Source organism: Salvelinus alpinus, chromosome 36, assembly GCF_045679555.1.
Source record: "Salvelinus alpinus chromosome 36, SLU_Salpinus.1, whole genome shotgun sequence".
Taxonomy (NCBI): Eukaryota; Metazoa; Chordata; class Actinopteri; order Salmoniformes; family Salmonidae; genus Salvelinus; species Salvelinus alpinus.
In genome coordinates this window covers 3,126,060-3,196,931 of record NC_092121.1, presented here as the reverse complement: position 1 = coordinate 3,196,931, position 70,872 = coordinate 3,126,060, and the positions used below count along the sequence as shown (strand labels likewise).

Genomic DNA, 70,872 nt, shown 5'->3' with positions numbered 1-70,872 from the left:
CTGTATGCAAATTGCCATTGCCATATATGGATCTGTGCCATTCAATTTAATAAACTGGACTGTGTTTATATAATGAGTGGTCTCGAGTAAATGCTCTTGTTTTGATATCAAAGCGAGAGCTGCATGTAGCCACCTGTGTACATTTTTTCATATTCTTTGCTAGTTATTGAGTTATTAGCCCAGTTATAGCTAATGTCTAGTCAACCATGGGGAAGTGGTTGCTTCCTACAAGAGCACAAAATATGTGTATTTCTTGCCATCTTTGAAAAGCCAGTCAGGTAAAGAGCTTTTTTTATGTCTTAAAGGGGCAGTGTTGTATTTTGAGACAGTCTTGAATAAGATAAGTAGCAAATAGGCGGAGGGTAGCATAATTTGTCTGTTTCTCTCTAATAATTGTATGGAAATAACAATGCATTTTGTTTTGTAAAGTGGTTTCTTGCATCAAACAACAACATTTTCAGTCACCTTGTCTGAAGGACAAGTTGATAAACATTAAAGTCAAGCCCTGCATGTTTCTTTCAAAAGTCTCATGGAATGTACGCCTACGTTGAACACCACACGTTTGCTACTACTGACAGAACATCCATTTCTATGTTAAAATGTTGTGGGTTGCACTCTGGTAGGCCTACAATATGATCAAAAAGACACAGCAGCCTACTGTTAAAACTGTAACTTAGAGCGGCTACAGCCTCAGTGTTCACAGTAAACTCGCGCCAGAAGTTGCACAGAATTTCCACAATGTTCCAGTTTGCACTCAGCAGACCTGAAATTTGCTCAATGCCAAAAAACATTCGCGGGAACATTGGGTACAAGCAATATGGCAAAATGACTCCTAGCCTATCAGAAGGCAAAGTGGAGCAAAGTCTAGGTAGCTTGCTAATACCTATCCACTTTATTTCAGATCTATATGAAGTGCCTTGGAATTAGGAGAGGGTTGTGTCTGGACTGGACCATTGCCTTTATAAACAGTAGTATCCACAACAGGGAGTCCTCAAGACTAGGTGAAGGAATGTCTCAAGTTTTCAGGGAATGGCAATAATTTGGGTTCACTCACAAGATCTTCCAATGAAAACAAAGAAACACACAAGACAAGTCCTTTTTAGAAGGCAATATGGAGGATGGACTTCATTGTGTAAAAACATTCTGACAATGTCAGGGCAAAAGGGTAAATCATTCATTACAATGAGCCCATAGAAAATTGGATGGGGGAAGGGGCTTCAGAATAGCCTGCAATGTCACATTGTATTGGGTTACATTTACTGCCCTGAAAGCAGACCGAACTGGAAACAGGTGTATATCTGCCATTGTCACACCCTGATCTGTTTCACCTGTCTTTATGCTTGTCTCCACCCCCACCAGGAGTCTCCCATCATCCCCCATTATCTCCTTTGTATTCCACCTGCGATTTCTGTTTGTCTGTTGCCTGTTCCTTTTGTCTTACCAGCGTGTTTTCCTGGTTTCCAGTCTCTCTAGTTTCTGTTTTCTAGTCCTCCCAGTTCTGACCATTCTGCCTGCCCTGAGCCTGCCTGCTGTCCTGTACCTGTCAGACTCTGATCTGGTTACGAACCTCTGGCTGTCCTCGACCTGCCCTTTGCCTTCTCTCTGTGTTGTAATAAATGATTTGAGAACAGAACCATCCGCCTCCTGTGTCTGCATCTGGGTAACATCCTGAGTCGTGAATGCCATATTTGACCAAAATCAGACAGCGTTGTACTTTTAAACAGGTGAACGAGGCGAGTTGACGTAGCCAACCGAAGAGTTCATCATTACGTAATGCTTATGCATGCAATAAGCTAGTGATAATAATGTTGAGTGAGCTAGCCTAGCAACCACGAATTCCACTGCACCTTTTACACATGCTGTGAACTGTGTACAACACATACAATTGGATTCAACTGAATCTCCCAATTGGAAGTAAGAGAGGGTTGTGTCTGGACCATTGCCTTCATACACAGAATTATCCACAACAGCCCCCAGGAGCAGGTGAAGGAAGGGCTCAAGTTTTAGGAATGGCATCAATGTGGGTATCGATTTTGGTTCATTCACAAGGTCTTCCAATGGAAACAACAGCAAAAATAACACAGGACGAATTCCTTTAAAAGGCAATATGGAGGATGCAGTTCAATGTGTAAAAACACCCTGCCAATGTCAGGGCAAAAGGAAAAATCCTTCATTACAATGAGCCCATAGAAAAGTGAATGGGGGAAGGGGTTTCAGAATAGCCTGCACAATCACATGTATTGGGTTACATGTACTGCCTGAAAGCAAAAATCACCGAAACCATGTGTGTATCTGCCATATCTGACCAAAAGCAAATAGTATTGTACTTTTAACCAGGTGATTGAAGAGAGATGGCCTAGGCAACCCGAAGAGTTCATCATTACATAATGCTTATACATGCAATAAGCTAGTGATAATAATGTGGAGTGAGCTAGCCTAGCAAGCAAGAATCTCACTGCACCTTTTACGCATGCTGTAAACTGTGTACGACAAATGCAATTTGATTTAATTGAATCAACCTAATTTTTAAGCACATAGTTGAGAACGGCATTCAAGAAGTTAATACAGATATTTAGGATTTCTAAGCATCCATATCTTCTCTTGTCTAGCACTACTACAGAATGTCCCCGTACATGTTCTAAGCCTCCATCCTCTAACACTGCTGTCCCCAAAACAGCACCGACGGGGCAAGAGTTTCCCCTGCTGGCCTGTTGACATCACTTCAAGCAGATCAAAACATAGCCTAGCACACAGACATTTCACTGCACCTTTATTATGCTTTATTGTCACCTTTATACATGCTGTATAATCAAAAAAAAAATGGATTTGATCTAATCTCCCAGTGTATTCAACCTCATTTTAAAGCACATACAGTAAACGGTCAAAACTTTGGACACACCTACTCTTTCAAGGGTTTTTCATTATTTGACTATTTTCTACATTGTAGAATAATAGAGAATACATCTAAACTACAAAATAACACATGTGGAATCATGTAGTAACCCAAAAAGTGTTAAACAAATCAAAATATATTTGAGATTCTTCAAAGTAGAATCTCAATCAATCTGCCTTGATGACAGCTTTGCGCATTCTCTCAACCAGCTTTATAAGGTAGTCACATAGAAATGTATTTCAATTAACAGATATGCCTTCATAAAAGTTAATTTGTGGAATTTATTTCCTTCTTAATGTGTTTGAGACAATTAGTTGTGTTGTGACAAGGTAGGGGTGGTATACAGAAGATAAGCCTACTTGGTAAAATACCAAGTCCATATTATGGGAATGCTTGAATCAATGGAATATTAGCCACTTTCAATGTAACATACCAAAACAAAACGAACTATGCAAAACTTAGTATGGAAAGCATTGGTGTCACGTTCCTGACCTTATTTCCTTTGTTTTGTCTTTGTTTAGTTGGTCAGGACGTGAGCTGGGTGGGCATTCTATGTTATGTGTTTCTATGTTGGGTTCATTGTTAATTAGCCTGATATGGTTCTCAATCAGGGGCAGGTGTTTTAGGTTTCCTCTGATTGAGAACCATATTAAGGTAGGCTGTTCTCACTGTTTGTTGGTGGGTGATTGTTCCTGTGTCAGTGTTTGTGCCACACGGGACTGTTTTCGTTCGTTTCGTTCATTTCATTTGTGTGTTCCTTCCTGTTCGTGCGTTCATGTTATATGTTCACAAGTTCAGGTCTGTTAACGTCGTTTATTGTTTTGTAGTTTTTTCGTGTTCGTCTTTCACAAATAAATCAAGATGTATTCACACTACGCTGCATATTGGTCCGATCCTTGCTCCTCTTCAGACGAGGAGGAAGACGAGCGTTACAATTGGAGTAGGATTCTATTGCATTGACAGGCAAGACTCAGGCTCATACTCTACACAGACTGGTGTGCCATAACCAGCTCAAATAAGCAAAGAGAAACAACCGTCCATCATTACTTTAAGACATGAAGGTCAGTCAATCTGGAACATTTCAAGAACTTTGAACGTTTCATCAAGTGCAATCGCAAAAACCATCGAGCGCTATGATGAAACTGGCTCTCATGAGGACCGCAACAGGGAAGGATGACCCAGAGATTTCTCTGCTTCAGAGGATAAGTTCATTAGAGTTACCAGCCTCAGAAATTGCAGCCCAAATAAATGCTTCACAGAGTTCAAGTGACAGACACATCTCAAAATCAACTGTTCAGAGGAGACTGCGTGAATCAGGCCTTCGTGGTTGAATTGCTGCAAAGAAACCACTACTAAAGGACACCAATAATAAGAAGAGACTTGCTTGGGCCAAGAAACACAAGCAATGGACATTAGACCGGTGGAAATCTGTGCTCTGGTCTGATCTCAAAATTTGAGATTTTTGGTTCCAACTGCCATGTCTTTGTGAGACGCAGAGTAGGTAAACGGATTATCTCTGCATGTGTGGTTCCCACAGTGAAGCATGGAGGAGGAGGTGTGATGGTGTGGGGGTGCTTTGCTGGTGACACTGTCTGGATTTATTTAGAATTAAAGGCACACTTAACCAATATGGCTACCAAAGGATTCTGCAGCGATACGCCATCCCATCTGGTTTGCGCTTAGCGGGACTATCATTTGTTTTTCAACAGGACAATGACCCAACACACCTCCAGGCTGTGTAAGGGCTATTTGACGAAGAAGGAGAGTGATGGACTGCTGCATCAGATGACCTGGCCTCCACAGTCACCCGACCTCAACCCAATTGAGATGGTTTGGGATGAGTTGCACCGCAGAGTGAAGGAAAAGCAGCCAACAAGTGCTCAGCATATGTGGGAACTCCTTCAAGACTGTTGGAAAATCAGTCCCGAGTGGGCTCCCAAGTGGCGCAGTGGTCTAAGACATTGCATCTTAGTGCTAGAGGCGTCACTACAGACACCCTTGGTTTGATTCCAGGCTGTATCACAGCCGGCCGTGATTGGGAGTCCCATAGGGCGGCGCACAATTGGCCCAGCGTCGTCCGGGTTTTGCCGGTGTAGGCCGTCATTGTAAATAAGAATTTGTTCTTAACTGACTTGCCTAGTTAAATAAAGGGTGGCAAAGGGTGGCTACTTTGATTACTACATGATTCCATATTTGTTATTTCATAGTTTTGATGTCTTCACTATTATTCTATAATGTAGAAAATAGTACAAATAAAGAAAAACCCTTGAATGAGTAGGTGTGTCCAATCTTTTGACTGGTACTGCAGTTGAGAATGGCATTCAATTGATTAATACAGCAATTTCGAATATCTAAGCATCCATATCGTCTCTTGTCTAGCACTACAGTATGTCCCCACACATGAATTTTAAGCATTCATCCTCTCTAACACTCTTGTGGCCACAACAGCATTTACGGGAGAAGAATAACCCCTGCTGGCACAGTTCTTAGAGTATTGCGATTATTGTAGATTGTAATGCAGCTTTAGCTAGTTTCTCTTTTTTGGGCCTATAGCCAATTAAATATCCAGTTGGCATGAATCGTATTTATAGTAGGGGAGACCAGGAATGCTTGTAACACGGGACAGTTGTAACACTTGCAATTCCTCCAATCAGGAGTGAGGTAGAATCCTGTGATTCACTGTGCATATGCTCAGTTTAGTCTTGAACCCGCATGTGAAAAAGTTAGTCCCTGTGATAAACCCTGCAGATTCTATTGACAGAAATCTGATTTTGAGTTAGGTAATTATTTTGACCAAATTTGTTTTTGTGATGGCATTAACTGCTTTGTAGTTCCATTCACCAAACTTATATATGGGTTATAACCATTCTGTGTAGAGATATTTGATGCAAGTTAGCAATGCTAAAGTTTAAACTTTTAGCTAAAATGATAGCAAGCTAATGGCTGCAAGGGTCAGGGTTAGTTGTAACAACTTGTGAGAAAATGTTACAACTACCCAGAGTAAAACTAGATGTTTTTGGTACATTTTTTATTTTACTTTCAGCATGCCTGGATCATGGAAAAGAAAATCTGACAGCGGAATACATCTCCACACTTTGAAAAGACTGTCAAATTATGTAGCAGAGCAGGGGTAAATCAGATCGGATGCAACGTTGTATGGCATATGTCATGTGATGCTGTACATATTCTGCAAAGAGATACAGAAGCTACTGGAGAAGGGGTTGAGAGAGCTTCCTCATGTAGGCTACCGTAGTGGAAACAGGTGTCTTCATGGATGAGCAGGAGCAGAAGTTGTCAGAGTATCTCTTGAGGGCAGCTGTGCCCACTGTGCCCATCTCTCCAACTGCCTTCCAGGCCACCTCTCCAGCTGCCTTCCAGGCCAATTCTGCAGCTGCCTTCCAGGCCAATTCTGCAGCTGCCTTCCAGGCCACCTCTGCAGCTGCCTTTCAGGCCACCTCTGCAGCTGCCTTCCAGGCCAATTCTGCAGCTGCCTTCCAGGCCACCTCTCCAGCTGCCTTCCAGGCCAACTCTGCAGCTGCCTTCCAGGCCACCTCTCCAGCTGCCTTCCAGGCCAATTCTGCAGCTGCCTTCCAGGCCACCTCTCCAGCTGCCTTCCAGGCCACCTCTGCAGCTGCCTTCCAGGCCACCTCTCTAGTCACTTCACAGGGCACCTCCCCACATGTATCAGGCTGTGGCTGTGAAACAGCTGATTACTCTTCTGATTTCAAACCAGTTGATGTCCTCCCCTTCCCAAAAGCAGGGCCCAGGAAAATTACAACAAGGGGTAGGAAGAGGAGAAAAACTGTGATTTCGATGGATACACCCGTCAAGCAGGCACTGGAAGAAGAGCATAAACAGTCAAGCACTCAGAAAGCAAAACAAATACGATTCTGCCTTAAAAAACAGCTGGAAAGATGCAAGCCAAAACAAAACACACTGAAAAAACAATGGGCCTCGCGGTTGCGGCCGGCTGCGACAGAGCCTGGACTCGAACCCAGAATCTCTAGTGGCACAGGTAGCACTGCGATACAGTGCCTTAAACCACTGCGCCACTCGAGAGGCCCTACACTTAGCATCTTAGCTACAGTATACATACAGAGCCTTGCAAAAGTATTCATCCCCCTTGGCGTTTTTCCTATTTTGTTGCATTACAACCTGATAACCCAGGGAACACTCGAAAGGTGAGAGCCCGGTGGCAGAGCAGGGGAGGGTGTTGCAGGCGTATTCAACACACACGAGTTGCTGGCTCCAAGTGGTGGGGTTGGTGGAGAAAAGGCAGCGAAGAGTCGTCTCCAGGTCTTGATTGGCTCGCTCTGACTGACCATTGGACTGAGGGTGGAACCCGGAGGACAAGCTGGCCGACGACCCAATGAGTGTGCAGAACGCCTTACAGCACCGGGATGAGAACTGAGGACCCCAGTTGGAGACCATGTCCACCAGGAGTCCATGGATCCTGAAGACATGCTGCACCATGAGCTGGGCTGTCTCTTTGGCAGACGGTAGCTTGGGGAGAGGAATGAAATGGGCGGCTTTGGAAAACCGGTCCACTACAGTCAGGATGGTGGTGTTGCCATCAGACGGGGGGAGACCCGTGACGAATCCAGGGATATGTGAGATCAGGGACGGTGATGGACAGGCAGTGGTTGAAAGAGACAGCCGGAGCTTGCCGAGGAGTCTTGTTCTGCACACAGATTGTGCAGGCGTCGAAGGTGGCTTGACAGCGCGCCTGGCTTGATATTCTTGGATCCCGGTCGGTAGGAAATGGAAAAGTTAAACCGGGTGAAAAGCAGGGCCCACCTAGCTTGCCTGGAATTGAGAAGCGTGGCGTTGCGGAGATATTCCAGGTTCTTGTGATCCATCCACACAATGAACGGAAGTTCCGCCCCCTCCAACCAGTGTCTCCACTCCTCCAAAGCCATCTTCACCGCGAGAAGCTCACGATTCCCCACATCTTAATTCCTCTCCGTAGCATTGAGGCGATGGGAGAAGAAGGCGATGGGAGAAGAAGGCGCAGGGATGTAACTTGAGGTCGAGGGAAGAACGCTGGAACAGGACAGCCCCCACTCCGACATCCGAAGCATCGGCCTCCACCACAAACTGACGGGACGGGTCAGGATGAACCAATATGGGAGCAGTGGTGAAGCGGTGCTTGAGGTCCTGGAACACCCGGTCAGCAGCTGGGGACCACGTGAATGGAACCTTGGGAGAGGTGAGTGCAGACAGGGGGGCGCCAGGGTGCTGTAACCCTTGATAAAGCTGCAATAAAAGTTGGCAAATCCCAAGAAACGTGGCAGCTGCACTCTGGATGTAGACTGGGGCCAATCACCCACCGCTCTCACCTTCCCGGGATCCATCTGTACATTCCCTGCAGCGATGTTGTAACCAAGGAAGGGGATGGTGGAGCGATGGAATTCGCATTTCTCCACTTTCATAAAAATCTGGTTCTCCGGGAGGTGCTGGAGGACCTGTCGGACGTGGAGCATGTGTTCTTGGGCTGAGTGGGAGAAAACAAGGATGTCGTTGAGCTAGACGAAGACAAACCGGTTCAAGATGTCAAGGAGAACGTCATTAACCAGGGCCTGGAACACAGCTGGGGCGTTGGTAAGAACAAATGGCATGACCAGGTATTCGTAGTGACCGCTGGCCGCATTGGAGGCAGTCTTCTACTCGTCCTCTTCCCGTATCCGTACCAGGTGGTAGGCATTCCGCATGTCCAACTTGGAGAAAATGGTGGCCCACTGGAGCGGCTCAAAGGCCGAGGCGATGCGGTTCTTCACTGTGATGTCATTGAGGCCCCGGTAGTCGATGCACAGGCACTGGGTTTTGTCCTTCAAAGAACCCTGCGCCGGCGGGGGAGGCAGAAGGACGTATACACCCTGCAACTTAATTATGGGAGTGGGAGTGGTATTGTAGGGGACCCGGCCTATAGAGCGCCCGTCCAGCATTCTAACGTCCATGGGAATGGACAGAGCCTGAGTGTGGATGCCCGGCTCGGACGCCAGGGATGCGTTCAAAATACTCTCATCAGGGCCAGTTCGTACTGTCAAGGCTCAGGAGAAGACCCAGATGCAGACAGTTTCGAAGTAACAAAATGTTACAAAAACAAGGGGGCAGGCAAACGACAGGTCAAGGGCAGGCAGAGGTCAGTAATCCAGAGCAGAGCCCAAAAGGTACAGAACGGCAGGCAGGCTCAGGGTCAGGGCACGCAGAATGGTCAAAACAGGGAAAACTAGAAAACAGGAACTAGAGAAAGACAGAAACACGGGAAAAACACTGGTAGGCTTGACGAAACAAACGAACTGGCAACAGACAAACAGAGAACACAGGTATGGAGACAAGCACAAAGACAGGTGAAACAGATCAGGGTGTGAGACATATAACATCATACCATTATACAAATGAATATACAGCATATCTACAATAACTCTATTTTATCCAGGAATTCCAAGTTTTATGAAAGGACTGTGTGCTGCCACATTGGCCTACATAATACACACTTTTGTCTAATGTCATACAGGAATTGACCTCATTTATCCATTGAGAACTATTGGGAGGATCCCCATGATGCCACTTAAAAAGATCTATATATATGACTAAGCTAAATCAATTGTTTGTTTTTATTTTCTTGTCCACCAACACCCTGCCTCGTTCAGGGGACTAAACTACTATCCATTAAAAGTATTTCTTGTTTTTTGTCTCTTTTTCCATATTGTCTTTCCATGTCTTTTACCCCCCGTATTTCTTCTCCAATCATAGTAAAAACATACAGGTGTTTAATACATTGGACAGACTTTATAAATAAACATCCCACAATGGCAAGTGGGAGCTAAAAGTTCCTGGTCCCCCAGATTATACTCTAATCCTCATCCAGATCTCCCCACTCCCCTTCAGCCCACTGCCCCAGTGTGATTACCACACAAAAACAAGAAAAACATAAAACAGTATCCCTCACAAAGTACAAAAACACATTCAAAATAAATTACACAAAGAAACAAAACTACAAGCATACATAAACTTAAAGTAGAAACTGTCATGTGACTGATCAGCGACAAGTTCAATCTGCATCCCCTCTGATGATTAGATTAGGCTGCTCAATATTATAAATCCACTCTCGTTGGTTTCAGACAAGAACGAAATCTGGACAATTTATACAAAATATGTTTTTATTCACAATTTCAATATTCTTTTTCATAGATTTTTGAAGTAGACAAGCAATACGTTTCAGTTCAATACAGGTACAAAAGGGAAATACAAAATATAAATAATAAATTATGAAAATAAAAAACATTATTTAAATATTTAAATATAATAAATAGACTGACAGGGTCCCACGTGATTGTATTCATGCTTTATAAACTGGTAAATGAGTAGCTTCTGAGATGAGTCCGGATGATCAGTACATCTGTCCCGCAAGGATATCCAATCTTTGCAGATGACGTTTTGTCTCTTTCCTGATGAGCTCCCACGCCTCTGCACTGTAGTTCTGAAAAACATAGAACATTTGAAATCTTAGTGGGGTGAACTTTCTTGTCAACATAATGACCCATATCGTCTTGAACAACAAATAAAGGACTGGTGCCGTATATATGAAGCTTCTCAGAGTAGGCTGATTTAGGATCAGTTTTGCCTTTTAGATCACTATAAATAGGACAGAGGAGACCTGAGACAAGACCTGATACTAGATCAGCAGTTCTTCTCTGAGACACTTGATACATATGGCCCCAGAACCCTTTTTTTTAATGAACACTGCTCCTGTTTAGCCTAGCCTAGTTTATATTAATTTGATTACATCTATCAAACATGTTTCCATACGAAACCAAACTCACCATTTGTCTCAGAACTTTCCTATTCAACTTCCTGAAGTACCGTTTCAGTCTCCTCTCAGGTTTCATGGCAGGTGATACCTGTTGGACAAAATTAAACAAAACATTAGCGTCATACAGATGTAGGATCTTCATTTGATCTGGGGTTTTTTCCTGAGAATTTTCCTGCGCGACAGGAAATGGAAACTTATAGTGCGTTCAAGGTTTAAAAAGGATTCTAAAGTTTGCAATTTCGACTAAAATATCAAACTTGATTTGCCGCAATGAAAATACGCACCAAAGCCTACAAAAAATGTCTGTTAATTATAAATCACAATATTTAAAATTTCTCATTGATGCAGTATTATTTTTGTGATGTTGCAAACTGGCTCAAAATCTGTAATAACCTATATACAGTGCATTTGGGAAGTATTCAGACCTCTTCCCTTTTTCCACATTTTCTTACGTCACAGCCTTATTCTAAAATGGATTAAAGAAAAAAAATCCTCATCAATCTACACACAATACCCAATAATGACAATGCAAAAACAGAAATACCTTCAAGTATTCAGACTCTTTAATATGAGACTCAAAATTGAGCTCTGGTGCATCCTGTTTCCACTGATCATCCTTGAGATGTTTCTACAACTTGATTGGAGTCTACTTGAAGTAAAATCAATTGTTTGGACATTATTTGGAAAGGCACACACCTGTCTATCTATATAAGGTCCTAGAGTTGACAGTGCATGTCAGAGCAAAAACCAGGCCATGAGGTCGAAGAAATTGTCCGTAAGGCTCCGAGACAAGATTGTGTCGAGGAACAGATCTGGGAAAGGGTACCAAAACATTTCTGCGGCATTGAAGGTCCCCAAGAAAACAGTGGCCTCCATCATTCTTAAATGGAAGTAGTTTGTAACCACCAAGACTCATCCTAGAGTTGGCCACCAGGCCAAACTGAGCAATCGGGGGAGAAGCACCTTTGTCAGGGAGGTGACCAAGAGCCCGATGGTCACTCTGACAGAGCTCCAGATTTCCTCTGTGGAGATGAGAGAGCCTTCCAGAAGGACAACCATCTCTGCAGTACTCCACCCATCAGGCCTTTATGGTAGAATGGCCAGACGGAAGCCACTCCTCAGTAAAAGGCACATGACAGCCTGCTTGGAGTTTGCCAAAAGGCACCTAAAGGACTCTCAGACCATGAGAAGCAAGATTCTCTGGTCTGATGAAACCAAGATAGAACTCTTTGGCCTGAATGCCAAGCAATACGTTTGGAGCAAACCTTGCACCATCCCTACGGTTAAGCATGGTGGTGGCAGCATCGTGCTGTGGGGATGTTTTTCAGTGGCAGGGACTGGGAGACTAGTCAGGATCGAGGGAAAGATGAGCGGAGCAAAGTACAGAGAGATCCTTGACGAAAACCTGCTCCAGAGCGCTCAGGACATCAGACTGGGGGCGAAGGTTCACCTTCCAACAGGACAACGACCCTAAGCATACAGCCAAGACAAAGCAGGAGTGGCTTTGGGACAAGTCTCTAAATGTCCTTGAATGGCCCGGATTTGACCTGATCGAACATCTCTGGAGACCTAACAATAGCTGTGCCGTACACTCCCTATCCAACCTGACAGATCTTGAGAGGATCTGCAGAGAAGAATGGCAGAAACTTTCCGAATACAGGTGTGCCAAGCTTGTAGGTATCACGTTTTAAGGTCTGACCCAGGTGCAGACAGTGTTGAAGAAACAAAAGTTTATTCTTTAAACAGGGGCAGGCAAACGACAGGTCAAGAAAGACAGGGGTCAATATTCCAGAGAGGGTATAAGACACCGGAACAGCAGGCGGACTCAGGATCGGGTCAGGCAGAGGTCGGTAATCCAGAGTAGAGGCAAAGGTACAGGATGGCAGGGAGGCTCAGGGCATGCAGGAAAGGTCAAAATCGGGAAACCAGAGAACAGGGACTATAGAAAACAGGAGCAAGGGAAACCGCTGGTAGGTTTGAACGAACAAAACGAACTGGTACAGACAGACAGAAAACACAGGTATAAGTACCCCGGGGATAATGGGGGAGATGGGCAACACCTGGAGAGGGGTGGAGATGAGCACAAGGACAGGAGAAACAGATCCGGACGTGAAAGTAGATTCATACCTAAGAAGAGTCAAGGCTGTAATCACTGCCAAAGGTGCTTCAACAAAGTACTGAGTAAAGGTTCTGAATACTTATGTAAAAGTGATATTTCTTTTTTTTTTATATTGTGAACACCTTTGCATACATTTCTAAAACAGGGTTTTTGCTTTGTCATTATGGAGAATTGTGTAGATTGATGAGGGGAAACATGTATTTAATCAATTTTAGAATAAGGCTGTAACGTGACAAAATGTGGAAAAAGTCAAAGAGGCTGAATACTTTCCGAATGCATTTTATACTTAGATTTTTTCACTTGTAGAGTTAGTAGGCTACACCTAAACCAGGGCTTTCTAATCCTGTTCATGGAGAACTACCTTCCACACCTGATTAATTAGGTGGTTGATAAACCGAATCAGGTTAGTTACAACTGGGGTTGGAGCAAAAACCTACAGGAGGGTACCTCTCCATGAACGGGGTTGGAGAGCCCTGACCTAAACAGTGATACTTTAAAATTGACTTGTTACTTACACAGGAATTAAGGTTCTCAAATTGGCGTTCGAGAATGTTTAGGAAATCGTCCAGGTTTTTCTTGTCCCAGGTGACAGACTTCATATTCCCATCAAACAGTTGTATGATTTGATAGATGGTCTCGTTCAGGAATCTGACTTTGACCTCAAACTACACAGGATGATAAAAAAATATAATATTAGTATTGCATTGGGTCAAGACCACTATACCAAAGCATATCAGAACATGATAAGTCACAATTCGAGTCTTTACCTCGGCATCATCTATGTGTCTGTAAAGTGATGTTGGGAAAAGGACAGGGGAATTCTGCTTTGTGATATCTCCTCCCTGGAAAACAATCAATATAGTATGTCAAGTCACGTGTCAAATACTTAAAAGAGCAATCAAGACTGGCATAAAGTGTAGCTTATACTGCAAGTACAGTAGGCCTAATGTAGACAGCCTCTCTTGATCTCTCTGTCATCATAGCCTAAGCGCCCTTTTGCTATGTATATTCAAATATAGGCTAACAGTTGTCGAACACAGAGGCTGAACATGAAACATATGGCTATTTTACTTGGTTGATTGTCTTGCTCGCCTTAATACAATCATTCCGTCTCCTCTTACAGTGTGCTGATAACTCACCATCTGGTCTAGCTGGGAAAGGTATTCTGCGCTCAAGTGACCGAAGTGGTGTCGTATCCAGTCACAGCAATGACACGCGCTCTGCATACTGCAAAGAATAAGAAAAAGACACGTCCAACTCTGCATTGTATACATTGTAAATAGCAGTTTGCTTTGCTTTTAGTTTTCCAGATGAGTTTGAACATCTTGGCTGTGTTAAGTAGTTTTACTGTGGAGTTAGGAAAGGGAAAACTGTATGGAGAATTTCCCCCGATCAACCTACCAGAGGCGGGGATTTTCATTTTCCAGACATGCAGCAGTAAGAATTACATGCCTCCTCCGTCTTCTGGACTAACAAATCCCAGTAAATCTATACATATTCTCCTTGAAATCAGCTTTAAATTATAGTTGAACCACAATATAAGATTATTAAACGTACATATCGGCCTGGCTATTAGCGAGAATAGGCTATTCGCGAGCATTGCTTTCAACTGCTAATAACTTCGCGTGAACGATTAAAAAAAAAAAGGCTGATAACAAAATCGTCGAAGTCGAAATAAAACCCACAGTTCATAAGAAATGTGGCCATATAAGACATTCATTTAGTGGGTTTCTTTCAAAGTTAGTCCGACATATTGTTCCGCAGTCCTCTGCTGTTGTGCTACAACTGAAAAGTGAATTGGGAGACGTCAGCGCCCTACCCCCATCACTCAACTTTCATTTTCACAATGACGCAACCAACTTTCACCCTACAGTTGTCTGCTGGTGATGCAATGTTCACAAGCAACAACAACATGATTTGTTGGAACTTTCTATTTGTCGTTTTCTTTACAACTGTAAATATCATATACTGTAGGGAAGTGGTCACCAAAACGGTCTGCACGGTCCTGGAGACCAGAAGGAGGAGGTGCTGGCTTTTGTTCCAACCCAGTATGAACACACCTGTTCCATCAGGGTCTTGATAAGATGTCGTAGATGGTTTCATCCTGAAATGTCATATTATAGGCTAAAATATGAGATGTAGCCTAATTATTCTGTTGGGAATGTATTCATAAAGCGTCTCAGAGTAGGAGTGCTGATCGAGGATCAGGACCCCCTCTGTCCATTCATTATAATCTAAAAGGCAAAACTGATCCTAGATCAGCACCCCTGAGATGCTTTATGAATACGGGTCTTGGTATTATTCAATATAGCCTTAATAAGCCTTATGTTTAAAATAAATTTTATCTATTGGGGACCAGCCATGAGGATGAATCATAGGAGTGACACTTGAAACGTGATACTGTATGGTACACATATGGTACTGTATGGTACCAGTCAAAAGTTTGGACACACCTACTCATTCAAGGGTTTTTCTTTATTTTTCCTCTATTCTACATTGTAGAATAATAGTGAACACATCAAAACTATGAAATAACACATATGGAATCATGTAGTAATAAAAAATAAAAAATAAAAATACATTTTGTATTTGTGATTCTTCAAAGTAGCCACCCTTTGCCTTGCTGACAGCTTTGCACACTCTTGGCATTCTCTCATCCATCTTCACAATGTAGTCTCCTGGAATGCATTTCAATTAACAGGTGTGCCTTGTTAAAAGTACACTTGTGGAATATATTCCCTTCTTAATGTGTTTGAGCCAATCAGTTGTGTTGTGACAAGGTAGGGGTGGTATACAGATGATAGCCCTATTTGTTTAAAGGCCAAGTCCATATTATGGAAAGAACAGCTAAAATAAGCAAAGAGAAATGACAGTCCATCATTACTTTAAGACATGATAGTGAGTCAATCTGAAAAATGTCAAGAACCTGGTAAGTTTCTTCAAGTGCAGTCGCAAAAACCATCAAGCGCTATGATGAAACTGCCTCTCCTGAGGACCGCCACAGGAAAGGAACACCCACAGATTCCTCTGCTGCAGAGAATAAGTTCATTAGAGTTACCAGCTTCAGAAATTGTAGCCAAAATAAATGCTTCACGAAGATCAAGTAAGAGACACATCTCAACATCAACTGTTCAGAGGAGACTGTGTGAATCAGGCCTTCATGGTCGAATTACTACAAAGAAACCACTACTAAAGGACACCAATATGTAAAAAAAGACTTGCTTATATCAAGTAACACAAGAAATGGACATTAGACCGGTGGAAATCTGTCCTTTGGTCTGATAGGTCAAAATTTGAGATTTTTGGTTCCAACCGCTGAGACACGTCTTTGTGAGGAGAAGGAATGATCTCTGCATTTCTGGTTCCCACCGTGAGGCATGTAGGAGGAGGTGTGATGGTGTTGGGGTGCTTTGCTGGTGACACTGTCTGGGATTTATTAAGTATTCAAGACACACTTAACCAGTATGCTATCACAACATTCTGCAGCGATACACCATCCCATCTGGTTTGTGCTTAGTGGGACTATCATTTGTTTTTCAACAGGACAATTACCCAACACACCTTCAAGCTGTGTTAGGGCTATTTGACCAAGAAGGAGAGTGATGGAGTGCTGAATCAGATGACCTGGCCTCCACAATCACCCGACCTCAACCCAGTTGGTGTGGGATGAGTTGGACCTCAGAGAGAAGGAAAAGCAGCCAACAAGAGCTCAGCATATGTGGGAACTCCTTCAAGACTGTTGGAAAAGCATTCCAGGTGAAGCTGGTTGAGAGAATGCCAAGAGTGTGCAAAGCTGTCATCAAGGCAAAGGGTGGCTACTTTGAAAAATATTAAATATAACATACAGTTGAAGGTTGGAGTCATTAAAACGTGTTTTTCAACCACTCCACAAATGTATTGTTAACAAACTATCGTTTTGGCAAGTCGGTTAGGACATCTTCTTTGTGCATTACACAAGTCATTTTTCCAACGATTGTTTACAGACAGATTATTTCATTTATAATTCATTGTATCACAATTCCAGTGGGTCAGAAGTTTACATACACTAAGTTGACTGTGATTATAAACAGCTTGGAAAATTCCAGAAAATTATGTCATGGCTTTAGAAGCTTCTGATAGGCTAATTAACATCATTTGAGTCAATTGGAGGTGTACCTGTGGATGTATTTCAAGGCCTACCTTCAAACTCAGTGCTCTTTGCTTGACATCATGGGAAATCAAAAGAAATCAGCCAAGACCTCAGAAAATAAATTGTAGACCTCCACAAGTCTGGTTGTGGGAGCAATTTCCAAACGCCTGAAGGTACCACGTTCATCTGTACAAACAATAGTATGCAAGTATACAACCCATGGGACCACGCAGCCATCATACCGCTCAGAAAGGACACGCGTTCTGTCTACTAGAGATGAACGTACTTTGATGCGAAAAGTGCAAATCAATCCCAGAACAACAGCAAAGGACCGTGTGAAGATGCTGGAAGAAACAGGTACTAAAGTATCTATATCCACAGTAAAACGAGTCCTATATCGACATAACCTGAAAGGCCGCTCAGCAGGGAAGAAGCCACTGCTCCAAATCTGCCATAGAAATGACAGACTATGGTTTGCAACTGCACATGGGGACAAAGATTGTACTCTTTGGAGAAATGTCCTCTGGTCTAATGAAACAGAAATAGAACTGTTTGGCCATAATGACCATCGTTATGTTTGGATGAAAAAGTGGGAGGCTTGCAAGCCGAAGTACACCATCCCAACCGTGATGCACGGGGGTAGCAGCATCATGTTGTGGGGGTGCTTTGCTGCAGGAGGGACTGGTGCGCGTCACAAAATAGATGGCATCATGAGGCAGGAAAATGATGTGGATATATTGAAGCAACATCTCAAGACATCAGTCAGGAAGTTAAAGCTTGGTCGAAAATGGGTCTTCCAAATGGACAATGACCCCAAGCATACTTCCAAAGTTGTGGCATAATGGCTTAAGGACAACAAAGTCAAGGTATTGGAGAGGCCATCACAAAGCCCTGACCTCAATCCCATAGAACATTTGTGGGCAGAACTGAAAAATCGTGTGCAAAAAAGGAGGCCTACAAACCTGACTCAGATACATCAGCTCTGTCAGGAGGAATGGGTCAAATTTCACCCAACTTATTGTGGGAATCTTGTGGAAGGCTACCCGAAACGTTTGACCTAAATTAAACAATTTAAAGGCAATGCTACAAAATACTAATTGAGTGTAAACTTCTGACCCACTGGGAATGTGATGAAAGAAATAAAAGCTGAAATATATCATTCTCTCTACTATTATTCTGACATTTCACATTCTTAAAATAAATTGGTGATCCTCACTGACCTAAGACAGGGAATTTTTACTCGGAGTAAATGTCAGGAATTGTGAAAAACTGAGTTTAAATGTATTTGGCTAAGGTGTATGTAAACTTCCGACTTCAACTATATATTTTGATTTGTTTAACACTTTTTTACACTTTTTTACTTACTACATGACTCCATATGTGTTTTTTCATAGTTTTGATGTCTTCACTATTATTCTACAATATAGAAAATAGTCCAAATAAATGAAACCATTGAATGAGTAGGCGTGTACAAACTTTTTACTGGTACTGTATACAGTGGGAAGAAAAAGTATGTGAAACCTTTAGAATTACCTGGATTTCTGCATAAATTGGTCATAACATGTTATGTGATCTTCATCTAAGTCACAAAAATAGACTAACACAGTCTGCTTAAACTAATAACACACAAACAATTATAATTCTTCATGTCTTTATTGAACACACTGTGTAAACATTCACAGTGCAGTTTAGAAAAAGTATGTAACCAATAACCTCAACCAAATGTTTTCTGTAGTTGCGGATCAGACCTGCACAACGGTCAGGTGGAATTTTGGACCATTCCTCTTTACAAAACTGTTTCAGTTCCACAATATTATTGGGATGTCTGGTGTGAACCGCTCTCTTGAGGTCATGCCACAGCATCTCAATCGGGTTGAGGTCAGGACTGACTGATCCACTCCTGAAGGCATATTTTTCCTGTTCAAGCCATTCTGTTGTTTATTTAGTTCTGTCTTTTTGGTTGTTGTCCTGTTGCATCACCTAACTTCTGTTGAGCTTCAATTGGCGGACAGATAGCCTTACATTCTCCTGCAAAATGTCTTAATAAACTTGGGAATACATTTTTCCGTCGATGATAGCAAGCTGTTCAGGCCCTGAGGCAGCAAAGCAGCCCCAAACTATGATGCTCCCTCCGCCATACTTTACAGTTGACGTGAGGTTTTGAGGTTGGTGTGCTGTGCCTTTTTTTATCCACACATTGTGTTGTATGTTCCTTCCAAACAACACAACTTTAGTTTCATCTGTCCACAGAATATTTTGCCAGTAGCACTGTGAAACATCCAGGTGCTCATTTGCGAACTTCAGATGTATAGCAATGTTTTTTTGGACAACAGGGGCTTCTTCAATGGTGTCCTCCCATGAACACCATTATTGTTTAGTGTTTTACGTATTGTAGACCCGTCAACAGAAAGGTTAGCATGTTCCAGAGATTTCTGTAAGTCTTCAGCTGACACTAGGTTTCTTCTTAACCTTAACCTGAGCATTCTGCACTGTGCTATTGCAGTCATATTTGCCGGATGGCCACTCCTAAGGAGAGTAGCAAAAGTGCTGACATTTCTCCATTTATAGACAATTTGTCTTTCCATGGAGTGACTTTTAGCGATACTTCTGTAACCCTTTCCAGCTTTAAGCACTAGCTGTCAGAGCAGCTCGCAGATCACTGCACCTGTACATAGCCCATCTGTAAATAGCCCATCCAACTACCTCATCCCCATACTGTTATTTAATTTTTTGCTCCTTTGCACACCAGTATCTCTACTTGCACATTCATCATCTGCACATCTATCACTCCAGTGTTAAATTGCTAAATTGTAATTATTTCACCACTATGGCCTATTCATTGCCTTACCTCCCTTATCTAACCTCATTTGCACACACTGTATACATACTTTTTTTATTGTGTTATTGACTGTGTGTATGTTTATTCCATGTGTAACTGTGTTTTGTTGTTTGTGTCGCACTGCTTTGTTTTATCTTGGCCAGGTCGCATTTGTAAATGAGAAATTGTTCTCAACTAGCCTACCTGGTTAAATAAAGGTGAAATAAAAAATACTAATTAATACAAGGCAACAATTCTTAATCTTAGGTCTTCTGACATATCTCTTGTTCGGGGCATTGTTCACATCAGGCAATGCTTCTTGTGAATAGCAAACTCAAATTGTGTGTGTTTTTTATGGGCAAGGGCAGCTCTAACCAAAATCTCCAATCTGGACTCCAGGTTAGTTGACTTCTGATTCCAAATAGCTTTTGGAGGTCATTAGCCTAGGGGTTCACATACTTTTTCCAACCTACATTGTGAATGTTTATATTGTGTTTTCAATATAGACAAGAAAAATACAATTTGTGTGTTATTAGTTAAAGAACATTGTTTGTCTATTGTTGTGACTTAGATGAAGATCAGATCAAATTGTATGTCAAATATATGCAGAAATCCAGGTAATTCCAAAGGGTTCACATACTTTTTCTTTCCACTGTATATATATATTACGGACTCCGACATTGCTCATTCTAATATTTCTATATTTAATGTCCATTCTTTTACTCTTAGATTTGTTTGTCTTGTTGTGCATTGTTAGATATTACTGCACTGGTAGAGCTAGGAACACAAGCATTTTGCTCCTGCCACTATAACGTCTGCTAAATATGTGTATGAGACAAATTACATTTGATTTGATTAAAAGAGATTTCAGCTCTGGAGGCCACATTTATTTAATTAAAATATATGTCATCATTACAATAACAAACTATCTCGTATCATGTTGCAATAATAAATACAGCAAGCAATGGCCTTCATAATAAATACAAAACGAAATGTACGCAAACATTGTTACATTGTGTATAGTCTAAAACAATCACATAACTATTCAGTATTAAAAAAAGAATTATCCAAAGAGTTGAGTACTACACAATACATTAACACGTTCAAAAACAAATAAATAACCAAATAAATATTGGAATAAATAGATATATAAATAAATGTGGTCTCCAGAGACTTCATGACACTGAGATGCCAAAAAACGTAAACAAAATATTGTACAAAAAGGCATCAGGGAATTAAATTAAACATAGCAGCTCATGAAATGTTGAAAAGATGACAATGGCTCAAGGACCAGGAATAAGTGAATAAAAATGACCTTACAGCCTACCATTTTCTGAAGCATTGTTGGGTGGTATGAAATATTTCGGTAGACCCTCTCCTATATGCTCCCGGTTTTCAGAATAAGACATTGGTAGCCTATGCAGTGCACAGGCAGTGTAGACCTTGGCAATACTGCTTACCTTGGCGGGTGCTTTTTGATCTGGGCCTATAGGCATGTGTGCGTAAAATATAGGCCTGTCAGTTGTTAGATCATCTGTCAAATAATTCCATCTTCGTGTGTTTTTATTGGACATTTATTTGACTTTTATCCAGATATATGAGTTGATGTTACCTCGGCATCTATTATCTTTCCACTATAGAGACTGAAGAGTGACAGCATGTTGCAACACAGTCTCACATTCAATTCGCGCATATATGTACAAAATGTATTTCAGCAGATTTCGTGCGTTTTTGTGCATTTTTGGGGTGGTTCAATTCGTTTGAAAATACACGAATTTCTGTGCTACTTAATTCGTGCGAAAATACACGAATTTCTGTGCTACTTAATTCGTGCGAAAAGACACGAATTTAACCAGTAGGCGATACACAAGCCGTTGCAACAACCATGTAGACGCGATCATTTGTATTTCATTTTTGTTCTTCTTAATGGCTAATTCAACGTCATGAATATACAGAAATGTTGTCTTTTTTTTACCATGTTTTAAAATGTGTCGTTGTATGCCTATATGTACTGTTTTAGACTTGCTGAACAGAATTTTTGAGAAAAGACGCACATTTACGTGCGACTTAATTCGTGGGAAATATTGTTTTATTAATGCCAATGCTGTTTTCTGTGCTTAATTTCGCTTAATACTTTGGATACTGGTGCACTTGTAATCAGAACGCCTTTTTGTCATGTAGGCAACCATACACGATTTTCTTCATAACCCATTTCATATTTCGTGGAGCCTAAATTACACCATTTTCTTCATAATGCATGTATTACATGTTAATGTAAAATAATGAATTATGTTGGCTTACACTTATGGCCTTTCCAAGGCCTTTCCATACCTTAAGGGAACATTTTAGCACTCGCCATATGGTTAGTGAGAAACGCCACATTGCAAATATAAGGTCCCTTACTAGACGTCCTGCAACGTTTCTAAAATTCGCGGACGGCGTCGGGCCGTGCGCGGGGGAGAGATCTTTCAGGAAGTCATCAAACGAAATCTCTCGGACGTTCGGTTTCCGTTTTAAAAAAATAACAAATTTTGGTCATTTTTCCGCAGTCTCGGAAATTCCCACCAGAGGGAAAATAAATAATATTGCAAATGCACAAGCACAAATATTTCGAAGACGTAATGGACAGTTGGCCCCGAACAAGATGGCGTCGAGGCCTCAACTCTTTTTGAGTTATGGCCATTTTTCTGGGATTAAAGGTCAAAAACGCAAAGTAGGGTGCTAATTTGACCGCTTCACGTCAAAGTACATAAGCATACGGTGTCAGGAAAAAAAGAACCAGCCATTTATCTATCGTAATTTAAGAGAAATCGTACATTGACAAATTGGTAATGTTCACAAAAAGGAGTTAAAAAAAAAAGTTACAGATCCAGTTGCAGTGTGTTCAGACGAACATTTTTTAAGTGGGTCTCGAAGCTCTGCCAGAATTCTGTGATTTTATGTGATTTTATGAAATAACACACACTCATTTAACCCTCTGTAAATAAGTCAGTTCTTAACATAAAGACTTAAAACTCAATATTATATAAGAGCCTACCCCAAGGAGGATATGTGTTCACTTTCAGCTTCCTATGTCAACCGGAAGTACCTTCAAATGGTGCCATAGGGTCAGTTTCGAAGGGTTAAAAAGGTCAGATCTGCCCGGGTGGCGCAGTGGTATAGGGCACTGCATCGCAGTGCTAGCTGCGCCACCAGAGTCTCTGGGTTCGCGCCCAGGCTCTGCCGCAGCCGGCCGCGACCGGGAGGTCCGTCGGACGACGCACAATTGGCCTAGCGTCGTCCGGGTTAGGGAGGGTTTGGCCGGTAGGGATATCCTTGTCTCATCGCGCTCCAGCGACTCCTGTGGCGGGCCGGGGGCAGTGCGCGCTAGCCAAGGGGTCCATGTGCACGGTGTTTCCTCCGACACATTGGTGCGGCTGGCTTCCGGGTTGGAGGCGCGCTGTGTTAAGAAGCAGTGCGGCTTGGTTGGGTTGTGCTTCGGAGGACGCGTGGCTTTCGACCTTCGTCTCTCCTGAGCCCATACTGGAGTTGTAGCGATGAGACAAGATAGTAATTACTAGCGATTGGATACCACGAAGAAAAGGGGATAAAAGGATGGAGTGAAAAAGTACGGTGCTTAAAGACACACAAAGCCTGAAATGGCATTGCCATTATCTCCAGGCCGTGCCGAGTTCAACGAGATGCCCCGCTTGACCGTAGCTAGCTCGGTCTGAGTGTAGCGACAGGGACAAGAAGAAGGACCCAAATGACCCTTTGACCTCAATTTCATATTTTTTTGCTTTTGGGAGACAGAGAGAGAACCGTTAAGGTTAGAAGCACAATTTGACCTCAGGGACGTTCCTAAGGTCCTCCCGATCTGTGCAAGCCTAACATTGACCGTGTGGCATTAACCCTTAATAGTTAAAAGAAGGTGTTTACATCAAACAGTTTACAATGACATGTCTCCCCATAGGAATACATTTCCTGCTCCCCTAAATTCAACCTGAAGCCTATGTGGGTTATGAATGTCTTATGAACCTGTCTTCAATGACAATCCATCAAGCCACTATGAGGTCTACCTGTGTTGATTCTAAGCTTCCTGGAGCAACCGGAAGTGATAAAATCACCCTAAAAGTGTTTTGCCATACCCAACCAGCAGTTTGTGATATATAGTGCATTCAACCCTATGTAAATCAGTCAGTTCTTAACGTATAGACTTAAAACTCAGGATTCTGTAAAAGCATACCCCGATCAGGATATGTATTTACTTATAGCTTCCTGTGCCAACCGGAAGTGCCTTAAAATGGGGTCATAGGTGCTGTTTCGAAGGTTTAAAAAAGTCAGATCTTTCCAAAACTTTAAATGTGTGAATCGGTCAACCCTCATGAACTGTAAATCAGTAATTTCGCTAAACAGATGTCAAAGAAAAGCTCTCTCACACACACACACACACACACACACACACACACACACACACACACACACACACACACACACACACACACACACACACACACACACACACACACACACACACACACACACACACACACACACACACACAGCAAGGATGGAGTGAAAAAGTATGGTGCTTAAAGACACACAGAGCCTTAAATGCTTTTAGGGGGGATCCAGACTTCCATACCCGCTCTGGGAGCGCTATACTACCGCCCCAAATCAATGGGTGCTGGCCTGAGTGATTTATGGAGGTTTTCAAAAAATATTCTGTTTTTTCTTCTGGAAAATATGTTATGTTTTTTCTTCTCGAGTCAATGGCCTGAGTGATTTATGGAGGTTTTCAAAAAATATTCTAAGTCCAAACTTTTCATGCACCTGGTATTTTTTGGGGGTTACCAGGCGTCATTTTTCAAAACGGTTGAAATTGCTTTTAGGGGGCATCCAGAGTGTCACATGACCGGATGAGGTAACTATTCTTGTTCTTCTTGTAACTTTCCGGTAGGCTAGAAGCTTTCCGGTGTTTTGCTGCTCGACACAGGTCGACGCAGGTATTGCACTTGATTTATCGTTATCGTAACCGTAGGTGCAGCCAAGTGGAAATACGAAAGCTTTCTAGCTATTTCGCACTGACGGTAATTTGAACACAAGAACGTTTCTAGTGAAAAGGTGCTTACACTCAGAGCCATGTATTTACACTCAGCCACCCTAGCCTTATTACGGGTTAACGTTTTGGTAATTTTGGTTGGCCAACAAAATGTAAGACTACAATGACTGCATACGTTTCCCCAAATGTTATACGAAAAAAAAATGTTTTGTTATTGATGGACAATGGCAAGGCTGCCATTGTATTTTCAGTTACATTCTGTTCAATAAAAATGGTTTACACGTTTATTTTTTAAGAAATACATGGAACTACAACCGAATAAAACACCATTAACCATCATGCATTGCTTACATTCATTCTATCCTGAAAAGTCTGTTCAGAAAAATCGAAAACAGTACATATAGGCATAAAACCACAATGTTTTAATAGGGATTAAATAAAGACAATATATATATAACCTCTTATGGTTAAATTGTTAAAAAAAGACAAAATATCTATATATTCATAACGTAAAATAAATAAATACAGGCGATCGCGTCTATGGTTGTTGCAACGGCTTGTGTATCGCCTACTGGTTAAATTCGTGTCTTTTCGCACGAATTAAGTAGCACAGAAAATCGTGTATTTTCGCAAGAATTAAGTAGCACAGAAATTCGTGTATTTTCAAACGAATTGAACCACCCCAAAAATGCACAAAAACGCACGAAATCTGCTGAAATACATTTTGTACATATATGCGCGAATTGAATGTGAGGCTGGGCTGCATGGTTAGCGGTTGCTACGCTCCAGTGAACTAACTTTCAGAATTTGGAGTTATACTTAAACTAACTTTCAGAATTTGGAGTTATACTTACACTAACTTTCAGAATTTGGAGTTATACTTATGTTGCATGATATCAGTATATGTGTAGTTGATATAATTAATAACTATACGAATCAACAATGTTTTACAGTGATCTGATGATGCCTTAAAGGGCAGGAAAGTATGGCTGGAATTCCTAGTAGTGTAAATTAGATTATTATTTTTCATTGAGGATGTTGATATGCAATTGTCAGGAGGAATAAGATCACATTTAGGATAACATTTCAACGAAAAAGTCGTTTCATTTCAAGGTTGCGTCCCACCACAGAATTTTACAAAATTGTTGGCACAATTTCAACCAATAGAAGGCGTGTTTGTCTCTTTATTTAAATATTATAGCCTACATGGAAATTATTTGCAACACGGATAAATAACATAAACGTATAAGGCTCACAGTAGCAAATTTCATTTATTCAGCAAGATACATTTTTTTGGCAGAAATTAACTAAAAGTTATACTGCTCTCATGCATGTTTTCTTGGCATTTTTGATTTCTTGTAAAAATCCCTCAGGATGCTCCGGATTTCAGCTCTCACGACCTCCCATGAGCAGGAGCTGAAACGCTGAAAGAAAACGTGAAACAAATATGTTTTTGGTGGAATGAAGACATTATACACCACAGGTATGGGCTAGGCCCACTCCACTCCTCTCAATAGTTTAGATTTGGAACACAGTTGACAAAAAAATGCAACCCATGAGATGTTTTACCTCACGTGAAAGAAAGTCGCCCAGCTGTTTGAAGTAGTTCTTAACCATATTTTCAATTGGAAGGTTTTGATGCAGACGCATGTCTTTGACCTGAAATACGAAACAACAAACAACATGTGATTACATGAATAATAATAAAAATAACAATAATAATAAATGTGTAACAAGCTACAGTTAACAAATGAAAAATCACCAAGAACGTACACATTCTGAATAGGTCATATTTTGTCGAGCAAGAAGATCTTGGAGCTCCCTGAGTTTGAAGGTATTCCATTTCACAGGTGTTAGGTTTTGTTGGAAGAGCTCGCTGGCTAGTTGAAACGCAAGTTTCAGTGTCCAAAGCTTTTCCCCCTCCTGTAATCAGAAAAACACCCCGTGTAATCACGCAATTGAACTAGACACACACTACAATTGTAGCCAGTCATGATCTCCTGAGCATCACCTCTATGGAAAGCGTTGGACGTTGGACCATTATCTTTTCAGCCTCTTGGATACAGTCGCTTGGTCTCCTCTCCTATACCACACACAAAAGACACCGTATATCAATAAAACAACTGAATATATGAACGAATCAAGCTCCAATAATCTACTTTACAACTAGAATAAATAACTTGTGATCTCACAGTATATATGCTACAGCCTATAGTCAGAGACATATTTCTAAATATGTCTCTGCCTTTATGCTCAATTTGTAACAGGTTAAAGAAATTGACCTACCATGGCAAGATCATTGAGGGTCTGGCGAGTTTGAGAAAGATAATACGTTTGCTGTTTTTGGTCACTGCATTTAGCATACACAACCGGGTAAAGAGCAATTACACACAGAAGATGTACCACAAAGGACACGTTAAGAGTTGCCATGTGTCCAGTCAGTTGATAAATCCCGTAACACTACTTCTAAACAACGGGCTACCTGCCCTATACCTTTATAGCCTCCCTCATTGAAATGGCATGGATGAGGTAATATGTACAATAAGGAAAGTTCAAGTGGGGAAAGTGAAAGAGCATTGAAAATTCCATTCCTTCACCTTGCATAGCTGTTGAAGACATGTTGCGTTCTTGTCTTCTGCGTGCAGGTATGCGCAATAATGTTGCTCAAAGGATATTTAAATGCTTTTTGAACTAATACATCAACACAGAGAATAATATAATGGCAGGTACACAGCGCTCTTCACGCAATGTATTTTAAAACAGTAGCCTATCTATTTTTGTAGTTCCTTTTTACATCTTTTGTGTAGGCTTGATATTCTACCGTATAAGCATTTAAAGGCATGCTTTTTATATCCCCTCTCCCAATGGATGGAAAGTGTAACAAATTGTATGGCTACTCTGTTACAGAAAGAAAAACATGATGATACCATTTGGACTCGACACAGCTGCTCCACTGCAGTTATCGACATGTCCTAGATGTAGCATCCATTGCACTTCATTATTAGTTGGAAAACAAATTGACATTAGAATATAAAAAGATAATTCAAACAATTTCTGATGGACCTGATTAATAGCTAGATACAATGTCATAAGTGTGTTGTCCTTACAGTTTCTATACGCCAAATAATATAACATGAACAATGACTGCTCACTGTCGGCGTGCTATTATCCGGATGACTGCACGTGGGACAGGGTTATGGCTAGAAGGGATCCAGCTTTGGCCAAATTAACGTCAGATTTGACTTTTCGTAGCAGGTTAAGAGAAATTACGCAGCAGGTTATGATAATTAACGTGTTAGGATAATTTGGTTAAGATTAGGAAAAGAGTTAGAGTTTGATATTAATTTGACAATTAGGAACCCTTAAACCGTGGGACAGCCTCTGTCTGGGATGATGATGACAACGGTGAATACACACCATAAATCGCTTTCACTTTCGAAAACGACAGTTTTTGCATATTACTGCATTTCGTCATCTATCCGAGTGTAAGGAATTGTATTAGATATTGGTAACTTGTTTTAACAACTTCTCAAACATTAGCTATGGTTGACACAATATACACACTCCCTCTTTCTATTGGACATATGCTGGACTCATTGGACACATGCACGACACCCACAACTTCCCTCCCCCATGACAATCACTCAGACACTCACAACTCAGGGTTGGAGCTCCAGACAAAGAACTATGTCAGGAACCAATGGAACGTGGACACCAGGCCTGTTCAGGACTACCCAAGACCCAGATAGACCAATCGGAAGGCCAGACTACCAGATCAACCTACTTTGCTTGTTGCCCATATATAACTGTACAACTGTTTAAACGCTCTCTCTTCCTGACGATCCCTTACGGATCAGACAGAGGGAGCCGTGCTGCACGCTTTGCCTAATATTTTTACACTTGAATAAACCTGCCTTATTATACAATTATCCACCTCGTCCTATGTCTCCACTTGTTCTCCTGTCTCCAGTAAACGTTTTATTAACACGAGCGAGAAGCCCTTTTGACTGCAGTGTGCAGTTCCGGGCCGGGCTCAATGTGTGCGGAGTCAAACGCGTTTTACCCGAACCCTTCCCGTCTCCTTCAAGGTCACCCAAGTTGAGGTAAAAGTCGAAGTTATCAATGTCAACGAACGAAAGCGAATCTTAATCGAACCTAACCTATATGGATAAAAATATAAACCATGGAAGTAAGTGAGACTGTCATTATGCATAATGTACTTTGTAATATTCATGTTATACCAGTGCAGTGGTGTATTTTTTTTATGACAGACTACCGCACTGATTTAGCACCCATTTGCACGTGAGCTAGCTAATTGCTCACAATGAGGGAATCTTATTTGTACAAATTTTCCTACTTGAGCAGTAAGCCTAGGTTTACATGTACAGTTATGTAATTGATTTGATCGTTTTTTTGTTTTTCTTCAATGTATGTGTAACAGTATAACTTTATGGCGTCCCCTCGCACCGACTCGGGCGCGAACCAGGGGCCCTCTGCACACATCAACAAGTCACCCACGAAGCATCGTTACCCATCGCTCCACAAAAGCCGCGGCCCTTGCAGAGCAAGGGGAACCACTACGTCAAGGTCTCAAAGCGAGTGACGTAACCGATTGAAACGCTATTAGCGCGCACCACCGCTAACTAGCTAGCCATTTCACATCCGTTACATATGCCTTGTTGTGTTTGGCTGGCTCTAAATGTGTATCGTTGATGCCATTCCCTTAGTTACCTTATTCTGAAAACCGGGAGCATATAGGAGGGGGTCTACCAAAATATTTCATACCACCCAAACCCGTTTCTAAAACGAAATAAAGTAATGTTGAGTGTGTAATTGATAGAACCCATACAACGTTGATCTGTTTCTTTAAATAGGCAGTTACCCTTTAAGCAAGTGATGTCCTTGTCCCATCGCGCACTAGTGACTCCTGTGGCGGGCAGGGTGCAGTGCGCGCTGACACGGTCATCAGGTGCACGGTGTTTCCTCCAACACATTGGTGCGGCTGGCTTCCGGGTTAAGTGGGCATTGTGTCAAGAAGCAGTGCGGCTTGGTTGGGTTGTGATTTGGAGGACACACGGCTCTCGACCTTCGCCTCTCCGGAGTCAGTACGGGAGTTGCAGCGATGAGACAAGATTGTAATTACCATTTGGATACCACGAAATTGGCGAGGAAATCGGGTAAAAAAAACAACAACATTAAAAACAAAAATAATCGAAAACATGTTCCTGGTTGATAAGCCAATATTTCTGAATAAAATAACCAATAAGTCAAGAATTTAACAATTCTTTGAGATGCACCTGTCCTTTCTGTGCATTGTCTCCAGGCCGAAAAAATATACTCTCAGGTATGTATGAAAGCGCCTGTCTACGGGGACTTCCACCTTTCACTTTTGGAACACCGTGCAGAATCTTTGTATAAAAGATTGACACAGATTGGAGAATGACAGAACTCGGGAATTCGAGAAGGGGATTGATCAGAAAGAACACTTTATCTCTTTTTCCTTTGAGTAAATTTTTATTACATTTTTTTATTTAAAGTATGCTGTCTTTCGGAAGTGTACCTAATTTTGCACCCGGGTTGATAACGGCAGAGAATTACAGTAGACCTATGCTAAAATGGGTTCAATCAGCCTTTGGATGTGCTTGGTCCTGACGATTTGCACCTGGCATAAAACCATCGGATGCACTTGGATGAAGACACCGCCTCGGTCTCCGAGCATGTTCCAAGTGTTCAGCAACAACACCATAACTATGCTTCAGAAAATGGTAGGATACGGTAATGTTTATTTACTTGAGCAGTTGTCATCTTTTCAACATTTCATGTGCTGCTATGTTTCATTTTATTCAGTTACTCCTTTATGTATACAATAATAATATTGTAAGTCTTTTGTTTCTATTTTTTTGGCATCTCAGGGTCATGTGGTCTCTCGAGAACCTCAGATCACTTTCCCTGACAAGCAATACAGACAACTGAGACAAGTCGATAATTCCAAGATAAGACATATGCATAGCCTACACTATTTTAAAAAATGTTTTGGTTCTATCCAGAAGCATTTTTTTCCTAATAGTGTAGGCTATATAATTAGGTTTTGCAGCTCTTTCAGAACATCTGCTATCTGGATTTGGGTGAAGGACAAGCTGGGGAGGCTTGGGCAAGTAGCTGCGGGGGGTGCGGAGCTGTTGGCCGGGGTTGGGGTAGCCAGGAGGAAAACATGGCCAGCGTAGAGAAATGCTTATTGAAATTCTCGATTATCGTGGATTTATCGGTGGTGACAGTGTTACCTAGCCTCAGTGCAGTTGGCAGCTGGGAGGAGGTGCTCTTATTCTCCATGGACTTTACAGTGTCCCAAAACTTTTTGGAGTTAGAGGTACAGGATGCAAATTTCTGTTTGAAAAAGCTAGCCTTTGCTTTCCTGACTGACTGTGTATTGGTTCCTGACTTCCCTGAAAGTTGCATATCACGGGGACTATTCAATGCTAGTGCAGTCCGCCACAGGATGTTTTTGTGCTGGTCGAGGGCAGTCAGGTCTGGAGTGAACGAAGGGCTCTATCTGTTTTTTGAAAGGGGCACGCTTATTTAAGATGGTGAGGAAATTACTTTTAAAGAACGACCAGGCATCCTCGACTGACGGGATAAGGTCAATATCCTTCCAGGATACCCGGGCCAGGTCGATTAGAAAGGCCTGCTCGCAGAAGTGTTTTAGGGAGCGTTTGACAGTGATGAGGGGTGGTCGTTTGACCGCCGACCCATAGCGGATGCGGTAAATGAGGCAGTGATCGCTGAGATCCTGATTGAAAACAGCAGAGGTGTATTTGGAGGGCAAGTTGTCACGACTTCCACCGAAGGTGGCTCCTCTTCCTGTTCGGGCGGCGCTCGGTGGTCGTCGTCACCGGTCTACTAGCTGCCACCGATTCCCTTTTCTGTTGGTTTTGTCTTTATTGGTTTCACCTGTTTCTCGTTTGGATTTTTGTTCAGGGCTATTTAAGCCGTTTATGCCCGCCTGCTTTTGTGCGGGCTTATTTTCTGTTCTGTGTGTAGATGGTTGCGTTTGTTATTTTGTTGGACTGTTTTTGTGTCCTGTTTTGGGTAGGTCAGTATTTGTCGCCTATTGTTATTTGGCGGGACCTTTTTCTGTCCGGAATAAATTACGGAAACCCAAAATCCTCTGTTCTCTGCGCCTGACTCCGCACCCACCACTCCTAGCTCCGTGACACAAGTTGGTCAGGATAATATCTATGAGGGTGCCCATGTTTACGGATTTAGGGTTGTACCTGGTGGGTTCCTTGATCATTTTTGTGCGATTGAGGGCATCTAGCTTAGATTGTAGGACTGCCGGGGTGTCATGCATATCCCAGTTTAGGTCAACTAACAGAACGAACTCTGAAAATGGATGGGGGGCAATCAATTCACATATGGTGTCCAGGGCACAGCTGGGAGCTGAGGGGGGTCTATAACAGGCGACAACAGTGAGAGACTTATTTCTGGAGAGATTCATTTTTTAAATTAGAAGCTCGAACTGTTTGGCATAGACCTGGAAGATATGACAGAACTTTGCAGGCTATCTCTGCAGTAGATTGCAACTCCTTCCCCGTTGGCAGTTCTATCTTGACGGAAAATGTTGTAGTTGGGGATGGAAATCTCAGAATTTTTGGTGGCCTTCCTGAACCGGAGTGCGCTAAAGCAATGAGTAAAACAAACTTAGGGAGGAGGCTTCTGATGTTAACATGGATGAAACCAAGGCTTTTTCGGTTACAGAAGTCAACAAATGAGAGTACCTGGGGACACGCAGGGCCTGAGTTAACCTCCACATCACATTGAGGAACAAAGGAGGAGTAGGATGAGGGTACGGCTAAAAGCTATCAAAACTGGTCGTCTAGTGCGTTGGGGACAGAGAGTAAAGGGAGCATATTTCTGGGCATGGTAGGATAGGTTCAATGCCTAATGTACAGGCAGGGGTATGGTAGGGTGCGGGTACAGTGGAGGTAAACCCAGGCAGTGAGTGACGATAAGAGAGTTTGCATCTCTGGACGCAGTTATGCTGGGTGAGGTCACCGCATGTGTGGGAGGTGGGACAAAGGAGGTATCTGAGGCATGTTGAGTGGGACTAGGGGCTCCGCAGTAAACTTAAACAATGATAACTATCCTAAACAACAGCATTCAAGGCATGTTGACATTTGAGAGAGACATAAAGCGAGGCATAAAGCAATCACAGGTGTTGATTGGGAGAGCTAGCTAAGACAACAACGGGTAAGACAACAACAGCTAATCAGCTAAGACAATAACAACAGGTAAAATGGCTATGAATGGGCAGAGAGGGTCAGTTAACTACACACGTCCTGAGTTTGAGGCTGGGGCCGACAGATAAACAAAATGGAGTACCGTGATTAATGAACATTAATGCAAAAAGGCAAACATTATCTATCATTTTAGATTGTCATATCATATAATGTGATTTAAACGGATCATAATATAAATGTAATTGTCCTAACAGGTAAAGGCTATGAAACCTACACTATCAAAATCTGGAGTTAACAAAAAGATGAGCCTTCACTTCAAATTCCTGAAGAATTACTTGAAACGTGAGGTAGATTGGTCAATTTGTCTTACCAAGAGAGTACATTCACAAAATCGTGATACTTTCATATGTGATGATAAAACATGTGTCTATTCTAAAATATTAACATGTGTGCTTCATTCATGCAGGAATACTGCGCAAGCTGCTGGGAAGACATAAGGAAAGTAGTGCTGGCACACATGCAAAGACTAGCCACAACAAGAAGTACTAACCACTGAGGTGTGTGTGTAGATTTATTTATACATCTATTTATTGAAATATTTATTTACACGGTTATTTAAAAAACATTTTTTTTACTTAATCTTGATTTATTTATTGTATGTATTCACAACTCTGCGAAGTAAAACACAATTTTTACTGAATATTTAATTATGAGATGGCTTTTTTAAGGCTATAGACAATGTAACAATGTTTTCATGCATTTATTTGTGTATTTACGAAGGCCATTGCAAGATAAGAAGACATTTCAGCACCATGGTAAACAAACAGACAGGATCTGACATGATTACGGATCATTCTGAATGAATCGTGAGTAATGACTAGTGAGAAAGTTAAAGACGCACAAATATCATACCCCCAAGACATGCTGACCTCTCACCATTGCAATAACTGCCGAGGTTAGCAGTTTTTGGTGACGGGGGTATATGAAATTTGTGCGTCGGTTAGGCATATAACAAGAACGTCGAGCAACCCGAAAGGCTGCGAGTTGGAATCTCATCACAGACAACTTTATCATGTTAGGTAGTTCTAATGGTGAGAGAATAGCATGTCTTGGGGGCATAATATTTGTGCTTCTGCAACTCTCTCGTGTATTATTCAAGATTCATTCAGGATTATCAGTACTGATGGTTGAATCCACATGAATGTAGAAGTGTTAAAAAAAACATATTCCAATTCTTATTTACAATAAAAGGGACTACAAAATTACACAACCTTATCTACCATTCATTTCTATTGGGCACAAAATAATCTGAAACGCAATCAAAACAAACGGCAAATGCATCCAACAAGTTTGTAGAGTCACAAACTTGATGTAGTCATTGGGTGCTGTCAATATGGTACCACATACCACATACTGGATCAAATAAAACGTTTCAAGCACCTTCATCCATTGCATAGCTGTTACATGTATTACAATAGTTGTTTCAACCTTTTAACAATCTGAATGACCGGCCTGAGACCGCACACACCTTTTAAATACCTCACCTCCAGGGGATGAGCTCCTGGAGTGGCACCATCAATTCCCACATGACACGCTGAATTAGCTGCCGTATACACCTTCAGGGTGGAGAATGAACGGCCCGGCTCGAAAAGCCCCTGTATGAACATCAAACGTTCCATCAGAGAGCTCTGACAAGGAACAATTCCTTTATTTTGGCACCAATATCCAACAGATATTTACTGAGTTATAGCAAACGGACAACCAATTTAAACTTTTGCTCTTGTACTTGATTCTTGCACTCATATATACATGTTTTTAGTTTTATCAGGTATTTTATTTCATTGCTTTGTGATAAAATTAGGAAAGTTGTAGGTGGTTAATTTGAAAATATACGCTAGGTGTATGTGCATACATGAATAAATGGATATAAAGATGTGGAACAGGACTGCGACCACCAAAACCTTACTCTATCTAGGCCCAACCCACCATCACAGCTTATTGTGAAATAGACACAAATGATTTATTTGAAATTCGAAATTACACGATTTTCATCACAAGGCATATCGTGTGTATTACACGATTTGCTTTCTTCATAATGCATTTCTGTACATTGCACAGTCATAATACCCATAAAACCTATCGGTCAAACAGGGATATTGTACTATCGTTTTTCCACCATTCATTTTTCCCATAAGGGATTTTAGAGACACTTCAAATAAGGGCTGTGTTTAGTCTAAGCTTACCTTGGTGTGACATTTTGATAACCATATAAATCTCTTTCGGACAAGGTGACTTATCAATATATACACCTGTTTTTTAAGCCCCTCAAAATTCCATGCTAATGTGATTATCATGAAGAACTACAAAATGCCATGATGATCTGGACGAGACTGACGAATCAAGGCAAAGGTAAGAATCTCTGGATTAACTATCTAATGTTAGCTAAACATAGTAATGAATTAATTGGCTAAATGTCTTTAAATTGACAATTCTGTGAACTGCCTTGTGCAAGTTTTACATTGGCGCAGTACCTGGGGTCAGCTCGTGTAAGCACTTGCAGGGATTTGTAGTTTTGCGTCATGTCTACTTTGATGTAATTAGCCATTTCAAATCTGAGAGTAAATTGAGTTGAATATATTGATAAAAGTCACCTTGTCTGAGGAAACGTCACGCTAGGGTAAGCATACATAAAAAAACAACCCTTATTTTAATGGGAAAAACTAATGGTGGAAAAACGATTGGAACCAATTCCCTTTTTGATGCTAGGTTTTATGGGTATTGTTACAGCTCCACTGTGAGGCTCTATCTCCCAGGACAAATGAGCTAATAACAGCAAGCTAGCTCAATGTCTATGACCGTTTTGTGTGTCACACTCTGATCTGTTTCACCTGTCTTTGTGCTCGTCTCCACCCCCCACCAGGTGTCTCCTATCTTCCCCCATTATTCCCTATGTATATACCTGCGTTTTCTGCTTGTCTGTTGCCAGTTCGTCTTGTCCGTCAAGTCCTACCTGCGTGTTTCCTGTGCTCTAGTTTTTTTTGTCTTTATTATTATTTTTAAAAGATTCAGGGGATGGATCAGCTTCAATATTGCAGATAGTGTTGCTTCTATCAATGTAATTGTCTGCATCATTTCCAATCCCCCATATAATTTTTTGGTAAATATATACACTACAGTTTAAATGTTTGGGGCCATTTAGAAATGTCCTTGTTTTTGAAAGAAAAGCAAATTTTGCAAACCATAATTTGCAAATAAATATCGCAGATAGTGTTGCTTCCATCAATCTAATTGTCTGCATCATTTCCAATCCCCCATATCATTTTTTGGTAAATATATACACTACAGTTTAAATGTGTAAGGCCTGGGTGTCGGAGTGTGAAGGAAAAGGCGCAGGAGCAGCAATTGCAAAACAAATGTTCTTTAATGAACACGGACAAACTAGGCCACCCTACTAACACACTGGGTGTACACTAATAAACTACCCCAGACACGTGGGGGAAGGAATAATGTCCAGAAACATGAAGCACAAAACCAACACCAACTTACATACAAACAATCCCGCACAAAGAAACGTGTATGCCGGCTGATTAAATAAGCCCAACTAATTAACCCTCATACAAAACAGGTGCGCCCAATAACCACATAGGGAGGGGGAGAAAAGGATCAGTGACAGCTAATAGGCCGGTGACGACAACCGCCGAACGCCACCCGAACGGGAAGGAGAGCCTGCCTCGGTCGAAGTCGTGACAAAATGTTTGGGGCCATTTAGAAATGTCCTTGTTTTTGAAAGAAAAGCAAATTTTGCAAACCATAATTTGCAAATAAATTCATTAAAAATCCTACAATGTGATTTTCTGGATTTTTTTTTCTCATTTTGTCTGTCATAGTTGAAGTGTACCTATGATGAAAAGTACAGGCCTCTCTCATCTTTTTAAGTGGGAGAACTTGCACAATTGGTGGCTGACTAAATACTTTTTTGCCCCACTGTACATGGCTGTGATTATAATCAAAGAGAATTCTCTTAGTAGATAATACCGTCGGCATTTGATTGTAAGGAATTCTAGGTCAGGTGAACAAAAGGACTTGAGTTCCTGTATGTTGTTATGATTACACCACGACTCGTTAATCATAAGGCATACACCCCCGCCCTTCTTCTTACCAGAGAGATGTTTGTTTCTGTCAACGCGATGCGTGAAGAAACGGGGTTGCTGTACCGAGCCATGTTTCCGTTAAACAGAGAATGTTACAATCTCTGATGTCTCTCTGGAAGGCAACCCTTGCTCAAATTTCGTCTACCTTGTTGTCAAGAGAATGGACATTGGCGAGTAGTATACTCGGGAGCGGTGAGTGATGTGCCCGTCTACGAAGCCTGACCAGAAGACCGCTCCGTCTGCCCCTTCTGCGGCGCCGTTGTTTTGTCTCGCCTACTGGGATCCGATCCATTGTTCTGGGTGGTGATCCAAACAGAGAATCCGCTTCGGGAAAGTCATATTCCTGGTAGTAATGATGGTAAGTTGACGTTGCTCTTATATCCAATAGTTCTTCCCGGCTGTATGTAATAAGATTTAAGATTTGTGTAAGAAATAATAATCATTTCCTAAGAACGCGAAGCGAGACGACCTTCTCTGTCGGCGCCATCAATCTAGTCCTGCTTGATGGGCCAGCAGGTCACTAGGTGTAGGAAAACAATAAGCAAATAGGAAAACTGTTGTATAACAAAAGAGTTAATCAGGGTGATTTGTCCACAAATAGACAGGTATTTTCCTTTCCATTGTAGCAAGATTTTATCTATTTTTGCTAACAATACTAATGTATTGGAGTGAGATAATTTCTTTCTTTCCGGATATGTATACCGAGTATGTCCACATCCCCGTCAGACCATTTTATTGGTAAACTACACGGTAATGTAAAAGTTGCATTTTTTTGTGATCCAATAGTAATATAGTACACTTATCATAATTTGGTTTTAATCCAGAGAGGATAGCAAAAGTATCTAGATCCTCCATGAGGCCGTGGAGAGATTCTAATTGTGGTTTTAAAATAAAACATGAACCATGTCACGTTCCTGACCTGTTTTCCTTTGTTTTGTATTTGTTTTAGTTGGTCAGGGCGTGAGTTGGGTGGGTTGGTCTAGGTTTGATTTTCTATGTTGGGATTTTGTGTTCGGCCTGGTATGATTCTCAATCAGAGACAGCTGTCAATCGTTGTCCCTGATTGAGAATCATACTTAGGCAGCCTGGGTTTCACCTGTGTTTTGTGGGTGTTTGTTCCTGTGTCAGTGTTTGGGCTACACAGGACTGTTTCAGGTTAGTCACGTTTGTTGGTTGTTGTATTTTGTAGTGTTTGTTGTTTTCCCATTAAAATATGAATACTTACCAATCCGCATCTTGGTCCGATCCATGCTCCTCCTCGTCTGAGGAGGAGAACGACTACGACAGCCGTTACAGAAACCCACCATAACAGGACCAAGCGGATTGGAGAAGGAAGGCAAGAACAACAGCAATGGGGAAAAGAGGAATGGACTTGGGAGGAAATCCTAGACGGTAAAGGACCCTGGGCAGAGCCAGTGGAGTGTCGCCGCCCCAAAGCGGAGCTGGAGGTTTTATGAGGCGAAAGCAAGGCAGAGCGGCTGGAAGCCCGAGAGGCTCACCCAAAAATTTCTTGGGGGGGGGGGGATAAAGGGGAGTGTGGCGAAGCCGGGTTGGATACCCGAGCCAACTCCCCGGGCTTACCGTGGAGTGAGAGGGCGTCGTACTGGTCAGACACCGTGTTATGCGGTGGAGCGCACGGTGTCCCCAGTACGCGTGCTTAGCCCAGTGCGGGCTATTCCACCTTGCCGCACTGGGAGGGCTAGGTTGGGCATCGAGCCGGGTGCCATGAAGCCGGCCCAACATATCTGGCCTCCAGTACGTCTCCTTGGGCCGGCGTACATGGCACCAGCCTTACAGGTGGTGTCCCCGGTTCGCCTGCATAGCCCAGTGCGGGCTATTCCACCTCGCCGCACTGGCAGGGCTACGGGGACCATTCAACCTGGTAAGGTTGGGGAGGCTCGGTGCTCAAGAGCACGTGTCCTCCTTCACGGTCCGGTATATCCGGCGCCACCTTCCCACCCCAGCCCAGTACCATCAGTGCCGACACCACGCACCAGGCTTCCAGTGCATTTCCAGAGCCCTGTTCCTCCTCCACGCACTCTCCCTGTGGTGCGTGTCTCCAGCCCAGTGCCTCCAGTTCCGGCACCACGCACCAGACCTACTGTGCGCCTCAGCAGGTCAGAGTCGGCCGTCTGCTCAACGCCGCCTGCGCTGCTTGCCTGCTCAGCGCAGCCTGTGTCTGAACTGCCTGCCTTCCCAGCGCTGTCTGAACTGCCTGCCTTCCCAGCGCTGTCTGAACTGCCTGCCTTCCCAGCACTGCCCGTCTGTCCCGAGCCTTCAGAGCCGTCCAGCCAGGACCAGCCAGAGCCGTCCAGCCAGGACCAGCCAGAGCCGTCCAGCCAGGACCAGCCAGAGCCGTCCAGCCAGGACCAGCCAGAGCCGTCCAGCCAGGACCAGCCAGAGCCGTCCAGCCAGGACCAGCCAGAGCCGTCCAGCCAGGACCAGCCAGAGCCGTCCAGCCAGGATCAGCCAGAGCCGTCCAGCCAGGAGCTGCCGTCCAGCCAGGATCCGCCGGAGCCTTCCGCCAGCCAGGATCCGCCGGAGCCTTCCGCCAGCCAGGATCCGCCGGAGCCTTCCGCCAGCCAGGATCCGCCGGAGCCTTCCGCCAGCCAGGATCCGCCGGAGCCTTCCGCCAGCCAGGATCCGCCCCTCAGTCCGGTGCTGCCCCTCAGTCCGGTGCTGCCCCTCAGTCCGGTGCTGCCCCTCAGTCCGGTGCTGCCCCTCAGTCCGGTGCTGCCCCTCAGTCCGGTGCTACCCCTCAGTCCGGTGCTACCCCTCAGTCTGTTACTGCTCTTTGGAATAGTGGGATTGACATGGAGGGTGGATATTGGGAGGAGGCCACGAAAGCGGGGGTTGACTATGGTGGGGTGGGGACCACGACCAGCGCCAGAGCCGCCACCGTGGACAGACGCCCACCCAGACCCTCCCCTAGACTTTGTGCTGGTGCGCCCGGAGTTCGCACCTTAAGGGGGGGGGTTCTGTCACGTTCCTGACCTGTTTTCCTTTGTTTTGTATTTGTTTTAGTTGGTCAGGGCGTGAGTTGGGTGGGTTGGTCTAGGTTTGATTTTCTATGTTGGGATTTTGTGTTCGGCCTGGTATGATTCTCAATCAGAGACAGCTGTCAATCGTTGTCCCTGATTGAAAATCATACTTAGGCAGCCTGGGTTTCACCTGTGTTTTGTGGGTGTTTGTTCCTGTGTCAGTGTTTGGGCAACACAGGACTGTTTCAGGTTAGTCACGTTTGTTGGTTGTTGTATTTTGTAGTGTTTGTTGTTTTCCCATTAAAATATGAATACTTACCAATCCGCATCTTGGTCCGATCCATGCTCCTCCTCGTCTGAGGAGGAGAACGACTACGACAGCCGTTACAAACCATCAGCGTACAATGACACCTTTGTTTTTAAGCCATGCATTTCTAATCCCTTAATATTATTGTTGGATTTAATTTTAACAGCTAACATTTCGATGGCAATAATAAATAGATATGCCGGACAACCTTGTTTTACTCCTCGACAGTTTAAAATTTTCTGAGATGTAGCCATTATTTACTATTTTACACCTAGGGTTACTATACATAACTTTAACCCATTTTATAAGAGATTCTTCAAAATTGAAATATTCTAGGCGTTTATATATAAACTCCAGTCGTACTTTATCAAAAGCCTTTTCATAATCAGCTATGAAAACCAAGCCTGGTTTCTCCGATATTTCATAGTATTCTGTTTCCAGTACTTGTCTTATTTTATCTCCAATGTATCGTCCATGTAAAAAAAACAGTGATTAGGATGAATAATATCTGACAATACCTTCTAAATTCTGTGCGCCAAGCATTTAGCTGGAATTTTTGCATCACAACACTGAAGTGTAAGAGGCCTCCAATTTTTTTAAATGGACTGGATCTTTATGTATACCACTTGGATCCCATTTCATTAATAATGAAATCAGACATTCTTGTTGCATGTCCGATAATCTACCGTTTATATAGGAGTGGTTAAAACATGCTAATAAATGGTCCTCTGAGTATATCAAAAAGGTTGGTAAACTTCCACTGGTATGCCATCCAGCCCTGCAGTTTTACCTGACTTAAAGGCTTTAATTGCATCAAGAAGTGCCTCCTCTGTAATTTGGCCTTCACATGAGTCTTTCTGTACAGATGTTAATTTTACATTAATAGGGAAAAAATCCATACAATTAGCTTCGGTTAGTGGCGATGTAGGAGACTGAAACGAAAACATAAACTCAGCAAAAAAAGAAACGTCCTCTTACTGTCAACTGCGTTTATTTTCAGCAAACTTAACATGTGTAAATATTTGTATGAACATCACAAGATCCAACAACGGAGACATAAACTGAACAAGTTCCACAGTCATGTGACGAACAGAAATGGAATAATGTGTCCCTGAACAAAGGAGGGGTCCAAATCAAAAGTAACAGTCAGTATCTGGTGTGGCCACCAGCTGCATTAAGTACTGCCGTGCATCTCCTCCTCATGGACTGCACCAGATTTGCCAGTTCTTGCTGTGAGATGTTACCCCTTTCTTCCACCTAGGCACCTGCAAGTTCCCGGACATTTCTGGAGGGAATGGCCCTAGCCCTCACCCTCCGATCCAACAGGTCACAGACGTGTTGAATGGGATTGAGATCCGGGCTCTTCGCTGGCCATGGTAGAACACTGACATTCCTGTCTTGTAGGAAATCACGCACAGAACGAGCAGTATGGCTGGTGTCATTGTCATGCTGGAGGGTCATGTCACGATGAGCCTGCAGGAAGGGTACCACATGAGGGAGGAGGATGTTTTCCCTGTAACACACAGCGTTGAGATTGCCTGCAATGACAACAAGCTCAGTCCGATGATGCTGTGACACACCGCCCCAGACAATGACTGACCCTCCACCTCCATATCGATCCCGCTCCAGAGTACAGGCCTCGGTGTAACGCTCATTCCTTTGATGATAAACGCAAATCCGACCATCACCCCTGGTGAGACAAAACCACAACTTGTCAGTGAAGAGCACTTTTTGCCAGTCCTGTCTGGGGTTTGTGCCCATAGGCGACGTTGTTGCCGGTGATGTCTGGTGAGGACCTGCCTTACAACAGGCCTACAAGCCCTCAGACCAGCCCCTCTCAGCCTATTGCGGACAGTCTGAGCACTGATGGAGGGATTGTGCATTCCTGGTGTAACTCGGGCAGTTGTTGTTGCCATCCTGTACCTGTCCCGCAGGTGTGAGGTTCAGATGTACCGATCCTGTGCAGGTGTTGTTACACGTGGTCTGCCACTGCGAGGACGATCAGCTGTCCGTCCTGTCCCCCTATAGCACTGTCTTAGGCGTCTCACAGTACGGACATTGCAATTCATTGCCCTGGCCACATCTGCAGCCCTCATGCCTCCTTGCAGCATGCCTAAGTCAAGTTCACGCAGATGAGCAGGGACCCTGGGCATCTTTCTTTTGGTGTTTTTCAGAGTCAGTAGAAAGGCCTCTTTAGTGTCCTAAGTTTTCATAACTGTGACCTTAATTGCCTACCGTCTGTAAGCTGTTAGAGTCTTAACGACCGTACCACAGGTGCATGTTCATTAATTGTTTATGGTTCATTGAACAAGCATGGGAAACAGTGTTTAAACCTTTTACAATGACGATCTGTGAAGTTATTTGGATTTTTACGAATTATCTTTGAAAGACAGTGTCCTGAATAAGGGACGTTTATTTTTTTGCTGAGTTTATTCTTAAAGTGCTTAAACTCATCGTTCATAATATCGTTCTGTGAATCATGCGTGACTCCATAATTTGTAACAAGTTTCAATTAATTATTTTTGATAGGATTTATATGGTGAAGATTGAAAAATATATTTTTCCCCATATTCCATCGAGTTCGCTTTATTTTTATAATACACTTACGCTGAATCTTACTTGAATAAGTTCCTCCATTTCTTTTTGTTTTTCCTCTTAACTTATTCTGTGCCTCTATGGTACAGTTTTTATTGCTATCTAACTTTACTGTTATTCATTCAATTTCCTTTGTTAATATGGACTCTTTTAATCTAAATTGCTTTTGTTTTATAGATGAGTACTGAATTGCATGGCCTCTAAAGGCACATTTAAAAGTGTCCCATACAATAAGGGGCTCTGCTGTACCTATGTTATGTCGGAAAAAGTCCGTTATAAATTATTCTGTCCTAGTTAGAAACAAGTTATCATCCAGTAAGCTTTGAATAACTTTCCAATATCCTCTCCCACGTGGAAATTATGTAAGAGTAATATATATGCCAATTATGTGATGGTCCGACCGCATTCTGTCCACTATCAACACTTTTTAAACTTTTGGTGCCAGAGAAAATGACATAAGAAAGTAAACAAGACGACTAGCTTTATTAAGCCTCCGCCATGTATATCTCACTAGGTCAGGGTATTTAAGTCTCCATATATCCACTAATTCCAATATATCCATGACATTCATGATTTCCTAAACTGCCTGAGAGGGATAGTTTGTAGTGTGATTTCCTTGGGAGCAATTTCCTAATGCCTGAAGGTACCACGTTCATCTGTACAAACAATAGTATGCAAGTATAAACACCATGGGAACACGCAGCCGTCATACCTCTCTCTCAGGAAGGAGAGAAGTTTACATCTATCTCCTAGAGATGAACGTACTTTGGTGCGAAAAGTGCAAATCAATCCCAGAACAACAGCAAAGGACCTTGTGAAGATGCTGGAGGAAACAGGTACTAAAGTATCTATATCCACAGTAAAACGAGTCCTATATCGACATAACCTGAAAGGCCGCTCAGCAAGGAAGAAGCCACTGCTCCAAAACCCCCATAAAAATGCCAGACTACGGTTTGTAACTGCACATGGGGACAAAGATCGTACTTTTTGGAGAAATGTCCTCTGGTCTGATGAAACAGAAATTGAACTGTTTGGCCATAATGACCATCGTTATGTTTGGAGGAAAAAGGGGGAGGCTTGCAAGTCGAAGAACACCATCCCAACCGTGAAGAACAGGGGTGGCAGCATCATGTTTTGGGGGTGCTTTGCTGCAGGAGGGACTGGTGCTCTTCACAAAATTGATGGCATCATGAGTCTGGAAAATTATGTGGATATATTGAAGCAACATCTCAAGACATCAGTCAGGAAGTTAAAGCTTGGTCGCAAATGGGTCTTCCAAATGGACATTGACCCCAAGCATACTTCCAAAGTTGTGGCAAAATGGCTTAAGGACAACAAAGTCAAGGTATTGGAGTGGCCATCACAACCCCTGGCCTCAATCCTATAGAACATTTGTGGGCAGAACTGAAAAAGCGTGTGCGGGCAAGGAGGCCTACAAACCTGACTCATTTATGCCTGCTCTGTCAGGAGGAATGGGCCAAAATTCACTCAACTTATTGTGTGAAGCTTGTGGAAGGCTACCCGAAACGTTTGACCCAAGTTATCCAATTTAAAAGCAATGCTACCAAATACTAATTGAGTGTATGTAAACTTCTGACCCACTGGGAATGTGACGAAAGTCATAAAAGCTTAAATAAATAATTCTCTCTACTATTATTCTGACATTTCACATTCTTAAAATAAAGTGGTGATCCTACCTGAGCTAAAACAGGGAATTTTTACTAGGATTAAATGTCAGGAATTGTGAAAAACTGAGTTTAAATGCATTTGGCTAAGGTGTATGTAAACTTCCGACTTCAACTGTATATGGCACCCTTGAAGGATCTATATAGAACCCTTATCTAAGAGTGTGTATAATATTTGAAGAAACGGACACACACACACCTTGTATTTGTTGGAATTGTGCTCGCAACTTTGTTCAAATGTAATATGTGAATGAACCGTTGAACGAAGTCGAATTTCTCCATGAAATGTTATCTTAAATGTTGTCTTATTCCTTCTCATAATTCCGGATCAACAGCATCTTCAATGAAAAACAATAAACGCCTTTACAATACACTTTTAGACAACAAATAATTTGACTGTGTCATCTCATCACTGTAAAATATTGTTGATTTGTACAGTTGTTAATAATTTAAAGTACACATATACTGGATATCATGTAACCTAATTATAATTTTGAATGGCATTTCAATGGAGTAAAGCAATCTCTCTTAAAACCATACTGTTACTCTTCAGTCCCTAGAGTGGAAAGATTAGAGATGCAGACATCCCATCAATTTATATATCTGGATGAATAAATTAAATATGGATTTAAAAGTACATTAAAGACACGACTATGGAATACTTTGACAGATGATCTACCTGACAGGCCTATGGAATACTTTGACAGATGATCGACGTGGCAGGCCTATAGGCCCAGATTCAAAAGCACCCGCAATATAGGCTCCAATTTAAATGTAAATGTCTGTACTGCCTGTGCACTGCATAGGCTACCAGTGTCTTATTCTGAAAACCGGGAGCATATAGGAGGGGTTCTACCAAAATATTTCAGACCCCCCCCCAAACCCGTTTCTTAAACGAAATAACGCGATGTTGAGCGTGCAAGGTTGATCTGTATTTTAAATAGGCAGTTGTTGTCACAAACTACAATTACCCTTCAAGCAAGTGGTTACAACGTAGGCGGAGACCATCGTTTCTGTGTGCAAATGAAAAGGGCAATATAAAGTGCTATTGTTTTCGAAGTGAAAGGCCAAACTCAGTTCTGTTCTATATGGTGATATTTATTTAGGCTATAGTCTGACTAAAATGGATTCATATGACAATTTTTTCATCATTATTTCCCCCCTGGTTGATAGGCCAATATTTCATGAGAAAGGAGCAAATATATCAAGATGTCCTTTCCGTGCATTTTCTCCAGATGTAAAACAACACTCTCATGTATGAAAGTGTACGGGGACTTCCGCCTTTCACTTTTGGAACACCTTGCAGAATTTTTGTATAAAGGACCGACACAGGTTGGAGCATGGCAGAACTCGGGAATTTGAGAAATTGATCGATCAGGAAGAACAATTGATCTCTTTTATCCTTTGCGGAAAACCTTTTTTTTTGTTGGTCGGAATTATACAAAATAAGCTATCTTTCGGAAGTGCTACCCCACGTTGTTTGCGGACAGACCGAGAACTACAATAGCCCTAAGCTAAAATGGGTTCAATCAGCCTTTGGATGTGCTTGGTCCTGACGATTTGCACCTGGCATAAAACCATCGGATGCACTTGGATGAAGACACCGCCTCGGTCTCCGAGCATGTTCCAAGTGTTCAGCAACAACACCACAACGATGCTTCAGAAAATGGTAGGATACGGTGATGTTTTTCACTTGTTCCTGGTCGTTGAGCTGTTGTCATTTTTCAACATTTCATGTGCTGTTATATATGTTTCATTTAATTCCCTGACTCCTTTATGTACAGTAATTATAATGCAATATTTGTTTGAAATATTTTGTCATCTCAGGGTCATGAAGTCTCTGGAGAACCTCAGATCACTTTCCCTGACAAGCAATACAGACAAGTCGATAATTTAAAGGTAGGAAATATGCATAGCCTACACTCTTTAAAAAAATGCATTGTTCTATCCATAACCTTTTTTTCTAAGAGTGGACAGTGAATTCGGAAAGGATTCAGACCCATTAACTTTTTCCACATTTTGTTAGGTTACAGCCTTATTCTAAAGTGGATTAACCCCCCCCCCCCCTCTCTCTCTCATCAATCTACACACAATACCCCATAATGATTTGTTTAACCTTTATTTAACTAGGCAAGTCATTTAAGAACAAATTCTTATTTACAATGAAGGCCTACCCCGGCCAAACCCTAACCCGGACGACACTGGGCAAATTTTTTCACCGCCCTAAGAGATCCCCAAACACGGCCGGTTGTGATACAGCCTGGAATCGAACCAGTTTATGTAGTGACACCTCAAGCACTGAGATGCAGTGCCTTAGACCGCTGTGCCACTCGGGACCCAAATGACAAAGCACTTTGTTTTGTTTTTTCATAAATTTGCAAAAATGTCTAAAAACATGGCTTTGAAAACATGTCTTTGTCATTATGAGGTATTGTGTTCAGATTGATGGGAGAAAAATACATTTAATCGAGTAAGGCATGTACTAATACAAATCACTCTTCTTCTAGGCTGACGAACAGATTGCCTTCATTTCGCAAACTCTGAACGCTATAAAGAAATTGTACAGCAGTGGTAAATACGAGTCCACCTCCTCTAACCAGAAAGGAGTTGACAAGTTTATGAATGACCTCTATCGCCAGACCTCGGAGCTGGACCAATGCGTAAGTAATTTGTAACTTTTGCCTCTTAACATTAATGCAAAAAGGAAAACATTATCCTATTATAATATAATGACAAATCATGATATTAAATGAATTATTTGTATGTTCCAACAGGTAAAGGCTATGAAAACTAGACGATCAAAATCTGTCAAAAGAGTGAACAAAAAGATGAGCCTTCACTTCAAATTCCTTACGAATTATCTGAAACTCGCGGTAGGTTGATCAATTTGTCTTACAAATAGAGTACATTCACCAAATCTGGATGTATTTATGTGATGATACAACATGTGTCTATTCTAAAATCTTAACAATTGTATTTTATTGATGCAGGAATACAGCGCAAGCGGTTGGGAAGACATAAGGACAGTGGTACTGGCACACCTACGAAGACTAGACATGACATTAAGTAGCCAATGAGCGTTACGTTTGTGTGGTGTAGAGATTATTTATTTATATGTCTATTTATAAACATGTTTATTTGTTTTTCTATGAATTTATTGTGTAGTAATGTATTCTGTGGAGTAAAATATTTTTTATACTGAATAATTATGTGATTGATTTAGGCTAAACACAATGTAACAATCTTTTCCTGCATTTGTTTTTTGTATTTATGAAGGCCATTGCATACTATATTCATTATTGCAACCTGATACGAAGTGTTTGTTATTGCAATGATGAAATGTATTTAATTTAAATAAATGTGGCCTCTACAGCTGAAATATATTTTTATCAAATCAAACCTAATTTGTCGCATGCACATATTTAGCAGATGTTTTAACGGGTGTAGCGAAATGCTTGTGTTCCTAGCTCTACCAGTGCACTAATATCTAACAATACACAACAATACACAAAAATCTCAAAGTAAAAGAATGGACATAGGAAATATAGAAATATTAGGACGAGCAATGTCGGAATCCGGGGGATATATATACAGTACCAGTCAAAAGTTTGTACACACCTACTCATTCAAGGGTTTTTCGTTATTTGTACTATTTTCTACAATGTAAAATAATTGTGAATATATTAACATTATGGACAGTAGTTGGATATCATTTTTTTTTCATATACATTTGTAAAAATTTTAAAAACCAGTTTTCACTTTGTCATGATGGGTTATTGTGTCTAGATTGATGAGGAATTGTTTCATTCAATATAAATTAGGCTGTATTGTAGTAAAATGTGGAGAAAGTCAAGGGGTCTGAATACTTTCCCAATGCACTGTACCTTAGTTGAATGCGCTGTAAGTCGCTGTGGACAAAATCGTCTGCTGAAGGACCAAAATGTAATGAGCTCCGCCCTATTAAAAAAATACAAATTTGTCTGGTCCGGACCAGACCAAATCTGAACCAATCATAGACATCTAGCTCATGTCTCACAAGTTTGAACACCACAGTATGGTATGGCACAATTCAATACAATAGAGGACAGTATAATACAGTAAAGTATAGTAGCGTACAGTACAGTAGAGTTTTATTCAGTACAGTATGGTACAGTAGATATTAATTAAGTACAGTAGAGTTTAATTCAGTACAATACAGTTTACTACATTAGAATAAAGTGGGCTACACTCTGCTGTGCTGTTTTCTACTCTACTGTACAGAATTCTACTTTACTTTTCTTTACTGTACTGTACACTCTACTGTAATGAACTGTACTCTTCTGTTCTCTACTATACTGTGCTGTCCAAATTTGTCCGTGGACTTTGAAATTAAGTCCGGATCTCACAAAAATCAGATTAAATAAAGAAGGCCGGTTCAGACAGCACTGTGTTTAGTGGGTAGGCACGATGTATCCTGTATGCATTGGGATGATGCAGTTTAGACATTGTATGCTCATTGACGTCTTGCACATTCTATATTCTACGGTTCTACATCGTTTATACGTATAGGCCAGACATCAACATTCTACGTCTTCCCATTGTGCAAACGCTCTCCAAACTCCATATTCCCTACCCAATTCGATAGGTCGGCTAAAAATGTGCATGATTACTGGGGAGAAGACTCAGGTGAAACTGATTGACATCACACAACTTTTGTTAAACAGCTGGGAAAACCTCCAAATGGGTCCACTGCAGACTTGTCTGCGACATACTCGACGTAAGGATGAAGACGGATGAAGACGTCAGCCACTTCAGCACATTGGACATCGTCACACAGCAAAGATGTGTTGTGGCTGCAGGCCTGTTGCTACTGTTATTGCCGTGCTTACTACTGTTCCAATTCCCCACACCCTAAACTTAGAATTGTAAAACTATAGGCAATAAATTGATATATGTGATGGGAAATATTGCTCTCTGAGTCCTTGGTATCTCGATTTACGTGTCACTCTTATGATTCATCCTCATGGCTGGTCCCCAATAGATTACATATTTTCTACATAATGCCTATTAATTTAAGGCTACATCGAGTAACACCAAGGTCCGTATTGATAAATAATCTCAGAGAGTAGGAGTGTTGCTCTAGGACACGTTTTGCCTTTTAGATTATAATGAATGGACAGAGAGGGTCCTGATCCTAGATCAGCAGTCCTACTCTGAGAGCTTAATGAATAAATGTGAGCCCAGCAGAATAATTAGGCTACATCTCATATTTTAGCCTATAACATGACGTTTCAGGATGAAACCATCTATGACATCTTATCAAGACCCTGATGGAACAGGTGTGTTCGTACTGGGTTGGAACAAAAGCCTGCACCTCCTCCTGCTGGTCTCCATGACCGTGAAGACAGTTTTGGTTACCACTTCCCTACAGTATATGATATTTACAGTTGTACAGGCATTGTACATTATTAATTAATCCCAATATTATACAGAAAAAGGGAGAAATAAACCAATGCCAAGATTTGACCTTGCATAGTCATTCAAAAACGTGCACAACGCCATGACACACACACACACACACACACACACACACACACACACACACACACACACACACACACACACACACACACACACACACACACACACACACACACACACACACACACACACACACACACACATACAACAGTAGGTTATAGCCCTGTCAACACTATTCAGGGTAAATATCCTGATATCGTAGCCTAAACCAAGGAACTATAGTCACGTATTATTTTTAATTTTCCCCTTGAAAAGAAAACGACAAATAAAAAGTTCCAACAAATCGTGTTGTTTGTGAACATTGCATCACCAGCAGACAACTGTAGGGTGAACGTTGGTTACGTCATTGTGAAAATGAAAGTAGAAAGATCAGAGTAGTGACGCTGACGTCTCCCATTCCCTTTTCATTTGAAGCGCAACAGCAGAGTACTTTCCGGAGATGCGGAACAATATTTCGGACTAACTTCGAAGGAAACCCACAAAATTAATGTCTTATATGGCTACTTTTTTAAAGAAGTATGGGTTTCATGTCGACTTTGACAATATTGTTATCGGACTTTTTTTATCGGTTCATGCAAAGTTATTCGCAATTGAAAGCATAGTTCGCGTATAGCCTATTATCGCTAATAGCCTAGCCGATATTTACAGTTGAAATCGGATGTTTACATACACCTTAGCAACCTACATTTAAACTCAGTTTTCACAATTCCTGACATCTAATCCGAGTAAAAAATCCCTGTTTTAGGTCAGTTAGGATCACCGCTTTATTTTAAGAATTTTAAATGTCAGAATAATAATAGAGAGAATTATATATTTCAGCTTTATTTCTTTCATCACATTCCCAGTGGGTCAGAAGTTTACATACACTCAATTAGTATTTTGTAGCATTGCCTTTAAATTGTTTAACTTGGGTCAAACGTTTCGGGTAGCCTTCCACAATGAATTTTGTGAATTTTGGCCCATTCCTCCTGACAGCTCGTGTAACTGAGTAGGCCTCCTTGCTCGCACACGCTTTTTCAGGTTTGCCCACAAATTTTCTATGGAATTGAGGTCAGGGCTTTGTGATGGCCACTCCAATACCTCGACTTTGTTGTCTTTAAGCCATTTTGCCAGAACTTTGGAAGTATGCTTGGGGTCATTGTCCATTTGGAAGACCCATTTGTGACCAAGCTTTAACTTCCTGACTGATGTCTTGAGATGTTGCTTCAATATATCCACATCATTTTCCAGACTCATGATGCCATCTATTTTGTGAATTGCACCAGTCCCTCCTGCAGCAAAGCAACCCCACAACATGATGCTGCCACCCCCGTGCTTCACGGTCGGGAAGGTGTTCTTTGGCTTTTTTATGGTGGTTTTGGAGCAGTGGCTTCTTCCTTGCTGAGCGGCCTTTCATTTATGTTGATATAGGACTCGTTTTACTGTGGATATAGATACTTTTGTACCTGTTTCCTCCAGCATCTCCACAAGATCCTTTGCTGTTGTTCTCGGATTGATTTGCACTTTTCGCACCAAAGTATGTTCATCTCTAGGAGACAGAACGCGTCTCTTTCCTGAGAGGTATGACGGCTGCGTGGTCCCATGGTGTTTATACTTGCGTACTATTGTTTGTACAGATGAACGTGGTACCTTCAGACGTTTGCAAATTGCTCCCAAGGATGAACCAGACTTGTGGAGGTCTACTATTTTTTTTCTGAGGTCTTGGCTGATTGATTTTGATTTTCCCACGTAGGCCTTGAAATACATCCACAGTTACACCTCCAATTGACTCAAATGATGTCAATTAGCCTATCAGAAGCTTCTAAAGCTTACAGGTACATCATTTTCCGGAATTTCCCAAGCTATTTAACGGCTCAGTCAACTTAGTGTATGTAAACTTCTGACCCACTGGAATTGCGATACAGTGAATTATAAGTGAAATAATCTGTCTGTTAACAATTGTTGGAAAAATTACTTGTGTCATGCGCAAAGTAGATGTCCTAACCGACTTCCCAAAACTATAGATTACTAACAAGAAATTTGTGGAGTGTGTCACGGATAGCTAGGAGTGGTGGGTGTGGAGTCAGGCACAGAGAGCAATGCTTCCAATGCATACGTTTATTAAGCTGGGTCTAGCCAACAAACAGGCAAAAAATACCAATAAACGGGTATGTCCCCAAAACCAGGGAAAATAACCAACAGAAAAATACGTAAGCACAACAATCTCACCACTGACAGTGAGAAGAAGCCCACACAAAAGCAGGCGGGCCCTGGAAGTTTAAATAGGCCAATAATTAACAACAAATAAGTAACAGGTGAAAACAATCAAGACAAAACTAACAGAAAAGAATAAGGAATTGGTGGTAACTAGTAGACCGGTGACGACGACCGCCGAGCGCCGCCCGAACAGGGAGAGGAGCCACCTTCGGTGGAAGTCGTGACAGAGTGGTTGAAAAACTAGTTTTAATGACTCCAATCTAAGTGTATGTCAACTTCCGACTTCAACTGAATATTCAAATGCATTTTTTCAATGAAGTGTGTTTTATAACTGGACAGGGCGGCCTGTTTTGAACAGTGTACTTTGAGCACCTATACAACTTCCGTTCCTACCAAGGAAATACTATTACATTATTAGAATTCCTAATTCTATGTTTCCAACCCATCTATGAAACTGCGTTCCACAATCAATAACGTAATAGGAGCAATATTCGCCGTATAGACTGAAAAGGTGCACAGTGAATTCACTAAACCAAGCCCAGCTCATTTAATCCCTACCATTGTGTTGCTGAGTTGTGATAATGTTTCAGAAAATGTGCATTATCTCAGGGGCGTTGGAAGACAACATGTAAGTATGTCCCTCTTACTGCCCTGAATGATCCTACAGCTATTGTATGCAGTAATCATATTCCTATGAACCAGAGTTCTACTGTTAGCACTGAGGTGGTGTACCCTAGCAGGAAGTCTACGTTCTGCAGCTCACCCTCCACTAACATAAATAACCCAAGCATGTCTACCTCTGCCAAGCCTCCCAGTAAAGCAAGAAAAACAATCAAGAATCCCAGAAAAAGTGTTAAAAATAGCCCATGTTAACTTTGTAGCTTAAGAAATATGGTTATCGAAATCAATAATTTGCTTGTAACAGACAACACTCATACTCTGACAGTCTATGAAACTCACTTAGCTAATACCTTTGATGACACAGTGGTAGCAATACATGGTTATAAGATCTACAGAGAAGACAGAAATGCCAAAGGTGGATGTGTGGCTGTTGATTTTCAGAATCACAGTACTGTGAAGCTTAGAGAGGATCTCATGTTAAATACTGTTGAAGTAATATGGCTACAGGTTCATCTGCCTCCCATAAAGCCCATTCTGGTGGGAAGCTGCTATAGACCACCAAGTGCTAACAGTCAGTATCTGGATAACATGTATGAAATGCTTGACAATGTATGTGATATCAGTAGAGAGGTATATTTTCCTTGGCAGCAGCTAATAGGGATCCATAACACATACAAATACAAGCAGTGAGGTAAAATGGCTGAACTTTAGAATTCATTCAACACCATCAGTCTCTCTATTAATAACATCTATTTTTATTTCAAGGATGTGCAATGTAAACGCTGAACAGCCATATGTTTCAAATTGCAGTGCCTGATTTAAAGAGAGTCTACAGACTAAATGTGTGAGCAAAATGTGGTCTCTGTGAAACACCTATTGAAACAACGGTTCTTCAAAACAACGTTTTTGGTTAACCCTACACAGAATCTGAAAAGTGTGGTGTTCAATGTCCACACTTTGAACATAGTTATATTGAACATGGCCCTCATTTAATAAGACACAGCCCTTCACCAATATATTATAGAGTTATTTATTTTTCATATTCAATATTTCCTGCTGAATAATTGCTTACTATTATCATGAACTGCATTACTCCAATGTAATTATTGTCATAGACATGAATTAAAAACTGTTCACTTTCATTACGTTTTTCTGATTCATTTCAAAAGAGCAAAATTAAGAATCACCGAATGAAAATTGGGTCTTATTAAGGGAATCATTCAACCTTCTTCACAGTGTTTTCCCTGTACACCAAGTCAGAACCGTAGGATAAAAAAACGTGGCATATAAGCAGACAATGAAAGCTATAATAATATTCGATGATGACTTGTCTTACTCAAGAAAGCAAAAAATAGACCATGTTTGTATGCAGCTTTATTAACTCAATGGATTTTTTGCCAACTGATATGTGAAACGTATTATTGCCAAATAACAAGTGATACAGGCAACAGCATAAAAAAGTTAAACAAATGCTAAATGCTAATAAATTAATCTGAGCAAATTCTACATCACCACAAATAGGATGGATTTCGCTGCCACAAATCACATATGAAACTGGGAACATCCAACCGCAGTTGTGGTGTCATAGGACTCGTTGGCAGCGCACCTGCTGTGGTTGAGTTGAGTGAAGGAAATAAATATATATATATATATATATATATATATATATATAGTGTGCTCTCCATGAACACAGCGCATGCGCATGCGAGATCACGCGATTGGAGGTTCGCGACAACCTGGTGCAGTTCAAGAAATTCCTCGAAAGCAGAGTCAAGCCATGAGGAAGAAGAAGTCTGTTGGAGAACCACATAATCATCATTGGAGACATGTGACATGTTTCTGAGCCCGGCTAATAGATTGATAGCTGATATAATTACTGACTGAATGATTTATTTATAAACATTGGTTGACTGACATTTATATGTGAATGTATAATATATAATAAAATCAAATAATTATTCTCTCATCATTTTTTAAAATTCATTTATATATTCAGTCATTCATCTTTTCATTATTTTATGCATTCATTTGTTTATAGACTTACTTTTTAAAAGGAGCAATCTGCTGTTCTAACAATACCAAAGCGGTCACTGAACCATTATTTTTCTAAATAGCTGAAGATTGGCGTGGGGAAAAGTAATCATTGTCAATATTCAAATATTAATGCTAACCTTGAAATGGTTGAGTATCTACCTGACTCTGTTCTGTTCTGCTTTTACACGGCAGCATCCGATCTGTGCAGGTGGACGCAGTTCATGCGCTAGTGCACTATTTTTGCACCTGTCCGCTATTTGGTGTGTAAAATGTGATGCTCAATATATCTAATTATTACACCTACATTTATTTTATTGTATTATAGCACGTTTTATGTAACCAATACATTCACTCTCTGTACCACAATGTTTCATTTCTGGATACTATTCCAATACAGTTCACTTTTTGATATTGATATGACCTCATTTCAGGGTGGACAATTTACAGTTCTGTGTCTTAAAGATAAGTCGAGCGCATGTTTCCAGAGCATGTGTCACGGCCGATGCTGGAAGAAGACCAAGGTGCAGCGTGGTGAGCGAACTGCAAACATCTCTGAAGCTGGAAACACTTATCTCCCTCACTAGCTTTAAGCACCAGCTGTCAGAGCAGCTCACAGATTACTGCACCTGTACATAGCCCATCTAAAATTTTGCCCAAACATCTACCCCTTCCCCTACTGTATGTATTTATTTATTTATTTTGCTCCTTTGCACCCCATTATTTCTAATTCTACTTTGCACATTCCTTCCACTGCAAATCTACCATTCCAGTGTTTTACTTGCTATATTGTATTTATTTACTTCGCCATCATGGCCTTTTTTTGCCTTTACCTCCCTTATCTCACCTCATTTGCTCACATTATATATAGACTTATTTTTCTACTGTATTATTGACTGTATGTTTTGTTATTCCATGTGTAACTCTGTATTGTTGTATGTGTCGAATTGCTATGCTTTATCTTGGCCAGGTCGCAGTTGCAAATGAGAACTTGTTCTCAACTAGCCTACCTGATTAAATAAAGGTGAAATAAAAATTTTAAAAATAAATTGGAGACAGGTGACATGTTCCTGAGTCTGGCCAATTAAATTGATGATGATATAATTACTGACTGACTGATTTATTTATATGTGAAGGCTATGTATTTATTTATAACACAATTAAATGATATAATACATGCATCTATTATCATATAGTTTTTTTCATTCATTTATATATTCAGTCATCCATTTATTCATCCATTCAGTCTTTCATGCATTCATTTGTTAATAGGCAATCTACAGTTCAAAACAACACCATAGTGGTCACTCAACCACTATTCTGGTAAATAGATGAGGGATGGGGTTCCAGAAAAGTAACCGCTGTCAGAGAGCTATTGATTCAAGTAATGACCATCCAAGAGATCAACATTATAGTTTCAACTACATTTTCAAGCTATACAGTGTTTGTTTAGATGTATATTGTTTCAAACAATGTCATAAAAAAGTACATTTTGGGTTCTGTTGAGGTAAGACAGGTGGACTGAGCTCATGAGGCCTTTAAAAGTTATATATTGTTCAAGAATCAATAGGTAGCCTGTGTATCATTCATTTAAAAGTCCAAAATTGGATGTAGCAATCACAGAAATTGCCCCTTTAACTAAGCATATCCAAGACGATGAGATGTGGTGTTATTAGGAATTAGGATTTAGGTATTTTTCTACTAAGCCTACGATAATGTTATCACAACACATTAGCACATTGGTTCATTTAATTTCTCGTAAGTAATAAATAGTCAAATGTTAATTTTACCCTGATTATTCAGATACACACGTCATAAAATGCTGATTAATTTCTATATAATCTTCAGTTATTATCAACAGTTTAATTCGAATGTATAGACATGAATGGGATTAAAGACAGAAGATGCAAACAGAACGAGATCATATTAAATGATCATCTCTCACTCCATCTCTCACAGACACACGCACGCACGAACAGAGCGAGAGAGAAACAAACAAATAAGCAAATAGCAGTTTTGTGATGAACAAACAAACATTGTAGTAGGCCTTCCCTTAGTCCATAAAAGTGCTATTAGTTTAATTTTGGTGTTGATAAAGACATGAAGAGGTCTACTGCATTCATTGTAAAGTTATGCGATCGATTCTCTCTCTCTCTCTCTCTCTCTCTCTCTCTCTCTCTCTCTCTCTCTCTCTCTCTCTCTCTCTCTCTCTCTCTCTCTCTCTCTCTCTCTCTCTCTCTCTCTCTCTCTCTCTCTCTCTCTCTCTCTCTCTCCTCCCTGTCTTTCTTAGCAACGTTTGAGCCTTTGAGTTACATTTTTTAAACCTACTTAGGACAATGTGCCTCCTATGAAGGAAAACTCGAAACATGATGAGAGGGAAGTGGAGCACACGAAAAGAGAAATCCGGAGATAATGGATCAGAACACAAACCACATTCTGACTGGAGGAAATTTGCAATATACTGGCAACAGGTAAGTCAACAACATGCTATCATTTGATCATTGCTTCAGGCTTCAATTAATTATTTTCAGGATTATATTCAACTAACAATGACCATCTTCAGCAGATCATCTAACTACCCTAAGAATGGCAATTCAGACTATCACTTGGATGAGCGCCTTCCTCTGCCTCGTGCAAGTTTTCTCGATGCCCATGCCTTGCCAGCTACAAGGACAGCTGGTGCGAACAACCCACAACCTACTGAGAGACATGGTACATTTTTTAAATTACTTTTGACTTGAGATGTATTATCCAACTATGTTTAATTAACTGAATAGCTCAACGTGAACCATGTGTTTTCAGGGGGGTTATTTTCCTCTAGAGTGCCTGCAGGAGAATATCGCCATGTCATTCCCAGCCACCGCATTTGCAACCTCCGGTGCGCCACAGGTAAGGGCACGCGAGCATATCCAAGTGTTCTTTACAGCATGAAAGAGTATTTGCATCCGTTAGGATTAGAAAATAGAAAACTTTAAACTGCCATTTATGTTATTTGAAATTATTGCTGTTGTCCGATTCAGTTGAGCAGCAGTGGTGCTAAGGCTATTTATGAGACATTGAAGAACATCGACACATTGTTTGGAACCGACGAGCTGCCGACGATGTGGGACCAACAGAAGTTGGAGTATTTTCAGAACATTATCTACCGTCAGACTGAAGAGAGCAAATGTGTGAGTACCTACCTATGCCAATACAGATAGTTTAAATGTTTAAGTGTGGTATGGTGACATTTGAATTATTTTCTTCTTGTGTCAGATGATGGGGAGTGTGGATACACGTGATTATCTAGTCAGGGCAAAGGCGCTGAATACGTACTTTATGAACATCGCCGCTGTCCTAAAATAAAAAGTAGGGTACAAGCAAATACACTATAATGGATGCATTTTCATTATTATTCATCGCCTGCCTCTTTCTTTCTTTCTGTCAGATGATGGGCAGTGTGGATACAAGTGATTATCCCATCGGGGCAGAGGGCCTGAAGACGTACTTTGGGAACATTGCAGCAGTCCTAACAGAAAAGGTAGAATATAGGTTGAAAACAAATAGACACATTGTTTTGATAATATCTCTACATAGGACAATATTACCCTACATTGCCCTAACAGTTTATTTTTATTTTCACAGAATTTCAGTTACTGCGCCTGGGAAGTGGTTCGAAAAGAACTCCTGTACACCCTAGAATTCATTCTGAAACACAACTCTGATAGCCTTCTGTGGTCCAACAGAACATGAATTTGAACTTGCAGATCTTTTTTACTATTGTGTTTTACAATTGTGCTTGATTTTAAAAGCCTTCTATTCTACAATCATGCAATGTGCAATGCCAAACAGCAATATTATACAAGTATTTATTTATTTATCAAGGTTATTTATTTATGTAGGCCTATTTATGAATGTATTTATTAATCTATTTGAAAATCGTGCCTGTTGTTGCTCTTCATCAAATGTTAAGTTAATAAAAAAATTATACTTTTATTAAATATTGTTAATCTGAGTGCTCATTCTGTATCCAAGTCTGTCGGTGTGTTTTTATGTATTTATTTTTTATTTAACCTTTATTTAACCAGGTAGGCCAGTTGAGAACAAGTTATCATTTACAACTGCGACCTGGCCAAGATGAAGCAAAGCAGTGCGACAAAAACAACAACACAGAGTTACACATAAACAAACTTACAGTCAATAACACAATAGAAAAATGTATGTACGGTGTGTGCAAATGTAGAAGAGTAGGAAGATAAGGCAAAAAACAGGCCATAGAGGCGAAAGAATTACAATTACAATTTAGCATTAACACTGGAGTGATAGATGTGCAAGTAGAGATACTGGGGTGCAAAAGAGCAAGAGGGTAAATAATAATATGGGGATGAGTGTCACGTTCTGACCATAGTTCTTTTGTGTTTTCTTTGTTTTAGTGTTGGTCAGGACGTAAGCTGAGTGGGCATTCTATGTTGTGTGTCTAGTTTTCCCGTTTCTGTGTTTGGCCTGATATGGTTCTCAATCAGAGGCAGGTGTTAGTCATTGTCTCTGATTGGGAACCATATTTAGGTAGCCTGTTTTCTGTTGGGGTTTGTGGGTGGTTGTCTTCAGTCTTTGTGTGTCTGCACCAGACAGAACTGTTTTGTTTCGTGGTTTTCTCGTTTATCGTCATTTTGTTTGTTTGTTTTACGTATTTGATTAAAATGGATACTTTTCACGCTGCGCCTTGGTCCTCCTCTCTTCCTCCATACGACGAACGTTACAATGAGATAGTTGGTGTGCTATTTACAGATTGGCTATATACAGGTACAGTGATCGGTAAGCTGCTCTGACAGCTGATTCTTAAAGTTAGAGAGGGAGATATGACACTCCAGCTTCAGTGATTTTTGCAAATAATTCCACTCATTGGCATACCTGCTGGAGCACGTGCTACGGGTGGGTGTTGTATAATGACCAGTGAGCTGAGATAAGGCAGGGCTTTACTGGGGCAAGGACTTGAAGATGACCTGGAGCCAGTGGGTTTGGCGACGAATATGTAGTGAGGGCCAGCCAACGAGAGCATTCAGGTCGCAGTGGTGGGTAGAATATGGGGCTTTGGTGACAAAACGGATGGCACTGTGATAGACTACATCCAGTTTGCTGAGTAGAGTGTTGGAGGCTTTTTTGTAAATAACATCACCGAAGTCAAGGACTGGTAGGATAGTCAGTTTTGGCAGCATGAGTGATGGAGGCTTTGTTGTGAAATAGGAAGCCAATTCTAGATTTCATTTTGGATTGGAGATGCTTAATGTGAGTCTGCAAGGAGAGTTTCCAGTCTAACCAGACACCTAGGGATTTCTAGTTGTCCACATATTCTAAGTCAGAACCGTCCAGAGTAGTGATGCTAGTCTGGCAGGAGGGTGCGGCAGCAAACGTTTGAAGAGCATGCACTTAGTTTTACTAGCAATTAAAAGCAGTTGGAGGCCACAGAAGGAGTGATCTATCTCGTTTGGAGGTTTGTTAGCACAGTGTCCAAAGGGCCAGATGTGTCACGATTCCTAATGAAGGTGGCTCCCCTTCCTGTTCGGGTGGCGCTCGGCGGTCGTCGTCACCGGCCTACTAGCTGCCACTGATCCTTTTTTCCCATTTTCTGTTTATTGGTTTCACTTGTTTTGTGTTTGGTTAATTAGTTGGGCTATATTACCCAGCAGGCCCGCCTGCTATTTGTGCGGGATTGTTTGTGTAACTAGGGTGCACGTTTGAGGTATACGTGTTTCGTGTTTTGTGGGTTTTGCTGTACTGTTGCAGTCCCCGGTTTTGGGGCATTTGTTATGTGTGCGCCCTGTGTTTTGTGGGGTGGCTTATGTTCGCCGTTTTGTGCATTACATTAGCACTACCACTGAACTCTCTGCTTCCTGCGCCTGACTTCGCACCCACTACACCCAGAACGTTACAGAATCCCGCACCAATCAAATGGAGTCAGCAGGAGCAGCTGCCAACCCCCTTCCATCGATGGAGGAACGCGTCCTTCATCACACCACCGTCCTTCATTGGATAGGATTGGCGATGGATCAGATGATGGAGAGAATGGACCGATGGGAGAGGAGTGTACTCCTCTCTTCACCTCCGGTTCCCCTGACGATTCCACCTTCTCCTCCCTCCGCATCCGGCTCGGGCACACTTCGTCTTGGGCTCCAGAGGGAGTATGATGGAGCGTCGGCTGGGTGCCAGGGGTTTTTGCTCCAACTCGAGCTGTACCTGGCTACCGTGAAACCATCTCCCTCGGACGAGGAGAGGGTGAGTGCCCTCGTCTCCTGCCTGACGGGTCGTGCTCTGGAGTGGGCCAACGCGGTCTGGAATGGTCCAGACTCGGCAAAGGAGCACTATCCAGAATTCACCCGCCGCTTTCGTGCCGTATTTGACCACCCTACAGAAGGCCGAGTGGCGGGTGAGAGACTATTCCATCTTAGGCAGGAGGAGGAGCGCGCATGATTTCGCGTTAGAGTTCCGGACATTAGCCGCTGGGGCTGGGTGGAACGACAGGGCCCTGATAGACAACTACCGGTGTAGTCTCCGGGAGGACGTCCGCAGGGAGCTAGCGTGTCGGGACGCCGCTCTCTCCCTCGACGTACTAATAGACATGTCTATCCGGCTGGACAATCTGCTGGCTGCCCGCAGGCGTTCGGAGAGAGTCCTGTCTGTTCCACTACCTAGCGCTCCCGCTCCCATTCCGATGGAGTTAGGGGCGGGCGTGCCGAGGGGTACCGAGGAGGAGGCTCCTCCTGCACCAGCTGTGGTCGGAGAGGACACACCGGTGCTGGGGGAGCCTGTCTGGGAGTCGAGAGGGCAGGCGGAACACTTCTCGGTGACCCCAGGTGAGTCAGCACCAAACTCACCTAGAACCCCCTGTTGGTCACATGACAAAAGTGCAAGACACTTACCTGAACTGAAACCTGGAGATCATGTACGACTCAGAGACATCACTACAGGAACCTGGATGCAGCAAGGACACGTGCAGAGAGAAGTTGCATCGCGATACTATGAGATCCAAACGGAGCATGGATCACAACTGAGACGAAACAGAGTGGATCTAAGGCTTCAGCCATTCACACAAGGGACTGAGGATCATCAGGAGGATACTGCTGAAGCATCAAATGTCTTTAGAAATGGACAATTCAGTCAGAACACCCTGACTGACAATGAACGCTGTCCAACTGTTTCAGGAAGCACTTCAGCAGAACGACCAAAAAGGACTGTCAGAGCCCCTGAAAGGCTTATTGAGAATTGCTCAAAAATATATACACTGCTCAAAAAAATAAAGGGAACACTTAAACAACACAATGTAACTCCAAGTCAATCACACTTCTGTGAAATCAAACTGTCCACTTAGGAAGCAACACTGATTGACAATAAATTTCACATGCTGTTGTGCAAATGGAATAGCTACCTCCACCTTTGTGCAAGGAGGAGCACTGCCAGAGCCCTGCAAAATGACCTCCAGCAGGCCACAAATGTGCATGTGTCTGCTCAAACGGTCAGAAACAGACTCCATGAGGGTGGTATGAGGGCCCGACGTCCACAGGTGGGGGTTGTGCTTACAGCCCAACACCGTGCAGGACGTTTGGCATTTGCCAGAGAACACCAAGATTGGCAAATTCGCCACTGGCGCCCTGTGCTCTTCACAGATGAAAGCAGGTTCACACTGAGCACATGTGACAGACGTGAAAGAGTCTGGAGACGCCGTGGAGAACGTTCTGCTGCCTGCAACATCCTCCAGCATGGCCGGTTTGGCGGTGGTCAGTCATGGTGTGGGGTGGCATTTCTTTGGGGGGCCGCACAGCCCTCCATGTGCTCGCCAGAGGTAGCCTGACTGCCATTAGGTACCGAGATGAGATCCTCAGAGCCCTTGTGAGACCATATGCTGACACATGCACATTTGTGGCCTGCTGGAGGTAATTTTGCAGAGCTCTGGCAGTGCTCCTCCTTGCACAAAGGTGGAGGTAGCGGTCCTGCTGCTGGGTTGTTGCTCTCCTACGGCCTCCTCCACGTCTCCTGTTGTACTGGCCTGTCTCCTGGTAGCGCCTCCATGCTCTGGACACTACGCTGACAGACACAGCAAACCTTCTTGCCACAGCTCGCATTGATGTGCCATCCTGGATGAGCTGCACTACCTGAGCCACTTGTGTGGGTTGTAGACTCCGTCTCATGCTACCACTAGAGTGAAAGCACCGCCAGCATTCAAAAGTGACCAAAACATCAGCCAGGAAGCATAGGAACTGAGAAGCGGTCTGTGGTCACCCCCTGCAGAATCACTCCTTTATTGGGGGTGTCTTGCTAATTGCCTATAATTTCCACCTTTTGTCTATTCCATTTGCACAACAGCATGTGAAATTTATTGTCAATCAGTGTTGCTTCCTAAGTGGACAGTTTGATTTCACAGAAGTGTGATTGACTTGGAGTTACATTGTGTTGTTTAAATGTTCCCTTTATTTTTTTGAGCAGTGTATATATATTTATTTTTTTTGACAAAAAAGGGTCACCTGGACTGAATGTTTTGTTAATGTGAAAAGAAATAGAGCCACAATAGAGTATTGTTGGACAGACTATATTTAGTTGAAAAAAATATATATTATTTTTTTAAGGAAAAAAATATTTGGGGAAAGAAATGTGTGTTATTGAAAATTGCATGTTATGCAGGTTGAGGAAACAAATGTGATGTGACATGTGTAGTTACATAGAAAAGTAGTTATTTTAATAAATCTTCTCTAGGATGGGGGCAGAGTTTTCACTTTGGGAAAAATAGTGTGCCCAATTTCAACTTCCTTCTACTCATCCCCAGAATATAAGATATGCATATTATTAGTAGATTTGGATAGAAAACACTCTGAAGTTTCTAAAACTGTTTGAATCATATTTGTAAGTATAACAGAACTTATGTAGCAGGCAAAACCCAGAGGAATAACCATAAAAAAACTAAAACAATTTAAGTCACTGTCTGTTCAATGAGGTTTCATTGGAAAGCAAGATTTCTAATCACTGTGGTCTCAGTTCCTACTGCTTCCACTGGATGTCACCAGTCTTAGGAAATAGGTTGAGGTTATTCATTTGTGCAATGAAGAAGAAGGCCATCAGAAAGTAGAGTAACGTCATGTGTACTAATTGAGAGTTGCGCAAGACTAAAAAATGTAGCGTTTGTTTGTTGATCTCCTGTAATGAAAACAGATAGACCCGTCTTCAATTTGATCGATTATTAACGTTTACAAATACCTTAAGTTGTATTACAAAAGTACTTTGAAATGTTTTGGCAAAGTTTAGAGGTAATTTTAGAGATATTTTGTAGTGACTTTGCGCAAATTGGAAGCTGTTTTTTTCTGGATCAACGGCGCCAAATAAATGGACAATTTGGATATATATGGACGGAATTAATCGAACAAAGGACCATTTGTGATGTTTATGGGACATATTGGAGTGCCAACAAAAGAATCTCGTCAAAGGTAATGCATGTTTTATATTTTATATCTGCGTTTTGAGTAGCGCCGGCATGGTTGAAATATGCTACACTCTCTTTGTTGACATTGTGCTATCATCAGATAATAGCATCTTATGCTTTTGCCGAAAATCCTTTTTGAAATCTGACATGTTGGCTGGATTCACAACGAGTGTAGCTTTAATTTGGTATCTTATATGTGTGATTTAATGAAAGTTTGATTTTATATAATTGTTTTGAATTTGGCGCTCTACATTTTCCCTGGCTATTGGCCAGGTGGGACGCTACCGTCCCGCTATCCCAGAGAGGTTTTAAAGGAAAGAAGATGTGTTGTTATGTGTTAATAACATTTAGACTACATTACCCAGTAGGCTATGCGGGCGCGGGAGATGGATAAAGAATGCCTTGCATGGCTAAACATGGAGTTTTCTAGCTGAAGTATATGTTCATTAAAAGTAGTTAAACCTACGTCCTGGTTTGTCATTATATAAGGAACAAACATAACACTGGAGAGCACAAAAAAAAAAATATATATATATATATACATTTTATTTCTTCACTCAACTCAACCACAGCAGGTGCGCTGCCAACGCGTCCCATGACACCACAACGACGGTTGGAAGTTCCCAGTTTCATATGTGATTTGTGGCAGCGAAATGCATCCTATTTGTGGTGATGTAGAATTTGTTCAGATTAAACATTTGATTATCTTTTTTTGTTGTTGCCTGTTTTACTTGTTATTTGGGCATTAATACGTTTCACATATCAGTTTATAAACAATGTTAAAAAATAACAACAATCATTGAGTTGATAAAGCTGCATACAAACATGGTCCCTTTTTTGCTTTCTTGAGTAAGGCAGTTCCAAAATGCAGGTGTTTTAGCCTAGCTCAATGATTTCTGTGGTGGTGTGGCAGCCAGCCAGCCACAAACAAACACTACACTGCACAAGAAGTTGGAAATCGCAAATTCAACAATGAGTGGATTGGAAGGAATCAGTGGCTGTGGGTGTGCGGTCCAAGTCTGGGTTTAAGGTTCTCTTTTCCAAGCTTAAAAGGATCAATATTCAACATTGGCCATGCTGTCAATCCAGCACGACTTCTGCCGTGTTCAAAACAACTGGAAACTCTGAGCTGTGAAATCTCAGACTTCAGTGAGTTCAAGACAACTCGGATCTCTGAAACAAACTAGCTCTGACTGAGAAAATAGGGTTTGAACGGTCATCTAACTCAGAACTGCAAGTCGGGAACTCGGGCCTCTTTCCAGACCTCTGACATGAAGATTACTGACGTCATGATTCGACTTTGTTTTTTTTCTTCCCAGTTGTTCCCAGTTGTCTTGAAAGCACCATAAAATTTTGATGACAAAATTTGAATACTAATTTTGTCCCATTTCCCCTCATAATTTAGCCTATGTGTTCTGGTGCACATGTAGCCAGCCTATAGTCTGTTTTAGAGAAATGTCATCATCGAATATTGTAAGAGCTTTCATTGTCTGTTTATAAGCCCCGTTTTTTAATCCTAAGGTTCTGACTTGGTGTACAGGGAAAACACTGTGAATAAGGTTGAATGATCCCCTTTATAAGCTCCAATTCTCAATGGGTGATTCTTAATTATGCTATTGTGAAATTAATCAGAAAAACGTCATGAAAGTGAACATTTTTCATACAAGTCTATGCAAAGAATTACATTTGGTCATCTATAAGTATTTGCTAGGTAAAGCCCCGCCTTATCTCAGATCACTGGTCACCATAGGAACACCCAACCGTAGCACGTGCTCTGGCAGGTATTATTTCTCCCCTTTGGCCTATTTATTGCCTTACCTCCCTACTCTTCTACATTTACACACACTGTACATAAATGTTTCTAATGTGTTATTGACTGTACGTTTGTTTATGTGTAACTCTGTGTTGTTGTTTTTGTCGCACTGTTTTGCTTCATCTTGACAATGTCGCAGTTGTAAATGATAACTTGTTCTCAACATGCCTACCTGGTTAAATAAAGGTGAAATAAAAAATAAATACATAAAAACACAACGACAGACTTGGATACAGAATGAGCACTCAGATTAACAATATTTAATAAAAGTATAATTTTTTTATTAACTTAACATTTGATGAAGAGCAACAACAGGCACGATTTTCAAATAGATAAATAAATACGTTCATAAATAGGCCTACATAAATAAATAATCTTGATAAATAAATAAATACTTGTATAATATTGCTGTTTGACATTGCACATTGCATGATTGTAGAATAGAAGGCTTTTAAGCACAATCAAGCACAATTGTAAAACACAATAGTAAAAAAGATCTGCAAGTTCAAATTAATGTTCTGTTGGACCACAGAAGGCTATCAGAGTTGTGTTTCAGAATGAATTCTAGGGTGTACAGGAGTTCTTTTCGAACCACTTCCCAGGCGCAGTAACTGAAATTCTGTGAAAATAAAAATAAACTGTTAGGGCAATGTAGGGTAATATTGTCCTATGTAGAGATATTATCAAAACAATGTGTCTATTTGTTTTCAACCTATATTCTACCTTTTCTTTTAGGACTGCTGCAATGTTCCCAAAGTACGTCTTCAGGCCCTCTGCCCTGATGGGATAATCACTTGTATCCACACTGCCCATCATCTGCCAGAAAGAAAGAAAGAGCCAGGCGATTAATAATAATTAAAATGCATCCATTGTAGTGTATTTGCTTGTACCCTACTTTTTATTTTAAGACAGCCGCGATGTTCATAATGTACGTATTCTGCGCCTTTGCCCTGACTAGATAATCACGTGTATCCACACTCCCATCATCTGACACAAGAAGAAAATAATTCAAATGTCACCATACCACACTTAAACAGTTAAGCTATCTGTATTGGCATAGGTAGGTACTCACACATTTGCTCTCTTCAATCTGACGGTAGATAATGTTCTGAAAATACTCCAACTTCTGTTGGTCCCACATTGTCGGCAGTTCGTCAGTTCCAAACAATGTGTCGATGTTCTTCAATGTCTCATAAATAGCCTTAGCACCACTGCTGCTCAACTGAAACGGACAACAGCAATAATTTCAAATAACATAAATGGCAGTTTAAAGTTTTCTACTTTCTAATCCTAACGGTTGCAAATACTCTTTCATGTTGTAAAGAACACTTGGATATGCTCGCGTGCCCTTACCTGTGGCGCGCCGGAGGTTGCAAATGCGGTGGCTGGGAATGACATGACGACATTCTCCTGCAGGCACTCCAGAGGAAAATGACCCCCCTGAAAGAAAGAGAAAACACATTGTTCCCGTTGAGCTATTCAGTTAAACGTATTTGGATAATACATCTCAAGTCAAAAGTAATTTAAAAAATGTACCATGTCTCTCAGTAGGTTGTGGGTTGTTCGCACCAGCTGTCCTTGTAGCTGGCAAGGCATGGGCATCGAGAAAACTTGCACGAGGCAGAGGAAGGCGCTCATCCAAGTGATAGTCTGAATTGCCATTCTTAGGGTAGTTAGATGATCTGCTGAAGATGGTCATTGTTAGTTGAATATAATCCTGAAAATAATTAATTGAAGCCTGAAGCAATGATCAAATGATAGCATGTTGTTGACTTACCTGTTGCCAGTATATTGCAAATTTCCTCCAGTCAGAATGTGGTTTGTGTTCTGAATCCATATCTGCGGATTAACTTAAATAGTGAGGATTGAAAGGATGTACAAAAAGTGAAAGGGTGTCTCGCTAAATTAAGAGTTGAAATGAATGAATTTGGGAAAGTTTTGCCAAGTGAACCGCAAGACCGGATATCTCTTTTCGTGTGCTCCACTTCCCTCTCATCATGTTTCGAGTTTTCCTTCATAGGAGGCACATTGTCCTAAGTAGGTTTAAAAAATGTAACTCAAAGGCTCAAACGTTGCTAAGAGAGACAGGGAAGAGAGACAGGGAAGAGAGACAGGGAAGAGAGACAGGGAAGAGAGACAGGGAAGAGAGAGAGAGGGAGGGAGAGAGAGAGAGAGAGAGAGAGAGAGAGAGAGAGAGAGAGAGAGAGAGAGAGAGAGAGAGAGAGAGAGAGCGCGCATAACTTCACAATGAATGCAGTCGACCTCTTCATGTCTTTATCAACACCAAAATTAAACTAATAGCACTTTTATGGACTAAGGGAAGGCCTACTACCATGTTTGTTTGTTAATCACAAATTTGCTTATTTGTTTGTTTCTCACTCTCTCTGTGTGTCTGCGTGCGTGTGTCTTTGAGAGAGGGAGTGAGAGATGATAATTTAATATGATCTCGTTCTGTTTGCATCTTCTGTCTTTAATCCCATTCATGTCTAAACATTCGAATTAAACTGTTGATAATAACTGAAGATTATATAGAAATTAACCAGCATTTTATGACGTGTGTATCTGAATAATCAGGCTAACATTAACATTTGACCATTTATTACTTACGAGAAATTAAATTAACCAATGTGCTAACGTTTTGTGATAACATTATCGTAGGCTTAGTAGAAAAATACCTAAATCTTAATTCCTAATAATGCTACATCTCATCGTCTTGGATATGCTTAGTTTCTGTGATTGCTACATCCAATTTTGGACTTTTAAATGAATGATACACAGGCTACCTATTGACTCTTGAAGAATATATAACTTTTAAAGGTCTCGTGAGCTCAGTCCACCTGTCTTACCTCAACAGAACCCAAATGTATTTTTTCATGACATTGTTTGAAACAATATACATCTAAACAAACACTGTATAGCTTGAAAATGTAGTTGAAACTATAATGTTGATCTCTTGGATGGTCATTACTTGAATCAATAGCTCTCTGACAGCGGTTACTTTTCTGGAACCCCATCCCTCATCTATTTACCAGAATAGTGGTTGAGTGACCACTATGGTGTTGTTTTGAACTGTAGATTGCCTATTAACAAATGAATGCATGAAAGACTGAATGGATGAATAAATGGATGACTGAATATATAAATGAATGAAAAAACCAATATGATAATAGATGCATGTATTATATCATTTAATTGTGTTATAAATAAATAAATAAATAAATACATAGCCTTCACATATAAATAAATCAGTCAGTCAGTAAAAATATCATCAATCTATTAGCCAGCCTCAAGAACATGTCACATGTCTCCAATAATGATTATGAGGTTGTCCAACAGGCCGTTTCTTCCTCACCGCTTGACTCTGCAGTCGACTTCGTCACAGCTTGACCATGGTGTCGACGAATTTTTAAAACTGCACCAGTTTGTAGCGAAGCTCCGCTCCCACGATCTCACGTGCGCATGCGCTGTGTTCCTGGAGCACAAACAATTCATGCATTTTTTCAGTCAACTCAACCACAACAGGTGCTGCGCCAACGCGTCCTACGACACCACAACCGCGCCTGGAAGTTCCCAGTTTCATATGTGATTTGTGGCAGCGAAATGCATCCTATTTGTGGTGATGTAGAATTTGCTCAGATTCATTTATCCTCTATTCGAGAGCATTTGATTTTGAACCCACCCAGTGGCGACCGGTTTTCTGAGTGTGCCCCACCTGTTTTGAGCCCCACCTGTTTAACCACAACAACAAAAAAGTTAGCATTTGTTTAACTTTTTTATGTTGTTGCCTGTTTTACTTGTTATTTGGCATTAATACGTTTCACATATCAGTTGCACATATCAAATGTAAAAAAAAAAAAATCATTGAGTTAATAAAGCTGCATACAAACATGGTCTATTTTTTGCTTTCTTGAGTAAGACAAGTCATCATCGAATATTATTATAGCTTTCATTGTCTGCTTATATGCCACGTTTTTTTATCCTACGGTTCTGACTTGGTGTACAGGGAAAACACTGTGAAGAAGGTTGAATGATTCCCTTAATAAGACCCAATTTTCATTGGGTGATTCTTAATTTTGCTCTTTTGAAATGAATCAGAAAAACGTAATGAAAGTGAACAGTTTTTATTCATGTCTATGACAAGAATTACATTGGAGTAATGCAGTTCATGATAATAGTAAGCAATTATTCAGCAGGAAATATTGAATATGAAAAATAAATAACTCTATAATATATTGGTGAAGGGCTCTGTCTTATTAAATGAGGGCCATGTTCAATATAACTATGTTCAAAGTGTGGACATTGAACACCACACTTTTCAGATTCTGTGTAGGGTTAACCAAAAACGTTGTTTTGAAGAACCGTTGTTTCAATAGGTGTTTCACAGAGACCACATTTGGCTCACACATTTAGTCTGTAGACTCTCTTTAAATCAGGCACTGCAATTTGAAACACATGGCTGTTCAGCGTTTACATT

The 70,872-nt window shown here is 41.4% G+C and overlaps 5 protein-coding genes across 7 annotated transcripts; 2 read left to right on the top strand and 3 right to left on the bottom strand.

Annotated features, from left to right (window-relative positions):
* Positions 1–10,045: 10,045 nt before the first annotated feature.
* On the bottom strand, positions 10,046–14,622 carry LOC139565266 (interferon a3-like). 2 transcript variants are annotated; one of them, XM_071385452.1, is made up of 6 exons: positions 14,230–14,622; positions 13,968–14,055; positions 13,596–13,670; positions 13,344–13,493; positions 10,720–10,797; positions 10,046–10,376 (listed from the first exon to the last, which is right to left on the bottom strand). In XM_071385452.1, the coding sequence occupies exons 2-6, from the start codon at positions 14,052–14,054 to the stop codon at positions 10,287–10,289; spliced, it is 480 nt and encodes a 159-aa protein (XP_071241553.1). In that variant the 5' UTR covers position 14,055; positions 14,230–14,622; the 3' UTR covers positions 10,046–10,286. The 2 variants fall into 2 exon arrangements, with proteins under 2 accessions (XP_071241553.1, XP_071241552.1); XM_071385451.1 differs by lacking the exon at positions 14,230–14,622 and having other exon boundaries at positions 13,968–14,117.
* Positions 14,623–26,141: 11,519 nt separating this feature from the next.
* LOC139564834 (interferon alpha-C-like) lies at positions 26,142–27,280 on the bottom strand. The gene is made up of 5 exons (XM_071384677.1): positions 27,103–27,280; positions 26,828–26,899; positions 26,590–26,739; positions 26,386–26,475; positions 26,142–26,240 (listed from the first exon to the last, which is right to left on the bottom strand). The coding sequence occupies exons 1-5, from the start codon at positions 27,244–27,246 to the stop codon at positions 26,142–26,144; spliced, it is 555 nt and encodes a 184-aa protein (XP_071240778.1). The 5' UTR covers positions 27,247–27,280.
* A 19,011-nt stretch (positions 27,281–46,291) lies between these two features.
* LOC139565509 (interferon a3-like) lies at positions 46,292–47,849 on the top strand. The gene is made up of 5 exons (XM_071385909.1): positions 46,292–46,441; positions 46,600–46,671; positions 47,280–47,432; positions 47,547–47,645; positions 47,763–47,849. Exons 1-5 carry the CDS (start codon positions 46,292–46,294, stop codon positions 47,847–47,849), a joined length of 561 nt encoding a protein of 186 aa, XP_071242010.1.
* Positions 47,850–57,428: 9,579 nt separating this feature from the next.
* Positions 57,429–59,120, top strand: LOC139565217 (interferon alpha-17-like). 2 transcript variants are annotated; one of them, XM_071385382.1, is made up of 6 exons: positions 57,429–57,611; positions 57,707–57,852; positions 57,943–58,029; positions 58,161–58,310; positions 58,568–58,660; positions 58,765–59,120. In XM_071385382.1, the coding sequence occupies exons 2-6, from the start codon at positions 57,727–57,729 to the stop codon at positions 58,870–58,872; spliced, it is 564 nt and encodes a 187-aa protein (XP_071241483.1). In that variant the 5' UTR covers positions 57,429–57,611; positions 57,707–57,726; the 3' UTR covers positions 58,873–59,120. The 2 variants fall into 2 exon arrangements, with proteins under 2 accessions (XP_071241483.1, XP_071241482.1); XM_071385381.1 differs by having other exon boundaries at positions 57,485–57,611; positions 57,704–57,852.
* Positions 59,121–66,903: 7,783 nt separating this feature from the next.
* LOC139564833 (interferon alpha-7-like) lies at positions 66,904–68,060 on the bottom strand. Its single transcript, XM_071384676.1, has 5 exons — positions 67,935–68,060; positions 67,752–67,838; positions 67,471–67,620; positions 67,122–67,214; positions 66,904–67,017 (listed from the first exon to the last, which is right to left on the bottom strand). The coding sequence occupies exons 1-5, from the start codon at positions 68,058–68,060 to the stop codon at positions 66,904–66,906; spliced, it is 570 nt and encodes a 189-aa protein (XP_071240777.1).
* Between the last annotated feature and the right edge of the window lie 2,812 nt (positions 68,061–70,872).

What these genes read in the sequence shown, in the direction of transcription:
- LOC139565266 (XM_071385451.1), bottom strand. Translation starts at nt 14,102, where the DNA reads ATGTATACAATGCAGAGTTGGACGTGTCTTTTTCTTATTCTTTGCAGT. An exon ending in TTTCCCAGCTAGACCAGATG is followed by an intron (nt 13,671 to 13,967) that starts GTGAGTTATCAG and finishes ATTGTTTTCCAG; the next exon opens with GGAGGAGATATCACAAAGCA. An exon ending in TTGAGAACCTTAATTCCTGT is followed by an intron (nt 10,798 to 13,343) that starts GTAAGTAACAAG and finishes TTTGTCCAACAG; the next exon opens with GTATCACCTGCCATGAAACC.
- LOC139564834 (XM_071384677.1), bottom strand. Translation starts at nt 27,246, where the DNA reads ATGGCAACTCTTAACGTGTCCTTTGTGGTACATCTTCTGTGTGTAATT. An exon ending in CCCTCAATGATCTTGCCATG is followed by an intron (nt 26,900 to 27,102) that starts GTAGGTCAATTT and finishes TGTGTGGTATAG; the next exon opens with GAGAGGAGACCAAGCGACTG. An exon ending in ATATGACCTATTCAGAATGT is followed by an intron (nt 26,476 to 26,589) that starts GTACGTTCTTGG and finishes TTCGTATTTCAG; the next exon opens with GTCAAAGACATGCGTCTGCA.
- LOC139565509 (XM_071385909.1), top strand. Translation starts at nt 46,292, where the DNA reads ATGGGTTCAATCAGCCTTTGGATGTGCTTGGTCCTGACGATTTGCACC. An exon ending in GACAAGTCGATAATTTAAAG is followed by an intron (nt 46,672 to 47,279) that starts GTAGGAAATATG and finishes CTCTTCTTCTAG; the next exon opens with GCTGACGAACAGATTGCCTT. An exon ending in CCTCGGAGCTGGACCAATGC is followed by an intron (nt 47,433 to 47,546) that starts GTAAGTAATTTG and finishes ATGTTCCAACAG; the next exon opens with GTAAAGGCTATGAAAACTAG.
- LOC139565217 (XM_071385382.1), top strand. Translation starts at nt 57,727, where the DNA reads ATGGCAATTCAGACTATCACTTGGATGAGCGCCTTCCTCTGCCTCGTG. An exon ending in AGACTGAAGAGAGCAAATGT is followed by an intron (nt 58,311 to 58,567) that starts GTGAGTACCTAC and finishes TCTTTCTGTCAG; the next exon opens with ATGATGGGCAGTGTGGATAC. An exon ending in CAGCAGTCCTAACAGAAAAG is followed by an intron (nt 58,661 to 58,764) that starts GTAGAATATAGG and finishes TTATTTTCACAG; the next exon opens with AATTTCAGTTACTGCGCCTG.
- LOC139564833 (XM_071384676.1), bottom strand. Translation starts at nt 68,060, where the DNA reads ATGGCAATTCAGACTATCACTTGGATGAGCGCCTTCCTCTGCCTCGTG. An exon ending in ACAACCTACTGAGAGACATG is followed by an intron (nt 67,839 to 67,934) that starts GTACATTTTTTA and finishes TCTTTCTTTCAG; the next exon opens with GGGGGTCATTTTCCTCTGGA. An exon ending in CAACCTCCGGCGCGCCACAG is followed by an intron (nt 67,621 to 67,751) that starts GTAAGGGCACGC and finishes TGTCCGTTTCAG; the next exon opens with TTGAGCAGCAGTGGTGCTAA.